Source organism: Trachemys scripta, chromosome 12 (assembly GCF_013100865.1).
Source record: "Trachemys scripta elegans isolate TJP31775 chromosome 12, CAS_Tse_1.0, whole genome shotgun sequence".
Taxonomy (NCBI): Eukaryota; Metazoa; Chordata; order Testudines; family Emydidae; genus Trachemys; species Trachemys scripta.
The window spans coordinates 41,448,068-41,518,846 of record NC_048309.1 but is presented as its reverse complement, the minus strand read 5'-3'; the positions used below and the strand labels follow the sequence as shown (position 1 = coordinate 41,518,846).

The window sequence follows — 70,779 nt, the reverse complement described above, 5'->3', positions numbered from 1 at the left end:
TTAACTTGCTGTCTGGTCACCCTACCTATAAGGAAGAGAATATGCAAATAGGGGTGACAGTTTCCTGTTTAAATCTGTCTCTCTCTGCCCAGGCTGCACCCGGAGAGACAATCCGCAGCCCCTGGATCTGAGCTGTTCCCAGAGACTCTCCCATAGAACTTGCCCCTGTCAGACCAGGGAAAATGAATCTTTGGGTCCACTTAGTTTTCACTGTAGCAGCCTGGGAAGGTATTTTCCTACCCATGAACACATTACAGAGGCAAAAGATTTATTGTTCTACATCTGTTTTCTAAGTGTCTGTTTATTCCCAGGTGTCCGGTCCGAGATCCAGCTGGTGGAGTCCGGAGGGGATGTGAAAAAGCCCGGAGACTCTCTCCGCCTCTCCTGCAAAGCCTCCGGGTTCACCTTCAGCAGCTACTACATGAGCTGGGTCCGTCAGGCTCCCGGAAAGGGGCTGGAGTATGTCTCTGAGATTAGCACGGATGGTAGCACCACACGCTATGCAAACTCCATTAAAGGCCGATTCACCATCTCCAGGGATAATTCCAAGAGTGAGCTGTATCTGCAAATGACCGGCCTGAAGCCCGAGGACACCGCTCGCTATTACTGTGCAAGTGATATTATTTTACACAGTGACACAAAACCTACTTGTGGTAATACAAAAACCCAGGCTGTGGAATCGCCCCTTTCCCGGTCACCAAAGGAGGGCAGCAGATCCACANGTCCACAGGACACAGCAACATACTACTGTGCTAGGAGCACCTACCGGATGTATAAACCACCATGATACACGCTAGCACAAAAACAGGCCTCAGCCTTAGCCCCCAGAGGCAATTTTTTTTTCAGTTACATACCTTTCAAAACCTAGAACTAAATCACAGAGGTGCTTTTGAGAATAAAAAGAAGAACAGGAGTACTTGTGGCACCTTAGAGACTAACAAATTTATTAGAGCATAAGCTTTCGTGGACTACAGCCCACTTCTTCGGATGCATATGCATCCGAAGAAGTGGGCTGTAGTCCACGAAAGCTTATGCTCTAATAAATTTGTTAGTCTCTAAGGTGCCACAAGTACTCCTGTTCTTCTTTTTATTCTCAAAAGCACCTCTGTGATTTAGTTCTAGGTTTTGAAAGGTATGTAACTGAAAAAAAAATTGCCTCTGGGGGCTAAGGCTGAGGCCTGTTTTTGTGCTAGCGTGTATCATGGTGGTTTATACATCCGGTAGGTGCTCCTAGCACAGTAGTATGTTGCTGTGTCCTGTGGACTCAGGCTGTCCACTCTCAGGTAGAACTCGTCCTTGGAAGGGTCCACAGTGATGGTGGTTCGATTTTGAATGTCAGGGAGATAGTGGGTGTTCCCATATCTGTCTATCAATGCCAGCCACACCAGCCCTTTTCCTGGGGGCTGCCTGAGCCAATGCCACCAGTCTCCACCAGTAGAGAGCGCAGAATCTGAGACAGCACAAGTCAGACTGAGGGACCCTGAGACGGTCACCTCTCCTAAACTGGACGGCGTCATCGTAAACCCCCAGACGGGGCCTGGCAAGAGAGGGAAAACACATTAATGAAAGAGGTAATAAACCAGCTATCAAGGCTGGTTTTCTCAAAGACGTACACCCAAGGTCCCACTGAGACTGAACGGGAACTGGACACCTAATTCCCTGAAACCCAGCCCAAGTCATGATTTCCCACAGTCAACCCCAAATACTCACACGTGTGGAAGGCTGAAATGGAAATGCAGAACAATAATAGATTCATATTTTTCTTTACTGGAGAGACTTCTCTGCCACGAACCCCCAGCTCATTTCCTTGGGACAGACTCAGGTTCTGAGATTCTGGAGTTTCTCTTTAAAGACGAAACCCGGGGGAAGTGATTTTTGCATACAGGTTTCACAGACAGAGTGTAACACATCAAACGGGGCTGGGCCGGGGGAACAGGTGAGTAAATCCAGAATCTCAGCTCCTTGTGGGCGTACCTCTCGATGGGTGACACTGACTCCTGTGCAAAGGAACAACACAATGAACATAGGGAAAAAATCACTGGAGTTGTGTCCATTTAATTCAGCAGAGTATTTATTCCTTTACCCCTATTTTGAGAGCTTAAGTGATGCACAGGACTTTTACTAGCCCTCTACACCAAAGTTAATTTCACCCAGTGTCCCACACAGAAAGAAGTAAAAATTGGGCATGAATTCTGTTTTTTGGGGTGAATGAGAATTGGGCCTTTTATCTATAGAAGTTATATGTCCCCATGACTGTAGTATCATCAGAGACTTTAACGTATTTCATCTTACAACATCTCTGGGAGGTAGAGAAATAACGTTATCCTCACACAGATAGGGGGAAACTAGAAATGAAGGACCAGATTTTAAGGCTATTTAGTTACCTGAACATGAAGATGGGCAACTAGCAGGATTTGCAAAAGTACCTATGCTCCTACCTCCATCATTAGGTGCCTAAATACTTTGTAAACATCTGTCCCAAAGAGATCAAGGACCAGATTTTCAAACGTATTTAGGCAATTAAAAAAGGAGACATGCGCCTAGTGGTATTTGAAAAAGCATGGAGCAGCCTAACATGTTTTGAAATCAATGGGAAATCCCTCTGGGTACCTAAATACCTTTGGAAATCTGGCTCTAAGTTGTCTACTGAAATTCTTCTCCACAGTACAGAATCCAAGGAAGGTCTCCTGGTCCTTGTCACATGAAATGTAATCTTGTTCTTCAGTGTCTCAGGCTAGTGTCCCCAGCACCAGAACATCCTTCCCCTGACAAGGATAAACAAAGAAGTTGAGATTCTCAAAACTGCCTAGAGGCTTTCAATGCTCAAATCCTTCTGGAAAACAAGTGAGTGTCCAAATCCTTTAGGCGGCTTAGAAAATGTCAGGCTAAAACTTTAACAATGAACATGAAAACAAAGGAGGAAACTGCACAAAATAAAATGATGAGCAAAATATAAAGGGACTGATTCTTCTCTCGCACACACCAGTTTTACAGCAGTGGAACTGCCTGGACTTTAATGGAGTTGGTCCCGACTCACGCCTGTGTGGGTGAGAGGAGAATCAGGCTCAGTTTTTCAAAGATGTGACACTGGGCCCTTTGGAATGATTGGGAGGAGAATAAGGAGATAAAAAGAATAATTGGAGAGGGGTGAATGGAGCATAAGGGAACTGACTGTCAAGAGCAGTTGGGCACCTAATTCCCATAGGCTTTGACAATCCCTGCCTGTATCTTGTGCTGCATGCATCTCAGTCCCATTTTTGTAGTCAGTTTAGGGTGGGATTTTCGAAAACATCCAAGTCCCTTAGGAAGTTAAAGTAAGATTTTCAGAAGAGCCTAGGGTCTTTCTACATGACAGCGCTCAGAAAAGTTACGATTATTTAACTAAAGTTTTGACGAGAACATGCATTAAAGCCCCTCTTGTGGATGCTCTCATTCAGAAGAAAAGTGGCTCTAATCCCTTAAAGGGGGATTTTCCCGAGTGTCCCTATGTACACAAGCACAGTCAAGCAGCACAACAATATAAGTGTCAGGATTGGAATCCAGGGCTCCTGATCTCTAGTGCCAAGCCTAGACTAGAACACAGATCTTCTGACTCCCAGTTAGCTGCTCTACCCAGTGGGAGTGACTTGGAAGTCTCGGCTCCCATACCCTATTTTCAAAATCTGTCTATAAACGACCAAATCCCGTTCATCCTGTGGCTAGTTTAAAGTCAAAACAAAAAGTACAGCAATATAGGCTAATATTGGTGAAAAAAAGTGGTTAGAATCTCTCTGTGTCTCTTGCCTTCAGTTTTCCCCAACCAACACACTGGAGCGCACACACACACACACACACACACACACACACACACACCCCTTACCTTCAGGCAGCACCCATGCTCACTAAACCCACACAGCTGCATTCCAACAACAGCAACAAGAGCTACCCATGCAGAACCTGCACAACGCACTCTCCACAGCTCTACAATACAGATATACACAGCCAGACCAACATCACACATGCACACACTGACAACACACACAGTCTATACACTCCCAGTGCAGACACATACACAGCAGCACCTCCCCAATAGTCATAATGTTTAAATCATTTCTAGTAACATCCAGATGGATGAATAGTACTTAAAACCAATCACCATTAGCAGCATTTCTTCTCATTGTAATTGTTTTCTCACACTGACAGAAATTGTTCTCATGAAATGTATGAAGAGAGAAGCTTCTAGACTGGGGATTTTCGACCCCCCCCCCAAATTAGCTATCCAGCTCCCATTGGATTTGGATGGCATGTGGGCACCTAACTCTCTTGGGCACCTTTGAAAAATCCCACTCCTACTTTGTAAGAACACTAGTATCTTTTTGGGGGGAGAGAATTTTTCTGGAGTCAGGGAATACAAACTCGGGGTAAGCACAAAAGTCAGTGTAGGGGTTCTCTAGCTCCAGCACAGTAGAAGCCCAGCGGAAACCAGGAGGTAAAGAGGAACGCAGCCCTTTTAGAAAAGCTCATTCCCCAGCCCCAGAGACACCCTCTCCGGGTAACGTGAACCTATTCCCATTTCAGGAAAGTCCCTGCAGGACTCTGACTTATCATCGAGTCACATGGCCACATGGCAGCTGTGAGAAGTGCCCTGGATAAGCAGGTAACATAAGCTTGGTTCTTTTGGATGGTGCTGGAAGGCAAATATTCTTCAGCAGGCAGAGTGTGAAAGACTGATAACGCTGCCTTTGAATCCTCTTGCCTGCTCCGGGTTTTGTTGTGTTTCTATAGCTTGGAGGTTCCTGTCCTTCCCACCCCATGAAAACTAAAGTGTCAGTCAGGGATCCACAAATCCTTTAAACCTCAGACATTCATTTTATTTCTCAGACTTTCCCTTATCGCTACTCCCCTATCGCCACTGCTGGGGAAAAGCTTTACAAAGAAGCTTTTTCCGAAGACAAGTGAATTTGATGCCAGCGAGAACAGGGATCCAGTGGAGGGATGAAAAGAGGAGAGTGACACAGTCAAAAACCATGGACAAGGGAAATGATCTTTGCAAAGCCGTTCTGAAGAGAGGTGGGCACCATTGCCTACATTTTCTCTCTTCCAAAGCCAATTATATAGTCAATACATGAGGTGTTTTTTGGCTGGCTGCGCATGTGACTATCAGCCGCACCGTTGAGAATCTGCTTCCCCTGTTTGCACAGGTCCCTGCTGGGCTCAGTGTCAGGGTGTCACTGCCTGGCGCAGTAATAGGCGGCCCTGTCTGCAGCTGTCAGCGAGCGGAGCCGCAGGTGCAGCTCGTTCTTGGAATTGTCGGTGGTGATGGAGCTTCGGCTCTGGAGGGGGGATGGAGCCGGAGGTGGAGTAATACACATTGACGTAGCCCAGCCATTCCAGCCCTTTGCCAGGAGCCCGTCGGATCCGGTGACAAGTGTAACCGCTACTGGCAATGGAGAAACCAGAGGTGGCACATGTCAGCTGGACAGATTCTGAGGGCTTCACGGTCCCAGGACGAGACTGAACCAGCTTTACTTCAGAGAGGACACCTAGAAAGGGGATACGGATTAAACACTTTATTAACGCTAAGGTTACAATTATATAATATACAGGGTAAGGAAATAGTGTCTGTACATCTGGGTGTCATAAGGCTTAAATTATCCAAAAGTTCAAAGTTTGGTTTGAAAGTCATACATACATATAGCACATAATCAGCAACAACCCACATTTAGATTAATAAATTGAATGATACAGTTTAGGGATTAGCATCCAAATATTTGGGTTCATCACTCATGAAAAGTTATACAGAGAGTTGGTTGTAGAAAGCAAATATAACAATGAGTGGAGATTGTCCATCAGTAGTTGAGCGTTTAGGATGGGTTGTTGTCCCTCAGTAAATACAGACCACCAGAGAAGTATTTCTGTTACTTTCCTGATTTCGCTTCTCAATGGTGCTGCAGCTCCTCCCTCAGAAATAGTTCACTCTGGAAGAAGTGAATCCCCTTCCGACACCCCTCGAGTAATAATCCTCCTCATAATAAATTACCAAATTTCCCATATTCCACCCACCCACACACTGGATACTCACAGTCAGGGTAAGGAGAGGAAGTAAAATGAGAAGCAACTGTTCCATCTTTCCCCCAGACTATATAGCACAAAGGAAACATGAATTGACAGCACAGGTCCAGTAATTTACAATGAGTGGAGGGGGTGTGTGTGTCTCCATTTGAGTCGGGGAAGTCAGAGAGGTGAATTTTCATGAAAATGTTGACACCTCTGCATCAGACATGACAAGGAGCTGAAAGCTACCAGCTCTCGGGGTGACAGTGAGTCATGCACAGGGAGACCAGGAAAAGGTCTATGAACCTCTGACATCCTGCCCCTTCTACTGGGGAGAGAATTCTACAGTCTCCCAGACCACTCACGGTGAGTGAAAGTCACTCGTGTCCCCACACCTATGCGTCACTCAAGTCCCTCTTTTGGGAGCAAAAATGGGATTTAAGTGGGTTCTATGCACAGGGGTGAATTTCCAGCTCTCTCTCTGTTCTCCCCACCCCGCAGTGTAGGACAATGAAATACAGAGGGGATTTGCCATCCTTAAAATATAAGTATAATAATGGATGAGCCCAGCAAATATGATAGCGGGGGCGCAACCTGATAGTTTATCTTTTACACACAAACAGAGCAGTTCTTCTGGTTTTCCCCTCAGATCATCAACAATTTATGTCTCTCTTGGGTTCTACTTACACTGATGCACAATGCAAATGGTTCCTAATCTAATGTCTGTCAGGTGCTCAGATAGTTCAGTGCTGGGATACATCCGAGCACCTGGAGACATTAATCGTTTTAGCGTCACAACGTTCCCCGCGGGAGGTGAGGAAGTTGTATTATCCTGGTATTTATATAATGGACCTGAGGCAAAGAGCGGTTCGGGATGTGATTTTTCAGAAAAGCTCAAACATCTTTGGTGCTCTGTTTAGGTCACAGCAGGACTATTGCAGCAGGCAAGCGTTTCGTACATTCCACCCCGGCAGTCTGTGGAAATGGGGGATCAGAACACAGCTTTGGGGTGTCTGAGGTGAGAGTTGTAACCAGAAGACCCTCCTTCCTGTCTGAGGGCACAACTTGGTGTTGTGTCACCCTGATGAGTTCAGAGCTGGGAAAGAGCAAGGTGAAATTTGTGGGGCTGGTTCGGCTCCCATTCCTCCAGGTGTGAACCAGGAGTAACGCCATTTCAGGGAATAGAGTTACCCCCTTTTGAAAAGCTGTAGGGGAAAGGCAAACTAGCTCCAAAGGGTCATGGAAAAAAGCAGTTATGTATGCAAAATGTCACAAACATTGGTACCAGAAAAAATCCCCTAAAAGCCTTTGGGGAAAAAATCTACTCTGACTTACACTGGTGTAAATCTGGAGAAACCATATTCACTTCAATAGAAGGACACTAAATTCGCCCTGGTGTAAACACCCAGCAGCTACTAACTGATAGGAGTGAGGACGAAATTTCTGCTCTTGCCAGATTAGTCTTCAGTTGCCGACTGGGGGTGACTTGACCTTTCCCCTGAAGAAGCAGCTTCTGGCCGCAGGTGCAGAGACAATACTCGAATGCACGGATCCCTGCTCTGATCCGGTTTGGCAATTCCTGTCTAAATGTGAGCAGCATTTGTCCCGGCAAATCGTGTTGTGTGAATTGGGGGTTAGGCTGGGCCCGCTACTCTTTACTGTTGTGTTCTGTGTACAGTTCAGGGCTGGGATTCTGTTGCCTGCCCAGAGGTTCCTTTATATTCTCTCATTGATGATGCCCCAGCTCCTCAGCCCCCTGCTGGGGCAATCCCCTGGCTCTGCCCTCCTGGGTCCCTGTCCCTCCAGTTCTGGAGGCGGGAGCCCTGGCTGGAGGGACCCTGGGCTGAGGTGCGACCCGGGAACCCCGCTGCTTACCCCGACCCTGCCAGTGCCGGACCGGCTGGAGGCAAGAGGGGAGTGGGCGGAGTCAGCGCTGGTGGGGGGAAGCCCAGGGCTGGGGCAGCAGGGGGTGCAGGTGGGGGAGGGCAGTGGTGGGTGGGGAGAGACCAGGGCTGGGGTGAGGGGCAGCCAAAAATTCTTTTGCTTAGGGCTGCAAAAAACCTAGAGCCGGCCCTGCATGTGCACAGTCACTGCAAGGCTAATTGCACAAGTTTCCAATTGTTTAGGCTCAATGTGTGTCTTGGGGTGCAGTAATAGGTGCCGCTGTCTCCGGCTTCCATGCCTCTCATTTCCAAATACCCCTCGCTTTTAGAGGTGTCCCTGCAGATGGTCAATTGGTTTTTAAGTGACTCCTGGTAGTATTTTTCGTCCTCCCAATACACAAGGCACAACCACTCCAGGCTTTTCCCTGGGGGCTTTCGAATCCAGCTCACAGGATTCCCGCTAGATGGGAGAGAGAATCCGGACACGGAGCAGGTGAGTCTCAGGGTCTGTGAGGGCTTCACTTGGGCTGCTCCGGTCTGCAGCAGTTTAACCTGGGAACAGACACCTGCAAAGAGCACGGAGAAATCTCAGTCAGAGAGATGACAGCAGTGGGCTATGTAGAGAGGGGAGGCTGCTCACTCCTAGGTACTTACATGCTGCAATAGCACAGAGCAGGAGAGCGAGAAGCAAAGTTTTCATCTTCCCTCTTGCAAACAGGCCCAAAGACTCACAGGGAATCACACGGGTTGATTTCTGGAGGAAGTGCTCTAATCCAAAGGGGAAATATTCTATTCTTAAAGGGAAGACGAATAATCATTTGCATACTTTGTCCAACGAGCCATTGCAGCCATGCAAACCATGGAGATGTAATAGTCATGAATTAATGGGTCAGGTGGGTGACGCAGATTATAACTGTGGCATCGCCTACAGACCCTCACGCCAAGTTTACAGTCCCATTGCACTCCTTGCTGCAGAGACATGTAGTCAGACACAATCCCTTAGGAATGAGCTATTACCCCCTTCAACCACATCTGAGCTGCCCATACACATAGGTAACTGAGTCAGGCCGAGTGACACTATAGAATCATACAAATGTAGGGCTGGAAGGGACCTCGATAGGTCATCAAGTCCCATCCATTGCACGGAAGCAGGACTAATTAAACCTAGACCATCCCTAACAGGTGTTTGTCCAACCTGTTCTTAAAACCCTCCAATGATGGGGGTTCCACCCTCTCCCTTGGAAGCCTGTTCCAGAGCTTAACTACCCTTATGAAGGGTATCCCTTATATCTAAGATAAATCTCCTTTGTTGCAGATTAAGCCCAATACTTGTAGTACATTCCGCAATCATGGGGAACAATTTATCATGTTTTCTTTATAACAGCCCTTCACATATTTGAAGACTGTTCTGAGGTCCCCCCTCTGTTTTCTTTTATCAAGACTAAACATGCCCAGTTTTTTTAACCTTTCCTCATAGGGCATGTTTTCTAAGTCTTTGTTGCTCTCCTTTGGACTCTCCAATTTGGCCACATCTTTCCTAAAGTGAAGTACCCGAAACTGGACACAGAACTCCAGCTGATGCCTCACCCGTACCGATTAGAGCTGGACAATTACATCAATACCCCCCATAATATTAGCCTTTTTAAAGAACTGCATCACATTACTGCCTCATATTCAATTTGTGATCTACTATAACCCCTACCTGCTTTTCAGTATTACTACCACCTAGCCAGTTATTCTCCATTTTGTAGCTGTGTCTGATTTCTCCTTTTAAAGAGTAGTACTTTGCATTTGTCTTTGTTGAATTTCATCTTGATGATTTCAGACCAATTTGGTAATTTGTCAAATTCCTTTCAAATCGTAATCCTGTTCTCCAGAGTGCTAGCATCTCCTCCTAGTTTGGAGTCAGTTGCAAATTTTGTAAATATACCCTTCACTTCCTTAGCCAAGTCATTAATGAAAATATTGAATAGTACCAGACCCAGGACTGACCCCTGCGGGATCCCACGAGATGCACCCTCCCAGTTTGAGAGCAAGCCATTGATAACAACTCTTTAAGTATCGGAGGGGTAGCCATGTTAGTTTGGAACTGTAAAAAGCAACAAAGAGTCCTGTGGCACCTTATAGACTAACACACGAAAGCTCATGCTCCAATACATCTGTTAGTCTATAAGGTGCCACCGGACTCTCTGTTGCTTTTTACTCTTTAAGTATGGTCTTTAAACCATTTGTGTACCAACTTTATAGCAATTTTATCTAGATCATGTTTCTCTACTTTGCTTATGAGAATGTCACGTGGGAATGTGTCAAAAGCCTGAGTAAAATCAAGATCTATCACGTCTTCTGCTTCCCCCATCCACTAGGCCAGTAACGTTGTCAAAGAGGGAATTTAGGCTGGTTTGGCATGATTTGCTCTTGACAAATCCATGCTGACTATTTCTTATAATCCCATGGTCCTCTAGGTGCTGAGAATTTGATTGTTTATTTGGTCCAGTATCTTTCAAGGTACTGATGTTAGGCTGACTGGTCTATAATTCCCTGTGTCCTCTTTGTTCCCCTTTTAAAGATAGGTATTATGTTTATTATTAGTAGTCTTTATTTATTTATTTATTATTAGACCAGAACGGTCTGTCTCTAGCATTTGGTCTGCCCTTCAGACATCGATGATGTTGACAGTGATGATCATCCTGCTCATTGGCAGGATTTTAGGCTAGAACTAGACCCCTGGACCGGGATTCCAGAGACCTGGGTTCTGTTCCTGCTTCTGCTCCTGGCCTGCTGGGTGAATTCTGGCAAGTCATTGCTCTGAGCCTCAGTTTCCCCTTCTGTACTACCCTTGGTAAAGTGTTTTGAGATCTACTGGTGCAAAGCACTGAATGTAGATATTATAATCAATAATAGCAACTTTTACAAGGTGGGGTGTCTTTATCTTAAGACATCTGTAGGGAATGCACACCATGGACAATTTTCACAGATAATTTGTTTTCACGTTTTACTTCCTCCAGATAAATGTGCAGGGGGATTAATGGTGAAGACTTTAGAGATGGGAGAAATTACAAAAGAGAGAGATGAGCAGACAAAAAATTCAGAGCTGTACATTTCAGTGCTCTGGTTCCCAAAACCCTGCAAGGAGAGCACTGATATTTTCACTATCAATTTCATACACCCCTAATTCCATCTGCGGCTGCTTCAGTTGTGTAGCAACACTGCCCCCTAGTGACTAACCACAAAGCTTTATATCTACACAGGAGATATTCCAACAGGGGCTAGGGAAGGGCTGCTTCGGAATGTGTCACAGCTGATGTGATCCGATCAGGAGTTGGAGACATGGACACAGTGAAGAAAAAAATCTTTCTTTCTTTCTTTCTTTCTTTCTTTCTTTCTTTCTTTCTCAGTAAGTACTGGATTTAGTCTCTTATTCAATGGTGATACACTGGGAAATTATATACATTTAATCAACACAATTGCTCTTTCCAGGGGATCTGGTGTGTGTCACCTAATCTCGCTATTTCTCTTTCTGCGGTATCTCGTCTATCTTGTATCTTAAGAAGCTGCCCATTTGCGTTTACCCTCCTCTGTGCATTTTCTTTCCATTTACAAGGAGTTTAGTTGGGGAAATCTCGTTGCTCTGAGTTAATCTGGTCTCACTGCACAGCTCAGAATCCGCTTCCCCTTTTTGCACGAGTCGCTGCTTTGCTCTGTGTCACTGTGTAGCTCCTGGCACAGTAATAGGTGCCGCTGTCTCCGGCTTCCATGCCTCTCATTTCCAAATACACCTCGCTCTTAGAGGTGTCCCTCGAGATGGTCAGTCGGTTTTTCAGAGACTCCTGGTAGTATTTGTCATCATCCCAGTACACAATGGATAACCACTCCAGGCCTTTCCCCGGGGGCTGTCGAACCCAGCTCACCCCATACCCGCTAGACGTGAGAGAGAATCCAGACACGGAGCAGGTGAGTCTCAGGGTCTGTGAGGGCTTCACCTGGGCTGCTCCGGTCTGCAGTAGTTTAACCTGGGAACGGACACCTGCAAAGAGCACAGAGAAATCTCAGTCAGAGAGAGGATCAGCAGTAGGCGCTGTAGAGAGGAGAGACTGGTCACTCCTAGGTACTTACATGTCGCAATAGCAAAGAGAAGGAAAGACAGGAGTAGAAATTTCATCTTCCCTCTTGGAAGCCAGATAGAAACAGGCACCAAGACCCAGAGGAAATCACACAGGCTTGACTCTTGCAGGGATCGCGGCTGTAATAAAGATTGGGAAGATTCTATTCTTAAAAGGAAGCAAAATAATCATTTGCATACCCCACCCTGTCATGCAAAGCGTTGGTAAATGAGTTCTCCCTGTAATCCTCATATATAAGATGCCTCATAGTCATGTGTGAATGGGTCGGGTCCAGGCAGTTATTGCGTTATCTCCTAGAAACCCAACGCAAGTGCACAGCCCCGGTGTGCTAGGCACTGCACCGACACATAGTAAGAGACAGTCCCTTGGTAAGGGAGTTCCTCCTTCACTCATATACTCATATAAATAGATAGATAAAGTCATATCTATCTATCTATCTATCTATCCCCGTCCACCCCCTCTATCTATCTATCTATCTATCTATCTATCTATCTATCTATCCCCATCCACCCCCTCTATCTATCTATCTATCTATCTATGAATGAGATGCCTATACACAAGGGTGATTCAAGGTGAGTGATAAAATTATTTTATTATTAACATTAATATAGTTATTATTGCCAGACCTGCCCATTAGTGTCAGTTACCGTGACCTGCAGAATACCATAGACCACCAGTGACGGTGCTGATCGTACATGAGTGATCAGAGGCAGTGTGTGGCCTAGAGGAGAGCGCTCTGCCTGTGTCCTGCAGGGTGACTTTGGGTGAGTCCCGTCACTCCCTTATCATGTACCTCAGTTTCCCCATCTGTAAAAAAAGGAGAATAATACAGACCTCTCCTTGTAAAGAGCTTTGAGGTCTACTGTTGAAATGTTATTACTACTAATAATAGCAAAGTTTGCAATGTGTCCTGTCTGTCACTTAACAGCTGTGTTCACTGTGGACAGGGCTTACAGACTCATAGACTTTAAGGTCAGAAGGGAAGATCATGATTATCTAATCTGACCTCCTGCACATTGCAGGCCACAGAACCTCCCCCACCCACTCCTGTAACAGACCCCTCACCTCTGGCTGAGTTACTGAAGTCCTCAAATCATGGTTTAAAGATTTCAAGTTACAGAGAATCCACCATTTACTCTAGTTTAAAGCTGCAAGTGACCCATGCCCCATGCTGCAGAGGAAGGCTACTCCCACGCCCCCATCTCTGCAAATCTGATGGAGGGGGGATTTCCTCCTAACCCCAGATATGGCAGTCACTTAGACCCTGAGTATGCATGTGGGAAAGAATTGTCTGTAGTAACTCAGAGCCCTCCCCATCTAATGTCCTATCACCAGCCCTCGGAGGTATTTGCTTCTGGCAGTCGCAGTTCGGCTACATGCCATTGTAGGCAAACTCATCATACCATCCCCTCCATAAACTTATCAGGCTCCGTCTTGTAGCCCTAAGGATTAATCTGCTGGTCTGTATAAATATATCTTTTTTAATAAATAGGAGTATTTAATGTAATAAGCTTATAGATTTAGATTAATAATAAGTTTGGCTGTAATGCAAGACCTACCTACTGGTCAAAACCCTGCATGTTAAGGTAATGCAAAGTTAACACATTTTGGGATCCTTACCCAGAAAAAGTAAAATTAGACAAAACACCCACGCAGATGTCTAAAGACCTTTGCCTGAACCAATAACAATAAAACGTGGAAAAAGGAAATTTTTGCCCACAAATCTAACAAGTACATCACAAATGTGTACATACCTATCATACATACGCACATACATACTAGCCTATGGGGTAAGTGTACCCTAACATTTCCGTGGGGAAAAAATAAAATTTGAGCATAAAAGGAAGGATTTCCGACTAATGCCCTCACCATTAGGCAGGCAATCTACCCACCTATCTGCTCCTGCCTACTCTTCATTGCCTCAACTACGTATCGATGCTACCCATCTCTGATGGCTATTAACTATTAATAGGCCGTATTTTATTTATTTTCAAACTGTAAGTTTAAGGTAACTAAACTAAGCTTGCATTTATTTCAGTTCAAGCTTAATAGGTTAAGCAAAAAAATAAACAGCTCTGCATTAGCTTCCTCTGCCAGAGGAGTGAAAACGCCCAAGGTGTTGCCTCTGCATCTTCCAACACCAGGTTATTAAAACAAAGTGTTAGTATTATTCACGTTTGCAGCTTATATTGCATTATTAAATATTGCATTATCATATGTATCTCTTAAATAACAGTAATACAAGTGTAACTCTGTAATTCTAACTGTTTGACTATTTGCTTACTATTTCATTAATTTTAATAAAAGGTCTTTATGACTACATCTGTCTCAGTGTAAGATTCCTGTCATACCCCCAAAGTTCCTTTTATAAACTCTGTAAAGCCTAATTCAGGACAAACCTTATCTTCAAATCAAACAAATTGGTGAGCCGAAACCCATACTAATTAATATCCATAATAATCATTATTAAAATTATTAATTAATAAAAAGTAATTAAATAAAATTAAGTGAATAAATTAAATTAACACTACTAACACATCCCAAATCAAGCTAAGGTCATGAAGCAACTTGGGTTTTTTGCCCCACTGTTCCCCTTGGAAGGCTGTTGCAGAACTTCACTCCTCTGATGGTTAGAAACCTTCACCTAATTTCAAGCCTAAATTTGTTGATGGCCCATGTAAATCCATTTGTGCTTGTTGGTAATATGTAACATGCCTTCTTTTTTTTCTTTTTTTTAGCTTCCTCATCCTGTAGCATCCTAAAAATTCAGTCCCGACCATTTCAATTATCTGCTTCCCAAAGCCATATTGAGAGAACATTGCTCTCTGTACTATCAGGTTCCTACTTTCCACAGACCACCTCTTTGTTTTTTGGTCGATAAAAATACTGCCCCCTAGTGCCTAAACTGAAGGCACTTTCTCTACGAGGGATTTTCTGAATATGCTCTTTCTTTCTTTCTTTCTTTCTTTCTTTCTTTCTTTCTTTCGATATTCACCTACATGCCCCCCCCCCGCCATCATAACACAGGTAAGGAAAATCAGGCGCATATAAAGGGGCTCATATTTTTGAAGAACCTCCTAATTTTTTTCCATATTTATATTTAATGAATTTGTTGACCTATGCTGTTACAGGAAGCACAGCTATTTAGGTCAGCTAGCAAGAATAGGGCTAGTTTTCTTGCCTTTGTGTTTTGATAAAGTTATGGTCCTTAGTTTTTTTTCCCCCAAGAGAACAATTTTCTCCTATTTATGGTCCCCATTTCCACAAAGAAACCAGAGGGAATGGAGTCACCGATTCACTGATTGCAAGAGCCAGTAAAACCTTCCCCTTCCTTTGCAACTTTCAAATGAATGCGAACGAGGCAAAACAATGGAGAACGAGTCTACATCCTTCCAAAGAAACCAGTAGGAACGCAGCCGCAGTTCTCTGCGTTCTTTTGAACGAGTTGCAGCTATCTTCCACCTTGACTCATTGTGAACTTGCTGCTGGTTCTGTTCCACAGGCCGAGCGCCCCTTTACGTAGGTGTCTATAGTCGGATCATGATTCCAGAGGGAACGACACAGGTTTGACTTTTGGAGGCGGAAACGGGCAGTTCAGTGTCTAGGGAGAGCCTGAGGCTTCTAGAATCAGAGGTTGGTGTCCCCCGGGGCAGGGATTTGCAGAGAGGATATAAGCGATTAAAGAGACTGTTAAGGGGGGTCTGGACTAGCAGAAGCGGTGCTGTAGGCTAGAACCATTGTCCCCCTGTAGCGATAACGTGGAATGGCTCGTGCTGCGTGGAAGTGGAAATTCTTGATTGTTTCTCAGGGTGTTCGTGGAGTTACTCAGTGCTGGTGTGTCCCTCAGCGCTTCTGCATCTTGGGTAAACAGTATCCTGTTATTGTTCCCTCTTCCAAATGTGACTCCACACCCTGTGTCTGCCTCCTCTGTGCTGTATCAGAAGGAAACAAAGATAAAATCCCTTTGATCATTAGGAGCGGTTCCCAGGGAATTAGGTGGGAAAATCCCATTGGGCACTCAGAGACCTGGGCTTGCTTTTCCTGCCTCCCTTCCTGAGATAGTTAAGGGTTAATGCCTCTTTTACCTGTAAAGAGTTAAGAAGTTCACCTAGCCTAGCTGACACCTGACCAGAGGAACCAATGGGAGGACAAGATGGTTCAAAAGGAAGGAGGGAAGTTCCCTTTGTCTGGGTCAGTTTTTCACTTTTGACCAGAGGGTCAGCTCCCGAATTCAGCCTATTATCAAGTAGTGAGTATTAGTGAAGGAAATAAATAGGTTTATGTTTATTTCTTTGTAACCTGTCTAGTGCAATTAGAGGTATAATCAAATTGGGTATTTGTGTATTTTTTGTGTACTAAGTTTTTGCCCAGGGGAACATCCTCTGTATTTGGAATCTGTTGTCTATGAGAGTAGCTGGTATGCTAATCTCTCCCAGAGGGTTTTCACTTTCTTTCCTTTAATTAAAAGCCTTTTTTTATACCTGATTGATTTTTCCTTGTTTTTTTTAGATCCAAGGGGGTTGGATCTGGATCCACCAGGGAATTGGTGAAGAGTCTCTCAAGGCTACCCAGGGAAGGGAATTAGTGCTTGGGAGTGGTGGCAGCCAGACCAGATCTAAGCTGTTAATTGAGCTTACAGCTTCTCATGCAGGTCCCCCACATCTGTACCCTAAAGTTCAGAGTGGGGAAGGAACCTTGACACTTCCCAAGAAACCACCATGCTGGTCCTCCTGCTGATTCTTGCTTCCCCTTCCGTGTATACTTTCCTGGGGAACATTGTCTTGCTGTTAAGTATAGGACAACTGAGCCCTTAGGGCCAGATTTTTAAAGGTATTCAGGTGCCCAGAGAGATTTTCAATAGCCTCTAGGCACCAAAAACTAATTAATTTCAATGGTAATTAGGTGCCTAGATGCTTCTGGGAGTCCCACTAAGCACCTAAACCCCTTTAGAAATCTGACTGGACCAGGGGCGCTAGAACAATTTGCATAGTGGGGCTGCAGAGACCCATTGAACCAAACTGTAAATCCTGAATATGACAGAAACCACTTCAAGTCAGGGGGCACGGGAGCACCCCTAGTTCTAGCACTGGACCCGACTGGAATTATGTACTGATATATTGAAAAAGCCCTTGGCAGTTCGGTTGGTTTTTCACAAGTGGGATGGCGGGTGTGTTCCCACCAGTGGGGCTAGGAAGCGTCTCCAAAGCCCAAAGTCTACGGTATTTTGGGCACAAAATCCAAGACGATTCCCATGTCGGAACCAGTGCATCTCATAGGTTGCGAAGGTGAACCCCGAGGTTTTGCAGGAGAGGCGGAGCAAGTATCCGGGCTTTTTCACATCCCCACCGGACTCCACCAGCAGCTGGAGGATCTGCAAGTGGGCCCCTAAGAATGAAGAAGAAGAAAAAAAGGCAGATGAGTGTCAGTTCCAATAGAATAATAGATTGTTGTCTTCTTTAGTACATAGATTGGGAGAAAATACCTTTCAAAGCTGCTACAATGAAAACTAAAGAGACCCAAATCTTCATTGTCTCTGGTCTGACAGGGGCGAATTCTATGGGACAGTATCTGATACAGCCCAGACCCAGGGGGCTGCGGATTGTCTCTCTGGGTATAGCCTGGGCAGAGAGAGGCCAGATTTAAACAGGAACCTGTCACTCCTATTTGCATATCCTCCTCTTTATAGGAGGTTGAAATTCCTCCCTTTAATGGACTTTATTATATGTCCTAGGGCAGAGAGAGGGATTCAGATGATCTCCTTTCTGCTGTATATGCAGCGCCCAGCACAGTGCGCTGGGATCCGGATTATACACTTGGGTAAGAAAAGAATGAACAGCCGCCTCCAGTGAAGAGAATTTCCCTGACACGACCTCAGGGCCCGATTGCTGTCAGTTTGTATGGGGGGTGGGAGACTCAGCCCTGGAGCCCCCGCGCAGGCGTAGTGGGGCTGTGGTACGGCGGGTAAGTGGGGTCAGTGCCAGGGGAGGGGTCGGGTCACAGGGTTCCATTGGGCTGAGACACCCCTGCAGACAGAATAATGCCCTGGGCGCTGGGGAATAGCTGGGACTGAAACCCCGGCCCAGCCCCTTTCCCAGAAGCGGCGGCTCCAGTGACCTGGGCTCTGTCTGGTGGGAAATATTCCCTGGTAGCTTTAACCACACGGGAACAATCGCGGTTCACTTCACCCCCCGGAGCTCCCTTGTGAATTGCAAGGAGAGGAGCAGTTGGAGTGAGGCAGGCAGGGCTCTGCCCTGTATTGGTGCTTTCTGCTCCCCCGCCGTCAGCTGTAAAACACTGACAGTTTTCAGAGTAACAGCCGTGTTAGTCTGTATCCACAAAAAGAAGAACAGGAGTACTTATGGCACCTTAGAGACTAACAAAGGTGCCATAAGTACTCCTGTTCTTCTTTTTGTAAAACACTGGTCACTCCACTGAAGTTAACGGATTTTCAAACAGTGAAAAACTTTTACTTATGCCAGATAAAATGACAAGAACCTTTATAATTTACCCTACAATTCCACATCCTCTATTCCTTAGAGAAGATAAAATTATCCCATTTTACTTTAAATCTGATCAAGAACCAAACCCTGCCTGTGTGCCTAACCCTAAATGTAACCTTTTCTCAAATCCGGACATGAACGGTAATCCATAGACATAATGTTTACCCTTACCCGAAATGCTCATTCTTATTCTAATCCACAAAATCCTGATTTAATCCAAAAGCCTGACTTTGACCCTGGCTCTAATAATAATTATAACTGTAAACCCTGCACTTCCTGTAACACTGACTGCTAAACACTGAAGCTAATCTGGGCCCTGATACTTACATTTACCCAGACTGAGCCATTCCCTTAGTCCCAACTGTAATGGCAACCCTAATCCTACCTTTAACCCTAATCCTAATCCTACATTTAACCCCAATCCTACCTTTAACCCTAATCCTAATCCTACCTTTAACCCTAATCCTACCTTTAACCCTAACCCCAATCCTACCCTTACCTCTAACCTTAGCTTTATCACTAACTCTTGTGACGGGACCCCTGGGGTGCAGCCTATGCAGCCTGGCACTGTGGACCGCTGTGCCCCCTTAACTCTCTCCAGCCTGGGTTGTCTCTCACAATGCCTTGCTAGTGACCAGCAGCAAACTCCTCCAGGAGCTGTTATCACTCAGCACAACAGCATGTGGAGCCCCACACCCAGCATTGCCTGAATGCTCCCAGAGCCACTCATGAATCACACAGAGAAAGACACCAGAGCCAGATCCCCCCAGCTCCCAGCACTGTACTCAGGAATATACCGTCTTGCACGGCTCACAATGAGCAATGCCGATGTATTAATTGGTTCACCACTGCATCAATGGAAAGGGGACAGACACCCGCCTTTGCAAAACCTGAGCAGATTTACCACACACTTCAGGCAAAGTCACTGGCAAAGATAAACAATTAAAGAAGTTTATTGATTACAAAAGATTGATTTCAGTGATATTAAGTGATAGGCAAAAAGTCAGAGTTAATTACCAACATAAATAAAATCTAAGCATGCAGTCTAAACTCTCAACCCTATTAGACTGGGCAGCAACCAGACTAAGCAGTTTATCTCACCCCACTGGATATTGCAGTCCTTACTATACAGATCTCATCCTTGACATTTCCTCTGTTGAAGTCCTGTTGGGCCAATGAAGTCTCCTCTCTTGGGCCAATCTCCTCTGTTGGAGTCTTGTCTTCTTCTCAGTGTCTTAGTTACTTGCAGAGTAGGTGAGGTCAGGAGAAAGGCCCAGCATGTGGCCACTGCGTCTGTTTTATACCCTCAGTCTATGTGCTTGGAAAGCACAAGGCCGGGCATGTCTGGGGGCATTGCTGAGAGTCCAGGCAAGGTTGAGAAATTCCCCTGGTGGGGCCTCATGCAGGTGAGTCATGAATGATAGAGTCAAGTATCAGAGGGGTAGCCGTGTTAGTCTGAATCTGTAAAAAGCAACAGAGGGTCCTGTGGCACCTTTAAGACTAACTCACTTGCGTCTGACAAAGTGGGCATTCACCCACGAAAGCTTATGCTCCAAAACTTCTGTTAGTCTTAAAGGTGCCTCGGGACCCTCTGATGAATTATAGAATTGTAGCTCCCTTGCTGGACAATGGCTGTTGATGGGTTGTTTAACACCAGTTGTTGGTTACTTTCCTTGCTGTTGCCTCTGGGGAGCTAATGTCTGGCGGATTCCCCAAATTACAGCATGTTTTAGTGACCACCATACAACACAATTGTCATAGCTTCATATGCACATATATGGAGAGAGAAAGGACCTTCAGAAGATCATAACCTTTCCCTGATGCCAAGGCATGCTTCATACGTAGAATAAGGATTATATAACAATGAGGAATATAGGGGTTCCAGGATGCTCCCCTAAGGTATAGAATGTCACAACCCCAACCTTAGGCAAAACCCCAACACTCTGATTTATGCCATTTTATGTACATATATTTAATGAGGCTGAATTTTCCGCTCCCTACATTTCGCTCCATGACCTCTCATTGCTGGGAGGAGTGTGTGTGTTTTCTCCAGTAGAAGCCCCAGCATCTCAAGCTGTTCCTGTGCGAATACAGCAGGTCTCAGTGGTTCCCCTGGAGATGGTAAATCCCCTTTCACTGAATCGGCGGAATCTGTGCCACTTCCAGAGCTGTCTGTGGAAACCTGACATGCCCCATCCAATGCCCTTTCGGGGGACCCAACCCAGCCAGGAGCTGCTGCAGGTGAACCCAGAGGCTTTGCAGGAGAGGCGGAGAGTGTCTTGGCGCTTTGGAGTCTCTGATTCCACCAGCTGGACCTTGGACAGGGCACCTGCAAATCAAGAGAACTTAAGAATCGGGAAATTCTGACTGAGAAAAAAATCTCAGGACCCTCCACTGTTTTGGGGAAGAAAATCACCTCTGAGCACGGTGAGAGTGTGGAAGAAATGGAGCCAACATCTCATGTCTCTGATTGTCTCCGGGCTTCTCGGGAGTTAACTCTTTCACTGCCCGGCCTCAAAAGGCTCTGGCTTCTCAGTGTCAGAACTGCAGGGTCGGGGGAAGGGCAAGGTTTAGAAGGGAGCTAAGTAACCCTATTTGTATATCCTGGTCTCAGTAAGGGGCTGATAAACCCAGACTTGAAATCCCCAAACCGGAGCTCAGACATGAGGGTGTCTGACTGTGTCCTTAATACACTGCCTGGTACTTGATCAGAGAGTCAACAGTGTCCTTAATAGAGAACTTTTGGTACCCAGGTCCTATGGAAAATGAACAATATTAGGGCACAGCCTGTGTTAGTACCACTGACAATTTCCCTGTCCTTCACTATAGCAGAGATACAGGCTGAGCAACATTTTGGTCTAGTTCAGCCCCTAGTTCTAAGCCGGGGAACTGCTGGTAACGTGACCCTGACGTTCTATGTACCTGGGCTTGTGGAGATGAACAAAGTTCAGCCTGTGAAATGTTGGTGACTTGTTCCTGTGGAGTTTCATCAGCAGGTTATTTATGTTGTGACTCCGGTCACCGGACAAACTGGGCTTCTGCCCCTGTTCTATATAAGTTTTAGTTTTATTTATTTAAAAGGAAGACAGTGATATTGCATTGGCAAATTCCCCATAGAAACACAGAATGGAACAAAAGAATAATAAAGGCACCTCAACTTTTCCTCATTTATGGAGGACAGTCTTATAATATGCATCCAGATATCCTCCAATCACACAAGCTGAAAATTGTTCCACTTTACTGCAGTTCTGTAACCCTATGGGAACCAATCCTGTCTGTGTTCTGGGCACATCCAAAATTCCTGCTGAATGACCCGCCCTGGGAGCGAGTTACCAGTGACCCAGGGCTGGGGCAGCAGGAGGGTGCAGGTGGTGGGGGGAGAGCCCAGGGCTGGGGTGGGGGGCAGCCAAAAATTTTTTCTGCAAAAAACCTAGAGCCGGCCCTGGTGGCAGCGCCCCGCTGAAGCCCTGGCCTCCCCCCTTCTCTCTCTCCTCCCGCTCCCTCCCCCTCCCCTCGCTAGCCTGGGCACAGCTGCAGTGCCGGGAGTCCCCCTACACCCTTGCTCCGGCCGCGCCGCAGGGTTTTTTTTTTTTGCTTGGGGCGGCCAAAAAGCCAGAGCTGGCCCTGCAGGCAAGAACCGGTATCTGAAAGGTGTTTGTTGGTGTCCGGTTCTCGGAAAAGGAAGTTGAGAGCACTCAGCTCCCTACTCCGTCCTCCCCAGACATCCCTTTCTGTGTTTCTGATATTGTTTTTGCAAAGCATGGAGTTCATATTTCCGTTGCGTGTACAGTGTTGTGTTCTGTTCTTGCGGGCCATGGCTGGGGCGCATCAGTCCAAGAGTAGATGTATCAAAAGGGGAATGAGGACCCCAAACAAGCAGCCACCAGACAAGGCCACCAGCCCTGCGCTCTCTGACCCTAAAGACTCCTGATGCTTCTCTTATGGAGCTGCTGCTTCTCTCTGCAGGATCCCAATAAGCCCTACCAGGCTTCCTCCCTGAACCCTTACTAGCCCACTGCCCTCAGCACCAACACTTGGTAGTTCCCTGGAATTAAGGACTGCAGGATCAGTTCTTTATCTCCGTGGTTACTCTACTAAATTGCTGGAACTGTATTGTGGGCTGGATCTTTAGCTCCGCCCTGGGACAGCAGCAGAAATTCTGGACTGTGATTCTCAAATGTGAGGTGGGTTCCTTTATCCATCAGGCCCCTTTGAAAATCCCACCCCTGCGCCGTATTTCCAGTGCCAGCTGAGCGGGGTTCCTTCAGGAACTGGGCGTTCTCTGCAGCACAGGCCCATCAGGACTTGCCGCAGAAATGGGTGACAAAGCCCATGAATTATAGGGTTACAAACTGACGGCAGGCGTTTATTCACCCCTGGGGTTGGAGGGGAAAGTTCTCAGGGGACTGGCTGGTCACTGCTCAGACCCAGGGGCTGGAGGGGAAAGTTCTCAGGGGACTGGCTGGTCACTGCACAGACCCAGGGGCTGTGGATTGTATCTCCGGGTGCAGCCTGGGCAGAGAGAAGGACAGATAAAAACAGTTAGCTGGTGGTCCTGTTTGCCTAGCCACCTCTTATAGGAGACACAAAATATGTTGTGATTTATTATTTCTCTTAGGAATCTAGACAGAGAGTCAGACTGTCCCTTACTGAGGGTGTGTGCTGGGCCGTTCTCAGTGCGGTGGGATCCGGAGTGTATTTTGGATAAGGGAAATAATAATAATAATAATAAATTAATACAAGAAGATTCCCTGAAAGAACACAATCCCAGAGACTTGACTTCTGGGCCTGTTTGTATTTGCATGACTTGGTGATGGAAGAGTCTCAGGTCCTGCTCGAGTTTTGCCTCATAAAGGGGAAATTGCTTGTTTGTTTTTGGTAAAAGAAATGAACATATGGGTTAACCATATGGAAATATAAATATTCATAAGATAGGGTGAATCTCAGCTCTGCAGCTCCGGCCCACGAGCAGCGGGGCTGTGAGGGGGAGGGGCCGGTTCACGGGGTCCCATGGGGCTGGGACACCCGCTAGCGCTGGGAGAGAGTTGGGACTGAATCCCCTTCCCAGCAGTGACCGGCTCCTCTGAACTGGCAGGTTTAGCCGTATGGAGAAGGGGCCAGTTGCTCATTGCTTCGCTCCCTGGAGATCCCCTGTTAACTCCAATGAGAAGAGCCATTTGTGTGAGGCGAGCAGTGCTCTGGGGTGGGGGACGTAGTCAGGGCATTAAAGAGTTAATCCGCGATGTCAGAGTTTTCAATCCTCACGCACCTTCCCCCTCTTGCGCCCAAGGCAGGAGAGTTTTCCTTGTGTCGTTGCTGTCCGCAGCTCTGGTTTTTGTATGAGAAGCCACAGGTTTCCTCTCACTGTGTCTTTTGCACAGTGATACAGGGCAGTGTCCTTGGGCTTCAGGCCGGTCATTTGCAGATACAGAAGGTTGTTGGGATTATCCCTGGAAATGGTGAATCGCCCTTGAACAGCCGGCGAATACCACTGGCTCGATCCATCCGTATTAATCTGAGCCACCCACTCCAGCCCCTTCCCAGGAGCCTGATGGACCCAATGCATATGCACTATGCACTAAGATCCACAAACCTGGAAATCCTGGACGCCCCATCATCTCGGGCATTGGCACTCTCACTGAAGGACTGTCTGGATATGTGGACTCCCTACTCAGACCCTACGCCACAAGCACTCCCAGCTATCTCCGTGACACCACAGATTTCCTGAGAAAACTACAATGCATTGGTGACCTCCCAGAAAACACCATCCTAGCCACCATGGATGTAGAGGCTCTCTACACAAACATCCCACACACAGATGGAATACAAGCTGTCAGGAACAGTATCCTGATAATGACACAGCACAACTTATTGCTGAGCTCTGTGACTTTATCCTCACGCACAATTATTTCAAATTTGGTGACAATATATACCTCCAGACTAGTGGCACCGCTATGGGCACCCGCATGGCCCCACAATATGCCAACATTTTTATGGCTGACCTGGAACAACACTTCCTCAGCTCTCGTCCACTCATGCCCCTTCTCTACCTACGCTATATTGATGACATCTTCATCATCTGGACCCATGGAAAGGAGACCCTGGAAGAATTCCACCATGATTTCAACAGCTTCCACCCCACCATCAACCTCAGCCTGGACCAATCTACACGGGAGGTCCACTTCCTAGACACCACTGTACAAATAAGCGATGGCCACATTAACACCACCCTATACCGAAAACCCACCGACCGCTACGCCTACCTTAATGCCTCCAGCTTCCACCCCGGTCACAACACACGATCCATCGTCTACAGCCAAGCACTGAGGTACAATCGCATCTGCTCCAACCCCTCAGACAGAGATCAACACCTACAAGATCTTCACCAAGCATTCTCAAAACTACGATACCCACACAAGGAAATAAAGAAACAAATCAACAAAGCCAGACGTGTACCCAGAAGCCTCCTGCTACAAGACAGGCCCCAAAAAGAAACCAACAGAACTCCACTGGCCATCACCTACAGTCCTCAGCTTAAACCTCTCCAACGCATTGTCAGTGATCTACAACCCATCCTAGACAATGATTCCTCACTCTCACAGACCTTGGGAGGCAGGCCAGTCCTCGCCCACAGACAACCTGCCAACCTTAAGCATATTCTCACCAGCAACCACGCACCGCACCATAACAGCTCTAACTCAGGAACCAACCCATGCAACAAACCTCGATGCCAACTCTGCCCACATATCTACACCAGCAACACCATCACAGGACCTAACCAGATCAGCTACAACATCACCGGCTCATTCACCTGCACGTCCACCAATGTTATATATGCCATCATATGCCAGCAATGCCCCTCTGCTATGTACATTGGCCAAACTGGACAGTCACTACGCAAGAGGATAAATGGACACAAGTCAGATATCAGGAATGGCAATATACAAAAACCTGTAGGAGAACACTTCAACCTCCCTGGCCACACAATAGCAGATGTAAAGGTAGCCATCTTACAGCAAAAAAACTTCAGGACCAGACTCCAAAGAGAAACTGCTGAGCTCCAGTTCATTTGCAAATTTGACACCATCAGATCAGGATTAAACAAAGACTGTGAATGGCTATCCAACTACAGAAGCAGTTTCTCCTCCCTTGGTGTTCACACCTCAACTGCTAGCAGAGCACCTCACCCTCCCTGATTGAACTAACCTCGTTATCTCCACACTGATTTATACCTGCCTCTGGAGATTTCCATTACTTGCATCTGAAGAAGTGAGGTTCTTACCCAGGAAAGCTTATGCTCCCAATACTTCTGTTAGTCTCAAAGGTGCCACAGGACCCTCTGTTCCAATGCATATGGTGGCTGCTGAAGGTGAACCCAGAGGCTTTGCAGGAGAGGCAGAGAGAGTCTCCGGGGTTTTTCACATCCCCTCCAGACTTCACCAGCTGCACCTGGGACTGGACACCTGCAAGTAAAGACATGTTACAAGTATCGGTATAAAAACAGCATTAATGTTATAGTCTTTGAGCTCTGCCATTTAAGTGGGGAGAACAAAATACTTTCCAAAGATGCTACAATGAAAACAATTGCGATCCAAAGCCTCATTTCCCGGGTGCTGGAAGGGAAAGTTCTCAGGGGACTGGCTGGTCACTGCACAGACCCAGGGGGCTGCAGATTGTGTCTCCGGGTGCAGCCTGGGCAGAGAGAGGCACAGATTTAAACAGGAAATTCTCCACCTCATTTGCATATCCCGCTCCTTATAAGGAACCCAAACTCAGGGCCAGCTCTAGGTTTTTTGCCGCCCCAAGCAAAAAGAAAATTGGACACTCCCCCACCCCCTTTTTTTTGCCTTTTACACATGTTTGCATATTGGGGCAATAATCGCAGAATATAATCACACATCAGCATGTTTAGCTGACTCTGTTGCTGCAAATTTTAGAGCAGAAAGTCCAAGGAAAATCTTTAGCTGCTGCTCTGCTTCTCCGCAGAGCCTTTCTGAACAGCTCTTTGCCTCACTGATATTCCCATCACCCGGACAAAGGACACAGGACAGGACTGGGCTCTCCATGGCTCTAGCAGAGGCTGGACCTGGCTAATGTCCCCCCCCCCCACACACACACACACACTCCCAGCTCAGCAGCACAGTCAGCCCCCCCTTCGCCTTCCTCTCCCCCCCGCCCCCCCTTGCCTTTTTCCTTTTTTCCTTTGCGGTTTAAGGCTGAACGTTACTGTGGGTTTTCCTTGCTCAACTCTCCTTCTTGGCACATGGTCAATTTCAGCCTTGTTTCCCAGCCTGGCCTCCTCTCCCATGCTGACAGCAGAAAGAGGTGTGGGGCAGCCCTCCCTGCAGCCACTCGCTGCTGAACTTTTCAACTCCACTAATTTCAACACTGGTTAGATCTCTGTAACCATCGTATGTTTGCTGCAGTTTGATTGCTCAGACTTTCCGCGAGTGGCATTGACAGATCAATGTATAGTAATAAAGGATCTCACTTCCTGCTCCTTGGGGGAGCTGGATTTTTTTTTTCCTGGCGCAATTTAATTTTCAATGAGCCATTTTCCTATTTTCTTCTTCGGAGTAAATGATACATGTTCTTTAACAAGTGAAAGATCACTGAGTTTTAACAGCTTTGATTTACCAGATGTTCGTATCAGCCTGCATGCAACTCCCAAGATCAGTTTGACTAATTGCACTGTTTTATTTCAGCTCAAAGAGGAACTAAAGATTTTCCTTGGACTTTCTGCTCTGAAATTTGCAGCAACAGAGTCAACTAAACATGCTGATGTGTGATTATATTCTGCGATTATTTCCCCAATATGCAAACATGTAAAAGCCAAAAAAAAAGGGGCGGGGGAGCGTCCAAAATTTTTTTTCTTTGGAGCGGCAAAAAACCTAGAGCCGTCCCTGACTGAGTGATCCCTGCACCATAGGCTGAGCTGGGCCTGGTGCCGCCATGGGTGACACTGCAAGGGAATGAAAGTGTTAACACCTGCTAGCAGGTTCTCATTACCTCTATGCCCGGCCTCACTGCTGTGCCTCTCGCGGAAATGTTTGTGGATCTGCTGCCCTCCTTTGGTGACCGGGAAAGGGGCGATTCCACAGCCTGGGTTTTTGTATTACCACAAGTAGGTTTTGTGTCACTGTGTAAAATAATATCACTTGCACAGTAATAGCGAGCGGTGTCCTCGGGCTTCAGGCCGGTCATTTGCAGATACAGCTCACTCTTGGAATTATCCCTGGAGATGGTGAATCGGCCTTTAATGGAGTTTGCATAGCGTGTGGTGCTACCATCCGTGCTAATCTCAGAGACATACTCCAGCCCCTTTCCGGGAGCCTGACGGACCCAGCTCATGTAGTAGCTGCTGAAGGTGAACCCGGAGGCTTTGCAGGAGAGGCGGAGAGAGTCTCCGGGCTTTTTCACATCCCCTCCGGACTCCACCAGCTGGATCTCGGACCGGACACCTGGGAATAAACAGACACTTAGAAAACAGATGTAGAACAATAAATCTTTTGCCTCTGTAATGTGTTCATGGGTAGGAAAATACCTTCCCAGGCTGCTACAGTGAAAACTAAGTGGACCCAAAGATTCATTTTCCCTGGTCTGACAGGGGCAAGTTCTATGGGAGAGTCTCTGGGAACAGCTCAGATCCAGGGGCTGCGGATTGTCTCTCCGGGTGCAGCCTGGGCAGAGAGAGACAGATTTAAACAGGAAACTGTCACCCCTATTTGCATATTCTCTTCCTTATAGGTAGGGTGACCAGACAGCAAGTTAAAAAATCGGTTCAGGGAGTGGGGGGTAATAGACGCCTATATAACACAAAGCCCCAAATATCGGGACTGTCCCTATAAAATCGGGACATCTGGTCACCCTACTTATAGGAGGCTGAAATGTCTTCCTTTAGTGGTCTTCCTTATATATGTAAGGGGACTGTTGCCCCCTTACTAACACTCAGTGGGGTGTTTTGGTGGGCTACCTCCCAGCACTAAAAGGGGAGGGGTCAATGGGAAATCGGGACCCTGAGGCTGACAGTCCCCAGGGGCAATGGGGAGAGGCCAATGCTCCAGGTCAGCCTGATTGACAGGGCGGGCAGCTAATCAGAGAGTCAGGAGGCCAGGGTGGGTCCCGTCCTCGGTGTGAACTGGAATGGCCTGAGTCAGACAGAGTGGGGCCGAGCTAAGGGGAGAGCAGGGGCCTGAGCTGAGCTGGGAGCAGAGCTGCAGCCCCAAAGCCAGAGCACAGCCCAGAGAGAGCAGAGCTGTGCTGGGGGCAGAGCTGCAGCCCCAAAGCCAGAGCACAGCCCAGAGAGAGCAGCACTGCCCTGGGGGCAGAGCTGCAGCAACCGGAGCCAGAGGGGCCAGACAAGCAGCCAGGGAGCTGGAGGCAGAGCAGCAGCAGCAGCTGAGCTGAGGCTGAGTGGAGCTGGAGCTGGGGCTGGAGCTGGGGCTGGATCCGTCCGGAGCCGGGTGTGGGGAGCAGCTGTGGAGAGCGGGGATGGGGGACCCTGGGCAGTGGGCCCAGCACAGGGAGACGCCTCAGCCAAGAGGCTCTGCAGGCCAGACTGGGAGGGGGATCGTAACCCCGACCGGGCGGGGGCGACGCTGGGCAGAAGGGTCCTGCCACCTAGAGCCTGAGAGCGTGTGGCCACCGCCAGAGCAAGTGTCCAACCCGCAGTGTCCCTGCAGCAGAGCCAGGGTCTGAGAAGGAGCCTGGGACCTACAAGGAACAGACTGTGACCTGCCCTGACATTGCAGAGACACTGGTTGTGATGTTCCCGGCCACAGAGCGGGGTGATGTGTTTTCCTTTCACCTTTCCCATTAATCCTTATTCTTTTTTTAAAATTAATTGTTAATTAAACAACTTGTTTAAATTGTATGAAATGATCAGTGGGTCAGGGAGGTGCCCAGTGCAGAGAGAGTACCCCGGAGTGGGGACACCCTAGCCCCTGTCCTGGGTGACCACAGCAGGGTTGGGGGTCGAGCCCCCCAGGAATCCTGGGCCCAGCCTTGTCGGGGTTACGAGGACTCTGCCAGACAGGAGAGTGGAAGGGGAGTCCTCAAGGGCAGGGAGGCTTCTGGGTAAAGGAAGTGGGAGCGAGGACTCAGATCCTTTCGCTAGCCCACTTCACCGGGGTAGTGCAGAAGCCAGGAAAGTTCCCCGCAATAGCGGGACCATTCCCCTGCTTACATATATTCTAGGGCAAGGGACAATGGTTCAGATGGTCTCCTTTCATCCCAGAACAGTGCGCTGGGATCCTGTTTATACATTTGGATAAGAAAAGATGAACCAGATGCTCGCACTGAAGACAATTTCCCTGACACGACCTCAGGGCCCGATTGCTGTCAGTTTGTATAGGGTGTGGGAGACTCAGCCCTGGAGCCCCCGCCCAGGTGTAGTGGGGCTGTGGTACGGTGGGTCAGTGGGGTCAGTTCCAGGTGAGGGGTCGGGTCCCAGGGGTCCATTGGGCTGAGACACCCCTGCAGACAGAATAATGCCCGGGGCGCTGGGGAGTAGCTGGGACTGAAACCCCGGCCCAGCCCCTTTCCCAGAAGCGGCGGCTCCACTGACCTGGGGTCTGTCTGGTGGGAAATATTCCCTGGTAGCTTTAACCAATCGCAGTTCACTTCACCCCCCCGGAGTTCCCTCGGGAATTGCAAGGAGAGGAGCGGTTGAAGTGAGCCGGGCAGGGCTCTGCTCTGTATTGATGCTTTCTGCTCCCCCGCCCTCAGCTGTAAAACACTGTAAAACACTGGTCACTCCACGGAAGTTAATGGATTCTCAAAGAATGTAAAACTTTTACATATGCAGGGTAAAATGACAAGAGCCTTTATAATTTACCCTAAGATTCCTCATCCGCTATTCCTCAGAGAAGATGAAATTCACTAGTTTTTACTTTAAATCTGACCAAAAACTTAACCCTGCCTGTGTGCCTAATAAGTGTATCCTCAACCAATCCAGACATAATGTTTATTTAAAGGCTAATTCTCACTCTAACCCACCAAATTATGATTTAATCCAAAAGCCCAATTTTAACCCTGGCTCTAATTATAACAGTAACTGCAAAGCTTACCCCTACTGTAATGTTGACTCAGACATTAAAGTGAATCTGAGCCCTAATACTTATATTTACCCATACTGAACCATTCCCGTACCCCTACCATAATGTCAACTCTAATCCTATCTTTAAGCCTAATGCTAACCCAAACCCTAACCCCAATCATACCTTTATCTCCAACCTTAACCCTATCCCAAACCCTAACCCTAATCTACTCTTATCTCTAACCTTAACCCTACATTTAGGCATAACCCTAACCTCAACACTCTGATTCTGTTTTATGTACATATATTTTAATAAGGCTGAATTTTCTACTGTCGAAATTTGGCTCAGTGAACTCTCATTGCTGGGAGGAGTGTGTGTGTGTTTTTCCCGCTAGAAGCCCTAAGCGTTGGATTAATTGCAACATTCTGCGCACAGGGCCAGCCACATGGCAAGAGAGTAAAGTCTGGAATTGAAAGACCACTCGGAAATCAATTCTGGAGACAGCGAGGGAGCTGAGTGTTCTTGTCACTCTGGTGACAGGAAGGAGGATAGTGCTCTGTTCAAATTATTACCTATTTTATGTAAAACATCCGACTTCCTGGTGAGAGCGATGGATGCGAGAACGGGGCCGTCATTAAAGGAAAGAAAATAGATTGCCTATATTTGTGTAGGTTCTCAGATTTAATCCTTTTACATTTTACAGACCTTTGGCTCCCCAAAAGATGAACACTCATTCAGAGGGAAAGTTTTTATCTGAGCTTCTACTCCAGTGAGTCTCTCGCAGTCATACCTGGGTGCTGTTCATGTGTCAATACAGCAGGTCTCCGTAGTTGTCCCGGGAGATGGTAAATTGGCCTTTTACTGATTTGGTGTTATCTGTGCTGCTTCCAGAGCTGTCTATGGCGCAGACTCATTCCGGGGACCCAGCTTGTCCAGCACCTGCTGAAGGTGAACCGGGGGGTTTGCAGGAGAGGTGGAGAGAGAGTCTCCGGGCTTTTTCACATCCCCTCCGGACTCCACCAGCTGCACCTGTCTCCGGGCACCTGGGAATCAACACATGATAAGAATCAGGAGATACTTGACTGAGAAGATATCTCAGGAGTCTCCGTTATTCTGGGGGAGAAAATCTCCTGTGAGTGCGGCGAGATTGTGGAGGAGATGGAGCAAAAACCTCATTTATCTGCCTGGGTCGGGAGTTCTCGGGGGATTTCTCTTTCACCCCCCAGACCCAGAAGTCTCTGGCTTCTCAGTGCCAGAGCTGCAGGGTCTGGGGAATGTCAGGGTTTAAGCAGGGAGCCAAGTAACCTTATTTGCATATCCTGCTGTTAGTGAGGGGCTGAGAAACCCAGCCCCTAATCGACATGAAATCCCGAGGTCGGAGCTCAGAGAGGACAGTGACAATTCTAGAGAGTCTGGCAAAGGCTGTGTGACTTTATCCTTAATATGCTGCCTGGTACTTGGTCACAGAGTCAACATTGTTCTTAACAGAGAACCTGGAGTCCACTATCATTGTAAGACAAATTTCCCTCCTCTGCACATAGGCCAAGCTTTCAAAAATAACTATTCTAATAGTGTCAAATTGTGTTCGATTTTTTGAGCTGCCTTAGAAGGGGCTTCTGACAGGAAAGTCCCATTTAAGAATTCCAAGATGGGCACCCAAAATGTGAGAGATTTAAAACCACTTAAGAAAACACTGCCTATTTTAAGATGAGGGAAGACAGGCAAAGAGAAAAATGATTAATTTTACAGCATTGAATTGGAACGTTTTCTGAAGCCAATTTTCAAAGGCACGAAGGGCAGTTAGACAGCCAACTCCCATGGATAGTGAATTCTATTTGGGCACCTAACTTGTGGTTGCCCCTTTCACAATCTCCCCTTGTTCCTCTAAAGCCAGGAAGGATGGTGAATGTGTTGCTAGGGATGGTGGGATGAATAATGCACAGGCTGTGCAATGTTTGTTTTGCTGTGGAGCATTCACCAGTAGTGTATTTTGGTGTGACTGGTCACCTGATTACATGGGCTTCCTCCCCTATTCTATACTTAGCTGAAGTCGACTCTAGTAATCAAACTGCCCCTTGTCTTATTGTGTAGGAGATGCACGGGGGAAGGGTGTGCATCAGGACAGGCTGACATCCAGCCCACTGTTAGGAGAGTTCAACTGGACCACAATCTGCAGAGCAGCGGAGAATCAGGATGGTTCCTCGCTAACCACATGTGTGGGATGGAGGTGGAGTTCCTCTACATGAACTGTGCCTTGTGTCTGGAGGGGACATTACAACTGGGGTTGCCCAGCGCACATCTAAAAATGGATCTCGGTAAATCTTTATGTTTTCTATGAAGCAGCTGGAGGACGATGATCACTCTAAGGAGCAGATTCCTGACCCAAATGGGGCTACAAGAGGATTTGGGAGCAGCTGGAGCAGAAGCCTGGCATCCCCAAGACTCCTGTCCCAAACCAGATGGGGGTCTTCAGGATCGGGTTCCCCATCAGGGGATCGGAGATGGATGGGATTGGAGCAGAGTCTGAGAGAGCTGGAAGACAGTAAGAAGGAGTGGGAGGACTGTGGAAGACAGTGGTAGCCCAAGAAAGAGCTGCGGGAGAAGCAGCAGCAGCATGGACTGGCGATGGTGGAGCGGAGAGGCATAGGGGGCTCCCCAGGGGTGAGTGGGGATAGACCCCGGGCTGCCAGTTCCACAGGGAACTTCGATACTAAATTGCTGCCCCTGGTTAAGGAGGGGTGTGGGTGGATGCCCACCTCACTGCCTTTGAGCAGGCTGGCGATCTGAACGAGGGAGACCCTGCGGAAGATCTTCAGTATCTAGCTCTCTTGCTGGGTCCCAAGGCCATAGACACTGTCAGCCAGATGGGTGGGGTGGTGGACAGGCTTCCACTCCTGACCCCGGCCTATATGACTGCGTGGAGTCTCCTGGGCTCAGGCCTCTCGGACCCCCAGTGGGAGCGGAAGGTGGGGGTCAATGGGGAGACATGCCTGGGGTGGCCAGACCCTGGGACAGAGAGACCTGTTGTCAGGCCCCAGGTGGTGCAGCCTCAGATGCTGAGAGGCTGTGTGATCTGGGGGAAGGTCCTAGGTATGAAGCCCCTCGCCCTGCCTATGACCCGGATCCCTGTGCAGACACAGGAGGGGTCGGGTTGGATAGGATCAGGATACCTGTCAACCAGTAACCAGACCCCTGGGGCTGAGTGGGAGTGAGAGATGCTCCCCACCCCCCTGAACACTGGACCGGGGGCTCACGCTGGCTCTGATGCTGTGACCAAACAGCGATCTCCCTGCCTGCCCCCACTGGGACAGCAAGGGCAGCATTGAGCACGGTGGGAGATGAGACCCCAGCTGAGTGATGGGACACACAGGCAGGGCAGGATGGCTGCCAACCAGGTTCGCCTTATCCAGACCTGCTGCTGAGAAGTGATTCCATCAGAGATGGGCCCGAGACAGCTAATGTTGCTCCGGATTGGAGTTCACAGATAAAGCGAGGTATCTCTGTACCACAGGCCCAGCGGCGCTGTGGGCAGGAAGGGGAGACACATTGCCCGGGAAAGGAAGGGTTAAAACTGACAGGAGGTTTGTGTTACATTCACCCGGTTGCCAGGTCTCCTGTCCGAGCCCGGAGCAGTGTGTGTGCCACTGCTGCCCCCTGCGCGGCTGCCGGGAGAAGGGCGATTCTACAGCCTCCGTTTTTGCATGATCACAAATCAGTTTCGTTTCACTGTGTCTCTCGCACAGTAATAGCGAGCGGTGTCCTCGGGCTTCAGGCCGGTCATTTGCAGATACAGCTCACTCTTGGAATTATCCCTGGAGATGGTGAATCGGCCTTTGACGGAATCAAGGTAGAGTATAGTATCCCCACCACGGTTTATATAAGCGACCCATTCTGGTCCCTTGCCAGGAGCCTGACGGACCCAGTGCATGTAGGCACTGCTGAAGGTGAAGCCGGAAGCTTTGCAGAAGAGGCGGAGAGAGTCTCCGGGCTTTTTCACATCCCCTCCGGACTCCACCAGCACCTGGGACCGGACACCTGCAAATAAAGACAGGATATAAATATCGGTATAAAAACAGCGATAATGTCATCTATTTTTATAATTCTGCCCATTATTCACAGAAAGAAAATACCTTCCAAAGCTGCTACAGCGAAAATGAACAGGAGTAAAAACCCCATTTTCCCTGGTGCTGGAGGGGAAAGTTCTCAGGGGACTGGCTGGTCACTGCACAGACCCAGGGGCTGCGGATTGTGTCTCCTGGTGCAGCCTGGGCAGAGAGAGGCACAGATTTAAACAGGAAACTGTCTCCCTCATTTGCATGCCCCCGCGTTATAAGAGACACACACTCCTGCTGCCAGTGATCTGACTGACTCGCCCCAGGGCTCCGGGTGCAGGAGTCAGACTGTCCAGTCCTGTGTGTCTGTGCAGCGCCGGGCACAGGGCGCTGGGATCCTCCTGACACTTTCGGACCCCTGGGAGGAATGACCAGCTCCCTGCAGTGACTGTATTTCCTCACACAGGAACTGAGGGCCTGGCTATTGTGAGGTGACATTGGGGATTGGGGGGACTCAGCTCTGGAGCCCCGTTCCACGCGCACAGGGGCCATGCAATGTCTGGTCAGGGGGGGCAGTGTCTGGGGAGGGGTCATGTCCCAGGGATCCATTGGGCTGGGCCACCCGCTGGAGAGGGGAGATTTCTCATGGCGCTGGGACGGATTTGGGATGGAAGCCCCTTTCCCTTCCCAGCAGTGACCAGCTACATTGAAATGATCCATGACACTAGAAACGTGATCTAAGCAAGCCTGGCTCATGCTCTGGACCAGGTCTGTGGCCCGCCTGTGGGTGCAGGTGGGAGAAGCTGGGGTTTGGGGCAGGAGTCTGAGGACAGAGTTAAGTTTTGCAGTGGAGCCTCCCTGAGATTAGTGGGCCGAGAGCAGCGTGTCCAGGGACCAGGGTTTCTTGCAATTGGTTCTGGCCACTAATAGAGACAGGAAAATGGCCTAGTTCAGTGGCTGTCCTGTCAACCTTTCCAGACTGTCCTGCATCAGGAGTCTGATTTGTTTTGCATACCCCAAGTTTCACCTCACCTAAAAACCGTGTGCTTAAAAATCAGAGATCAAAATACAGAAGTGTCACAGCACATTAGCGAGAAATTGCTGCCTTTCTCATTTGTATCATATCATTAGAAAATAAATCGATTGGAATATAAATATTGTACTAAATTTCAGCCTATAGAGCAGTAGAAACAAGTCATTGTCCGTATGAAGTTTCAGTGAGTACTGACTTGGCTAGTGCTTGTTATGGAGCTGGTTGTAGGCAAATGTCTGCATGAGCTGATGCATCCCCAGGAAGACCTCTGCTTACCCCGGCTGAGAACCACTGGCCTGTCCCGCTCCTTATAAGAGACACAAACTCCTCTCCTCCGAGATGTAAATTACTAATACACTGGCTCACAGAGGGGTCAGACTGCTCCTTATACATTTGTATATGGGAGAAATAAACAGCTCCCTTGAATAATTAGAATTCTTTACCTGGGGATTTGGGGCCCAAACAAAATCTATTCTAGTCAACTAAGAGATGGTGGGAGATTCCGCTCTGAAGCCCGCACTCCCCATGCACCGTGGGGCGGTGGTTCTGTGGGGTCAGTGACTGGGGTCAGGTCACAGGTTGGGGGACACTGGCTGGAGGGTGAAGATTCCCCGGGGCGCTGGGGCAAAGTGGCCCATTCCTTTTCCCAGCAGGGGCCCGCTCCACGGACATGCGCAGTGACCGGTGGCCAGGTCCCCAGCAGGAGCGCCTCGTGCACGGAGCGGGGCCGGTGCTGCAGATTGTCGCTGGAGATGGGAGAAGGGCTCGGAGGAAAGTCTGAGGCCAGAGTTCACAGCTGCATGCGCAGTGCCAGGGCGGTGAATGTGCTGAGGGCAGAATGTCTCGGGGTGGGGGCAGGTCACAGAGTGTCACTGACAGGGGAGAATTTCAGGTGTGGTTAGAAAAGCCTGGGGGGTTCTTCACCGGTAACTCCTCATTACCTGGCTTCTCATTGGAGATAAGCATTCATAGTGCTTTTCTTTCGGGTATTTCTATTTGGATTCGTATTTCCACTGACGCTGTAATTCACATTCCAGTTCACCCTCCCATTCATATTTCCAGTCCCACCCCTAGGAGTTCATAGACATATAACTGTTCCTATTTCCCTTTGTATTCCCATTTATACTCCACTTCATATCTCCATTCATATTCAGATTCAAATTAATACCCCCTGGATTCTTCCATTTTGATTCCCCTTCCCATTCATATTTCTGTTTGGATTCATACCCACTTTGGCCTTCCTCTTCCCACCATGGAGCACAAAACTCAGAGATATGTTTCCTTTTGGTTGTTGTGGGGATATGGATCTTGGCATCAGACCCTCAAATAATGTTAAACAATAAAGTACTTTGGTGCCACTCGGAAGGTGCATAGATGCTTGTGCTGCCCCCTCTACAAAAGGGTGGGTTTTTATCCAGAGAATGATCAATAGGCTGAGGGGGGGGATCACTCAGAGATTACTGACCCCACCCTGCCTGTCAAACAACCCTCACTCCGTGCTCCGCACGCCCCCTGCCCTGCACTAAGGGCTCAGCTTCTCCACAGACCTCACTGGGAGAAGGGGGAAGCCTTAACCTGGAGAGTGTCTGATCAGAGAGTCACTGGGGGCATCCACAGAGCGAGGGCGGAGCCACCTGTTCTTTTATGCTGCTCCGCTGAAATCCACCCTGGGCATCTGCTCCCTGCGCTCCCCAGGGGAGATGGGGTCAGCCTCTCTCCTATTGCAGCTGTGTGCGGTGTCGATAAGGGGAGATACTTTGTGTCCGTTCTCATTGCTGTGGAATCATTTGTAAATATGCCGTGTTGATGGAGTTGTCTCTGGAGATGGTGAATCGCCCTTCGACAGCCTTAGAACACCATTGGCTCAATCCATGTAGGGAACTAATTCCAGCCACCCACTGCAGCCCCTTCCCAGGAGCCTGTCGGACCCAGCTCATAGCGTACCTGCTGTAGGTGAACCCGGAGGCTTTGCAGGAGAGGCGGAGAGAGTCTCTGGGCTTTTTCACATCCCCGCCAGACTCCACCAGCTGCACCTGCAAGTGGGCACCTGGGAAGGAAGCCACAATAGAAATCACATAGAAAGAGCAATAGTATAACAGTCACCTGACTGTGCAAATTTCACAGGGGACAAAAATACCTCCCAAAGCTTCAAAATGAAAACTATATGGAGCCAAAGTTTCATTTCGCCTGGTTTTGGAGGGTAAAGTTCTGAGGGGGGTTGGCTGGCAACTGCAGAGACAGACCCCTTCCATTAACTATGTGAATTACTCTCAGTAGGGCTCTAACGGGAGTCAGACTCGCTCTGTGTTTCTGCAACTAACAAACTGCGGTGGGCTCCTGAATAAACATTTACCTAAGAGAGAAATGAACAACCACCAGAAATTCATATCTATGATTCTAGGGTCTGGTCCAGTGTCTGTTGTATTCACTGTAAAGCCTCCAGTATAGGTTTGGGATCAGGCTTTCAGAGCGAAGACTCTTTGGCTAGAAAGCAGGACAGAGGCAACTGACAATCTCTGTGTACCAGGGCCAGAGGTGTGTGAAAGCCGATGGGCTCTTTCAAGAGGGTTTTGGAACAGTGGCTGTAGGCTGTGTTTTCCTATCTATCTATCTATCTATCTATCTATCTATCTATCTATCTATCTATCTATCTATCTATCACACTCACAGAAAAGGTGCCAGCTCATACCAAGGTCTCCATGTCTAAACTAAACACTGACAAACATGTAACTGGAACCGGTCTGTCTCACCTGTGTGCTAGTATTGCTAAATTAGATATTAGAATCATAAGAATGTTTTTAGTGTTTAGGCTTTATTAATGCTTGTGAGTTGCTGCATGCATTAATGTCACTTATAAGATATGTATGCCATAGAGTAAGGTCATATTTAAGTGGTTATATTGTGAGTCTGTGTGACTGTGTGAATCACCAGACTGGAGAGACATATTAATTAGAGTGATATGCTGAACCTGAACAGAAAGTGTTACCTCCTTCCCAACAGGAAAGGTCCATCAACAGAAGATGGTCTATTGTGGAACATTAAAGAGAACAAAAGACTTTGTTTTTCTGCTCTGCCACCCATGAGGATAAGTCTTGCAAGTTCCTTCCATCCCTTGAGTTTGCATCTCAGAGCACATGGTGGGGGTGGTGAGGATGAGGGGAGGGAATAGAAACCCCTAGGAAGAAGGAACTGGTTATCTGTACACTGCTTGGATTCTGGGGGGCATGTTTTCTAGGCATAAGCAAGAGATCCCCAGCTGCTTAGTCTGGGTTAGCCCTATAGGACATATAGAGGTTGCTTATTATAAATACTTCTATTATCTTTGAAAACTTAAGAATGTAACTCATTTATGTATATGTTTACCTGCTTTAACCTTGTAAATAACTCTCTTGTTTCCTATTCTTATTTAATAAATCTTTACATAGTATAAAATTGGCAAAAGGGGCACGAATTCATAGATCTAGTGTTCTTGAACAGCTTTGGAACAGTCACTGGGAGGACTCCTTCAGTGTGTCAGCCCCCGTAGGGTCACACTCTCACTAGGGTAAGCCACATGAATTCACCACCTCTTGGGACCAAAACTTAGAGTGTTCATCCGCCCTGCTTCATGCCATGGGCTCCCTACAGTGAGTCCCCCTGAGTTGGACACATAACGGAGACTTGTACCCCGAAAGGGAGCAATTCACTGTGAACTTCCTCAAGCTGACACTAGTTGAGTTCTTGAAGTCACTAGTTTATCTTCCCTTTGGAGGTAAAATTTGCACTTGGGGTATGCTTTGTTTGTTCTCTTCTGCTTGTTGATTGGTTTGTTCCAGGTTTTTGTTTGTTTGTTTATCTGGTTGCTTGGAGTGGGTGTTTAAGTAGAAGAGATCCTGCAGTGAGAGTCCTTCTTGCTGTGGTGGAAAGGAGCTGCAAAATAGCACCTCACTCCCTTAAAAATAACGAGGAGTCTGGTGGCACCTTATAGACTAACAGATTTATTTGGGCATAAGCTTTTGTGGGTAAAAACCCCACTTCTGTTGCATGGAGTGAAAATTACAGATGTAGACATTGTTATACATGAAGAGAAGGGAGTTACCTTAAGGTGGAGAACTTAGGCATCTTTGAAATTTCAGGCCTAATTAATTCATTTCACTGTAGAGAGACATAACAAAATAGGTCTCTATAAGAAGCAGTAGGAGACTCTGTAAGATATTTAGGACATCAGTCTTTTAACAAGAAATCCTACATCTTTTTCTCCTCCCTAAGCCCCCTAAATACCAAGGGATATATTCACCAACAGATTTAGGAGCCTAATGACCACATTAGAAACCGCAATCCCACAATCAGGCCTAAAATGGGATTGAAACCCCACCCCAGCTGTCCCTGAATTCTGTAGACACCTGAGCTCACTTTGCACCTCAGTTTTTGCAGTTAAACTTCCCTGGGCACCTATATTTCTGCTTGTGAGTATGCACTTTGCAGGCCAAGGTCTTGTTTCCATGGTATGGCAGTTTGCACCACAGGGCTGTAACCTGTAGAGTGCAGCAGCCCATTGTGGTTTAAATGCCCTATGTAGACCCTGCTAGTGCACAGAGATATTGTTCTGGTTAAAACAGGGAGGAGTTACAGCTTCTAGCTGGTGTGCTGAGCAATTTTGGGAAGAAGATAAACTCCCCTCCTTTCAGAGTGAGATGAATCTCAGAAGGAGGGCAGATTATGAAGAATCTTCCCCTTTTGAGCAGGTGAGTTACTAATTGCCAAATATTGGGCTGCTTCCTTATAAAATAGCGGGTTCTGGCCCCTCTGGGAGACAGAGGGTTGAGCTAGGTGGGCCCTTGGGAGAGTGTTGGGGCTGGCAATTTTTATAGTCCCAAGTTAGGTCCATCAATGGCCATTAGTCAGAATGGGCAGGGATGGTGTCTCTAGCCTCTGTTTGCCAGAAACTTGGAATGGACAATGGAGGATCGATCACTTGTTGATTCCCTGTTCTGTTCATTCCTTCAGAAATACCTGGCATTGGCCACTGTTGGAAGACAGGACATTGGGCTAGATAGACCTTTGGTCTGACCCAGTCTGGCTATTCTTATGTACTTATTCTTGTGGTCTTTCCCTTCACTTCTTGAGTCACCATAGACAAAATACAGCATCCAGGACTCCTGGGTTCCACTCCCAGCCTTGGGAGCTCTGATGCAATGGTTATCTTTCAGTGCTAAGGGATTAGATTCATGGAGTGCTTGTAACGTGAGGCAGAAGGAGAAAGAACGTTGTGTTGGCAGCTACTCCTCCCTGGGGCTCGTAAAGCCAGACTGGTTCTCTGCAAGGTTAGTTTTAGTGCAGGCTTTAACACGATTCGCCTCCCTGTCTGTATCTGAACAGAGCCATCCCTAGGGGCGTGTGGGACCCCAGACAACTCCCTCTGCCCCACCTCTTAGCCTTCCCTCCTGCTCCACCCCCCGTCCCACCCCCATTCCACCTCTTCCCCCAGCGACCCCACACTCACCGGCAGTGGCGGGAAGTGGAGCAGCCCAGACCCAGCCCGCTCTACTCTGCCAGCTCCCAGCCGCGGCACTCCGCTTCCCGCCACCAGTGAGTGTGGGGTGGGACCCCTCCCCCCAAAACCCCTACCCCCGAGTGACACGGCTGGGGCCGGGGGGAGAGAAGCAGAGCCGGCTGCTCCCAACGTCCCGCTAATGCCCCGAGCCACTCTGGGCCTGTGGGGCCCCCCAAAGTGGCCCCCCACAGCTCCTGCCTCCTGGGCCCTGCAGGCCTTGAGTGAAGCCCAGACCCTGGTGGGGGGGGGGGCAGTTTCTTCCCCCCCCCCCCCCCCCCCGCAGAGGCCTGGGGCCCCACACAGCATCCCCATGGGGGAAGGGCTGCATAGGGCACCAATAGGGCACCCTCATCCCAGACCCTGCATCCTCACCCCAGGGCCTGCACCCAAATGCTGTCCCAGAGCCTGCATCCCTCAACCCTTCCTCCTGCATCCCTGTCACAGCCCAGAGCCCGCACCCAAACTCCGTCCCAGAGCCTGCACCCATCACCCCCTCCTGTACCCCACACCCCCTGCCCCAGCCCATAGCCTTCACCCAGCACCCAAACTGCATCCCAGAGCCTGCACCCTGGACCTCCTCCCCGACCCAAACTCCCAGAGCTCAACCTCTCACTCCTTCTGTACCCAAACTCCCTCCCAGACCCTGCACCCCTCTTGCACTCCAATCCCCTGCCCCAGACCAGGGCCTGCACCCCAGACCTCCCCCCCCAAAAAGCTCCCTCCCAGATCCTTAGGCAGGTGGGGGAGTGGAGTTGGGGGGAGGGGGCGAGCTCTGGGCATTCTGGGCACCACCAAAATTTCTACAAACCTGCTACCCCTGGGTGGTCCTTTGGGATCAGAAGAACCTATTATTTGATGAGACCGGTTGTAAAGAACCACACACCTCTGAATCCAGTGTTTTTGGTGGTGATATCAGAACTGGAATAGCTGAGGAAACTGGCTTTGTTTTCTTGTTAGCCAGTGCGGTGAGACAGGAGTTTAATTTTGTGGATAGTTTGGTATATCTAATAAAAGACTAACCACCAGTTTTGGGTTGTGTTTCCCCTATTTCTCAGCAGTTCGTCCGGAATGTGGCATCCTCAGCTGTGACCCACTAATGCAGGGTTACAAGCAGAAATCTCTTTCTGTCTATTCATCCTAGGTTGGATCCCCGTGGGTGTCCATATCTGGCACAGTAATGCAGAGCGGTGCACTCGGATCTGGGGCTGCTCAATGGCAAATGCAGCAAGGAGTTGAGTTGTAATAGCGTGGGGTTGTTATGGTGTGTGTGTGTGGGGGGGAGGGGAGGGGTTGGCCTACTATAGATTATCACCTCTTCTACCTTCATTTCCTGTTTCATGGTAGTTAAAGTAAAGCGTTTGGCCTGGAGCTGCAATGAAATGATAAAAAACCAACTAAATATCCCAGGAATTCTTCTACCACTCCTCGAGGGACAGCGAGGGTGGGATGGGTGGGAAAGGGGAGGACGGGGACACTTCATAGGTGTTTTATCTTTGTATAAACTGCTCCCTGTTATCTGGCGTTCCTGTTAAAAGACCCGAGGGAAATAAAGCAAAGAAGTAGTAATTTGGAGGCTGTGGTAATACAGATGACATCCTAGGGCCTTTAGGGAGGCAAAAGTTTACCTTGGGAAATTGATAAAATGAGAAGTTAGTGGAAACACAATCTCGTCTTGCTGGAGGTGGAGAAATGAACGTGTCCAAGGATGGGGAGTCAATGAGAAGCTGTGGAGAAGCCAGAGTCTCTGTACAGGGGGAGATGCAGGGACAGAGGCATGGCAGGATTTTAGAGGGCCTTGGGTTATTAATTTCCATGCGCACCTGTGAATATAAGAGACTCTCTCTGCAATGTGTGATCCCAGCTCTGTGACCAGAGACTGAGAGAAGGGGGAGGGGTGTAGTACCCATCGATGATGGATCATAGAATCCTAGAACTGTAGGGCTGGAAGGGACCTCCAGAAACCATTCAGTCCAGCCCCTGCGCTCTGGCACAGGTGCAGCCCGAAGCCAGAGGAGATGAGACAGTGGCTCAGGCAGGGAGTCAGATAAGTACGGAAGCTATTTAATAGCCTTCTAAGCAAACATTACACAGCTCTATGGTACCGATCAGGAGTGTTTGGGGAGTATCCTCTGCTCGTTGATAGTTGTCCTTGTCCGTGTTTTTCTTTATCCCGGTTTTTCCCAGCACACAGACAATGGGGGTTCACATGGGGAATGTTTGGCATTTTCAGGGCTCTGTAGAATGTATTGTGAGGTGTATAACAGTTTATGGGACCCAGCGTGTCAGTCCCCCCATCCCAGTCACGAGGGGCCGGCCTCGGGATCGCTGCTGTGTGTGGCACTAGATTTGGCTGCAGAGCCGAGAACATTGTAACCAATTCAAGGGAACACCCTGTTGTCTCTTGTGGGAGCCCAGCGCCGGGACTGTCAGTGTCAAACCAACTGGGACTTCCCCTGCTGACCGCAATGGGAGGTTTTTGTCTGAGCTCAGACTGGCTTCGCCTCACTGTGTCTCACACAGTGATACCGGGCGGTGTCTTCGGGCTTCAGGCCGGTCATTTGCAGGTAGATCAGCTTCTTGGAGCTGTCTGTAGAGGTGGTGAATTGCCCTTTCATGGAATTTCCGTAATGCGTAGTTGCTCCACTAAGGCCTTGGCTACACTTGCAAGTTACAGCGCTGTAAAGCCGCTCCCAGCGCTGTAAGTAACTCCCCGTCCACGCTGGCAAGGCATTTGCAGCGCTGTATCTCCGTGGTTGCAGCGCTGCTGGTACTCCACCTCCCCGAGAGGAATAGTGAGTATTGCGCCACCCCTACTGCGTTGCGGCGCCAGTGTGGCCGCCCAAAGCGCTGTGACTGGCCTCCAGAAGAATTCATCAGTATCCCACAATGCCTGTTCTAGCCACTCTGGTCATCAGTTCAAACTCTACTGCCCTGGCCTCAGGTAACCAACCATGTGACCCTCCCTTAAAATTCCCCAGGAATTTTAAAAATCCCCTTCCTGTTTGCTCAGCCAGGCGTGGCGTGGAGTGCTATCAGCGAATCTTTCCAGGTGACCATGCCTCCACGCGCCAAGCGAGCCCCAGCATGGAGCAATGGCGAGTTGCTGGACCTCATCAGTGTTTGGGGGGAGGAAGCTGTCCAGTCCCAGCTGCACTCCAGCCGTAGGAATTACGATACCTTCAGGAAGGTATCAAAGGACATGATGGAAAAGGGCCCTGACCGGGACACCCTGCAGTGCAGGATTAAAGTGAAGGAGCTGCGGAATGCCTACCACAAAGCCCGTGACGCAAACAGCCGCTCGGGTGTTCCCCCCGTGACCTGCTGATTCTACAAAGAGCTGGATGCGATACTTGGGGTTAACCCCACCTCCACTCCGAGCACCACCATGGCACTTCAGAGCCAGGGTGGGAGGAGGAGGAGGAAAACGGGAGTGATGGTGGTGGGCCGGATGGAGACACCCTGGAATCCCTGGAGCCATGCAGCCAGGAGCTCTTCTCGAGCCAGGAGGAAGGTAGCCAGTTGCAGCGGCCGGTACTTGGTGGAGGACAAATGGAAGAGCAGGTTCCCGGTAAGCAGTTTTTTTTTCGGGAAGGAATTTTTTCGGTGTGGGCTCTTTGGGAGAGGAGGGTTAGGCATGCATGCCTAGATGCGGAATAGTGCATTGATGTGGTTTATCACATCGCGGTAATCGGCCTCGGTAATCTCCTCGAATGTCTCATCCTGAACGTGTGCAATGCGCTTGCGCAGGTTTATCGGGAGAGCCACCGTGGTCCTTGTCCCAGCCAGGCTAACGTGTCCGCACCACTGTGCCGTGAGGGGAGGGGGACCATTGCTGCACACAGGCAAGCTGCATATGGGCCAGGGCGGAAGCCGCATTGCAGTAGAAGACCCTCCCTTGCTTCCCAGTTCACCCTCAGCAGCGAGATATCGTCCAGGACGAACTCCTGTGGAAAATGTTGGGACAGTGTTCAGTGTAGGTGCCCCCTGAAGCTGTTGGCTCTCCCCAAGGCACAGAAACCCAGAGGACAGTACTACCCTGAAACAATCAGTCCCCCTTACTCACCATTGTGAGGCTCCCGTGGGATGTGTGTGCTCTGTTTCGGACGGGAAAATTATGCTATTGTGTAGACCCTGTGTGTTTTTTACTCCTTAAGTGCGGGGGAATCATTACTCTGTCTGGTATAAACAATGCTGCCTCTGTGAAATGTTGCATTTTGCCTATACAGCTGCATCAACCTTGAGACCTCAGCCGTCCCTCTTATCGCCTGCTCAGAGACTGCAAAGACTCAGGAAGAGACCGCGAAAAAGCAAAGAAGACATGCTGCAAGAAGTGATGTGGCAATCTATTAAAGAGAACGAGAAGGCACAGGACTGGAGGGAGAGAGAAAGCAGGATCTGCCAGGAAAACGCAGCGCACCGCCGGCAAAGCACTGATAGGCTCATAAGCATCCTGGAGCACCAAGCAGATGCTATCCAGGAGCTCGTAGCCATGCAGAAGGAGCGGTACCACAAACGCCACCCCCCCACAGCCCTTGTCCCAAAACTCTTTCTCTTGTGCCCCACTGTTACCTCCAACCCACTTTCACCAACTTCCGGGTTCTTCACGCCACCAGCTGCCTCCAACACCTGTAGCTTCACCACCCAGCCCTGAAAACCACGACCCATACCCCCTGCACTCAACCCCCATCACCATGCAGTATAGCTGTCCTGAAGTGCAGCACTCACTGCACAGCACTCCAGACAGGACATACGCGAATCTGTGATTGTACCGCTACCCACTCCACCCCCTTGCCCTTTCTGATTCCCAAGCAGTTGTGTTTCTTTTCAATAAATGGATTTTTTGGCTTTGAAAACATTCTTTATTATTGCTTAAAGTAAAAGATACCTTAGCCCAGGAAATAAACAGGCACTACAAATCTGCTTAGCAAACACTGATTCCTAAAGATTGGAACTACTGTACTTCACTTCTGTGCATGGCACCAGATATCACTGCTGGTTTTCAGCCTCAAATTGCTCCCTCAAGGCATCTCTAATCCTTGCAGCCCCGCACTGGGCCCCTGTAATAGCCCTGCTCTCTGGCTGTGCAAATTCAGCCTCCTGGTGTTCAACCTCAGAGGTCCATGCCTGAGTGAAGCTTTCACCCTTCCCTTCACAAATATTATGGCGGCTACAGTACGTGGATATAACCGCGGGGATGCTGTGTTTGGCCAAATCCAGCTTCTCATACAGAGATCACCAGCGGCCCTTTAAATGACCAAAGGCAAACTCCACAGTCATTCGGCACCGGCTCAGCCTGTAGTTGAACCGTTCCTTGCTGCTGACAAGGCTCCCTGTGTAGGGTTTCATGAGCCACAGCATTAATGGGTAAGCGGGATCTCCAAGGATCACAAAGGGCATTTCAACTTCCCCTACCGTGATCTTCCTCTCTGGGAAAAAAGTCCTGGTCTGCATCTTCCTGAACAGCCAAGTGTTCCAAAAGATGCGTGTGTCATGCACCTTTCTGGGCCAGTCTGTGTTAATGTCAATGAAATGCCCACGGTGATCCACAAGCGCCTGGAGAACCATAGAGAAATACCCCTTCTGATTAACGTACTTGGATGCTAGGTGGGGTGGTGCCAGAACAGGAATGTGCGTCCCATCTATCGCCGCTCCAGAGTTAGGGAACCCCATTTGTGCAAAGCCATCCACTATGTCCTGCATGTTACCCAGAGTCACGGTTCTTCTGAGTGGGATGCAATTAATGGCCTTGCAAACTTGCATCAACACGATTACAACGGTCGACTTTCCCACTCCAAACTGGTTTGTGACCGATCGGTAGCTGTCTGGAGTTGCCAGCTTCCAGATTGCAATAACCACCCACTTCTCCACCGTCAGGGCAGCTCTCAATCTCGTGTCCTTGCGCCACAGGGTGAGGGCGAGCTCCTCACACAGTCCCATGAAAGTGACTTTTCTCATCCGAAAGTTCTGCAGCCACTGCTTGTCACCCCAGACTTCCATGACGATGTGATCCCACCACTCGGTGCTTGTTTCCCAAGCCCAAAGCGGCGTTCCACGGTGCTGAGCGTGTCCGTGAATGCCACAAGCAATTTCGTGTCGTATGCGTTATGCGGCTCGATAGCATCGTCAGACTCCTCACTGTCACTGTCACTTTGGATCTTAAGGAATAGTTCGACAGCCAAACGTGACGTGCTGGCGAGACTCGTCAGCATACGCCTCAGCAGTTCGGGCTCCATTTCCCGCAGGCAGATCACGCTGCACAGAAACCGTTGAAAGATGGCGCCAAAGGTGGATGGAAACAAAGGGATTTCTGGGATGCGAAGCGATGCATCACGGGGCATTGGGACAGGACCCAGAATCCCCCGCGCCCACACCCCCTTCCCACAACCCATGGCGCCAGAATGGGCAGAGGTGCTCTGTGGGATAGCTGCCCATAATGCACCGCTCCCAATGGCGCTGCAATTGCCACAAATGTGGCCACAACAGTGCGCTGGCAGCAGTCAGTGTGGACAGACTGCAGCACTTTCCCTACTCAGCTGCATGAAGTCAGGTTTAACTCACAGCGCTGTACATCTGCAAGTGTAGCCAAGGCCTAAGTGTGAATAACACTTTTGATGCGGATTCTATTTCAGTGTGACGAGGAAATGTATAAGGGGTCTCGGTTCTGTCGGAACCGTGGGTCTTTCATCATCACAGTGAATGTTCAGAGACTGAAGCCCGGATAAAGCACTGGGGACTTTACACTCTGTTCCTCTCAGTCTGACCGCTCTGTTCTGGCAGTGACTGGGGGCACAGAGGGGGCGGGGGATTCACACTGAAGGTTTCTGTGCTAACCACAGGAGGTTCCTGATCACTGTGTCTCTCACACAGTAATACCGGGCGGTGTCTTCGGCTCTCAGGCTGTTCATTTGCAGATACATCGAGCTGCGGGACTCGTCTCTGGAGATGGTGAATCGCCCTTTAACTGCATCACTGTAAAATGCTTCTGAACTATTAGCAGGATTGCGTATCCCTGCGACCCACTCCAGTCCTTTCCTCGCTGCCTGACGGACCCAGTTCATCCAGTGGCTGCTGAAGGTGAATCCAGAGGCTTTGCAGGCGAGGCGGAGAGATCCCCCAGGCGTTTGAATCCCCCCTCCAGACTCCACCAGCCGGACCTGTGACCGGACACCTGGAAAGACAGAAGGAGAATCACATTCACCTCTGGCCTGGCTCAGAGCCCGTTGGAAGCAGCAGAAAGGTTCCCAGTGACGTTGCTGCGCTTTGGGTCAGGGTAGGAATGTGCAGCGTCCCCTGGTGTCTCCAGTCCATGTAGTGGGGAAGGGGATAAAATTACCTCGAAGGGCCGCTAGAAAGAAAGCGAGGGGGAGCCACAGTCTCATGTTGCTGACGCTGGAGGGTTTCTGGTGGGAACTGCACAGACACCCGGACTTGCACCTCCTCCCTTCTCACCCGGCGGGTCCCGGAGATCACAGGGTTTCTATAGCGCCGAGGCACTGAATTTGCATCTCCTCCTCTTTATAAGACACATCTTGGACCTGAGCCCTGAACAAACTCAGCCTCCCGGAGGTGGGTGTGGCGGGAAAGGGTTATCTGGGTAAAGGAGAAGGGTAAGAACTCCACTCACAGAAACAGGTTGTGTTACTAAGTACTAATGTCTGAAAACTTCTTCCTCTTTTTCAAGAAGAACAGGAGAAAACACATTAAACTCTTTGTACCGCCACGGGCTATATAAGGCTGGGGGAAGATTTGTCCCATGTTACTGAATCAGAGAGAAGTTCCCAAACACCGGCTAATATTTGCTCTTCACAGTGTAATGTACCAGTCAACATAAGGCGTCACTGTCTGTTCCCTGCTTCCATGTGGAATAATCACTGCAAGTGCCAATAAGAAACTCAGCTTGATTTCTCTTCCTGCATGCTGCTCTCTCGTTCATTCCCCTTGCTGTGTTTTGTGGGACGTGAGTGTAGTTATTTAACGGGGAATTTTCAGGCAGGGGAGGGGTGGCGGTTTCTAGGAATTGAAATATCAAGGACTAAGCTCACCTGGGGATGTGGCTGTTGCAAGGCCGTTACACTTGCTATACGTAATTGAAGACTCATTAGAGCAGGGATTTGAGTCTCCTGAGTCCCAGAGAGTGTCCTGAGTTGACCACTGGGCTGTAGAGTGAATCGCTTTCCTGCTCTCTCTGCCCCAGCACATATCAACAGCCAGGCACCTAGGGAATTTCGGTGCCCACAGGGTGCAGGCTTTTAGGATCCCGGAGGCATACTCGATTTAGGCACACAGCAGACAATTAGGTGCTGAATTCACTTTGTGAGTCTGACCCTAAACACATATTGAATGAAAGCCTGCATGTGATTGCATGTGGGTGTTTATGGGCTCAGATGTGTTGGTATATGTAAGGGCCTAGAATAGAGGACTGTCTCTTAGCCCGGTCCTGTCTAAAGATCATTGAAATCAACGGGTGTGTTTCCAACACTTCACTGGAACATCTCCAGAGCTAGACAGGGTGGATTCTCCTTACCATGGGAAATCTGATTGTTTTCTGACCTGGGTAACTTGAGTACAGACGCATTGTTGTGGGAAGTGAGCTGTCAATATGGCTCAGGAATGAGGGAAAGCCCAGGAAAGTGAAAGGGGAAAAGCCGCACCACAAGCTGCTGTTAATTCAGTGTTCGCTGGATGGCGCCCTGTGTTCATTCCCCTGAATCGGGGAAATTCCGGGGTATTGCTTGAAATGTCAATGCAGGTGTTTGCAGTTGGAGAAATGGAGTTATCATAAAGCCAGAGATATGAGGATGAATCCTACATAGATTCAGCAATTCGGATTTAATTACACAACACGGTGATATGACGTATCCCGAAATCCCTCCTTTTGCACATGCAAACACAGTTCTGTCCTCTTGTGCCTCTGTTATGAGTCTGACACATATCCCCATCATTGGGGAGTAACTCCCAGTCCCGTTGAGCCAATGGGAGTTTTACCTTTGACTTGAATGGGACCAGAATTCATCACTTCACAGCTGAGTCACTGCAAATATGTAGGGAAGGCAGCTGTGCCGGAATGGACCATTCAGCCTGTATGAGCTCTCTCCACATTTTGTGATACCCCAGGCCTGGCTCCTTCAAAACTCTCACGTGAAATGACTCCCCTGCTACACTTTGCCCCTCTAAGTTAGTGGCCAAACTTTTGCAGGCGTGGGCTGAAGGAAGGAAAACGATGTGAAGATACATGTTGACGCGGCTTGTGGGACAGGTTGTGTTCTGCCCAGTTGTAATCTTGAATGTGATTTCAGTATAAACGGATTCATTGAAACACAGAGGTGCAGAATGACTGTCTAACACGTGAATAAACCAGACAACAGTGGTGTTCAATTTCTGTGGGCTCAGAAAACCAGGATTATTTGAAAACAGGCAATTGTTAAATGGAGACGATCTCTGTATAAGGGGTATTTTATTATGAATGGGCACGTGCAAGAAACTGGGAGTTTGGATACAGCTGAATCCAATAGCTTCTGTACAGGGAACTCCCATGCTCTGCCTGTGAATTTAAGCCCAGTGGTCGCATTTCCTGCTTCTTTCAGAACGTGGCATTGGCTATTCCGGAACCCCAGTGGCTTTGCAATTGAAGCAGCGTGTTCAGGAAGCACAATTGAGCCTTGGGTGGGTGTGTGCAAACAGTGGCAAAACCACGGCATGAAAAATTGTAGTTCCGGTTCCACCTCGGCTCTCTGGCTCCTGCTTCCTGCCTGTCTTCTCCAGCTTAGTTTGCTGGCAAAGCAGGGTGAAGGAGAGACATCTAGAAGAATCACCCCCCTGAGCGCAGCAAATCTGAGCTCTTTAATGCGCTAGTGTAGACAGGCTCCCAGCCCTTGGAGCTATTCCCCTCGTGGAGCTGGATTACCAGGAGCAGAGGGAGAGCTCTCCCAGCGCTCACAGCGACCACACTCGCACTTCAAATTTGAGCTGAAACTGCCCCTGTTCTTAAAGTGCAGGAGATGCTGTACATCAGAACAGGCCCGCATCCCGTCCACTTCTCATAGGTTAACAATGGACCACGTGGGGCAGAGCAGCGGAAAAGCCGGATTGTTCATCGCTAAGCGTCTGCGTGGGACTGAGAAATTCCTGTGAAATTTGAACTCTGCCTTGTGTTTGGATCTCTGAAAACTTGTATTTTGTTACGAGTTGGTTCCATGAGGCTGAATCTGGGGCACAGAGGCACAGAAGGGAACACGTTAGGGGAAGTGCGGTAAAAACAGAGAAGTTGGGTCCTGAAAAGATGACAGGACAGGGCCTCTGATATATTAAAACAGGGGTCGGCCAATGGGGGCTGCGGGAAGCCGCAGCCAGCACATCCCTCGGCCCACGCCACTTCCTGCAGCCCCCATTGGCCTGGAGCAGCGAACCGCGGCCAGTGGAAGCCACAATTGGCCGAACCTGCAGATGTGGCAGATAAACAAACCGGCCCGGCCAGGCCTGGTTCTTACCCTGGTGAGCCGCATGCCAAGGGTATTAAAAGGACATGTCATGCTTACGTGGGGCTCACTAGGGGTCAGGCCTTGGTGCTGGGCTCTCGGCCCGGGGATGAATTTCACCCACAGAGATTTATCAATGGGCTGAGGGGAAGAGATTTACCCGTCTCAGCACGGTGCAGGCACAAAGCCAGAGTGAGGTGTTGGCTGTTTGCTTTCAAACAACGTGCTCCCAAATAGCCACACCGGGCGATTATTTTGTAGCTCTTAATTCCATGAATCTTTCCCTGCCCGTTCCGATAGCCATTAAATGAAAGAAATACCTTTGTTTGAATAGTGAGTTTGAGACCATTTCTGTGGCCGCGGAAGGTAAGGCGTGTCCAGAGAAACTGGGTAAATACAGCATGGATTAAAAACAAAACAAAGCAATTTTATGTGTTTTGTTCATAGTCAGTGCACTGTGTGTGCATCTGTTTCTCTCAATGGGCTCGCCTATCCCTGTGACTGTGGGCTCCCTCCCTGGGCTGTTTGGAAACCGCTTCCCCTTTTTGTGCCAGTCCCCTGTGTCTCCCCTGGCACAGTAATAGGTGGCGGTGTCTGCAGTTGTCAGCGAGCGGAGCTGCAGGGAGAACTGGCTCTTGGCGGTGTCTGCAGAGATGGTGATTCGGGCTTGGAGAAACGGGGCATAGTTTGTGGCACTGCTACTATACGGATATACCTGTCCCATCCACTCCAGCCCTTTCCCGGGGGGCTGCCGGATCCAGTGCCAGTCGTAATGCTGAGTAGTGATAGAGAAGCCGGAGACAGCGCAGGTCAGGGTGAGGGTGTCTCCGGGCTTCACCGCGCCCGGGACGGACTGGACCAGCACCTGAGAGAGAACACCTGGGAAAAGAAAAAGAAATCCAGGGTTGATTTAGCCACTGAATCTCTATGTGTGTGTGTGTCCCTAATTCCCCTACGTCCCCACAGAGACTTACAGCTGGGGATGCAGAACAGTGAAAGGAAAAGCAACAGAGATTTCATTCTTATTTTCATGCAATGAGGGAAACTCCCCAGGGGCAGGACCGGGCAGTTCTGTGTCTGGGGAGGGACTGAGGCTCCTAAAACCAGCGGTTGGTATTTAACAGGAACCACCCGGGGCAGGGATTTGCATGCGGGTTCCCAGGGCGGGTATAAGAGATGACGGGGGTGATCGCTCAGTACATGGCGATATCCCCTCAGGGACAGGTGTCCCCTTTACACCCCAGACAGATGGGGCGCTCAGCTCAGCGCACGTGGCAGGACATGGCTGCTGTGAGGGTAGGAAGGCGGGTCCAGAGGGCAGGGCACTGGTCTGGGACCCAGGAGCAGACGCTGGGTCAGGGGTTTGCAAACAGTTTTACCCATTGGGGATAAACTACCAGAGGGAGGGACACTCTGCAGGGAGTCCTGTCTAGTGGATGGGCAAGGAGAGTCACGCGCCCCATCGTTTCTGAGGGTGAAAGCCCATTGAAATCAATGCGTGTCTCTCCCTTGAAACAGGGGTACTCCAAAATGTGCCGGGCGCATACGCCATCGATACAGACAATGCCCAGGGGATATCAAGAGGCGGGAGTCTCTCCAGGGGGTGTCAGATGAAGAAGGAACCGCAGCTGCTTGGCTACACTTGCGAGTTACAGTGCAATAAAGGAGCCCCAGGCGCACTAGCTCACTCCCCGTCCACACTGGCAAGGCACGTAGAGCGCTCTGACTCCGCAGCTACAGCGCTGCTGGTACTCCACCTCGGTGAGTGGAATAACGTTTGCTGTGCCTTGGCTACGATGCATCAGGGGTCAGTGTGATCGGCCTCCGGAAACATCCCATAATCCCCTTAAGTCAAGTGGCCACTCTTGTCATTGTTTTTGAATCGCTGCAGGAATGCGGATATGCCTTTTGAAAGCTCCGTTTCTGACAACCGGCTGCTTATCTGCTCCGAGACAAAGCAACCATTAGTGTGGAATGCTGTGTGAGAGAGAGAGGTGGGGGGGGGGTCTGCTGCTTTCTGAACTTACAAGCCAGCATGCTGACATGCTCTCAGCCCCCCAAAACCCACTCTCTCTCCCCCTACATACACACAACACACTCCCTGTCCCACTCCACACACCCCCGCCCCCATTTGAAAAGCACGTTGCAGTCACTTGCATGCTGGGATAGCTACCCATAATGCACCGCTCCCAATGCCACTGCAAGTGCCGCAAATGTGGCCACGTCACTGCGCAAGCAGCTGTCAGTGTGGACAGACTGCAGCGCTTCCCCTACTGCGCTCTCTGAAGGCGGGTTTAACTCACAGCGCTCGACATCTGCTAGTGTAGCCGTGTCTCTCGTGCAGTAATACACGGCGGTGTCCTCCGCTCTCAGGCTGGTTATTTGCAGGTAGAAGTTGGTGCTGTCCTTGGAGGCTGTGAATCGGCACTGGACGGAAGAGGCGTAGTGCTTGCTTGAGGGATCATAGTAGCTGACCAGCCACTCCAGCCCATCTCCCTTCCCAGCAATGACTGGCTCCGCTGAAAAGGTCATGGAACAGAGGGAAATATGTCGTGGGAAGTTCAGATATGGGTCAGGGGCCAAGTGCTGTTTTCCTTACTCTCTGGAAGTCTCCCGTTCATCTCAGTGAGGCTTCTGGTTTGAGGAGAGCTGATAGCACTCCGAGAAGGGTCTTTCCTTTCAACTGGAGCTGTGCAGTGAAAACGTGACAAGGTAGGGGGTCATTGGAAAACACTATTGGGGTAGGGGGGGTTTCTTTTTCTTTTTACCCCTTTGTTCTTTCTCATGATTGTGACCCAAGGCTGTGCTATTTGCGTCATTGGAACCCCAACGTGGTGCAGGGGAGAATGTACACTGACCCCCGGTGATCGGCCCTTCCACAGCCCCTCGGCCCACAAGTGGTGGCTGCAGAACTGAATCTCCCACTACACGATTACTTGACTATAACAAGCCCTGAGTACATTTTGGGGGAAGAGGGGTCTTTAAAAGTAGCTATTTCTCTCTTCCTTATCCAAAAGTGACATGAGGATCCCACCGCTCTGTGCTGTGCTAGTCATAGCAGAAAGCCATTATCTGTAGATAGGCGTCTCCCATGGGCCATTGTGAGTTCAGTGTCCTTTTGAGGGACAACCAATTTGAATGGTCCCTCCAAGATATGCTGGCTAGCTACCTTGTGGGGGTTACTCCAGGAGCAAACATTTGAAATCCAGACATAAAGCCAATATTCATAACTTCCAAAACAAAAATAATACTCGCAAACAGAGAGTATAATCCTAACCAGCAAATCATCACCTTTCCATAGACATCTTACAGGCCACATTTTGTACAAGATTTGTTGCAAATATAGAACAGTGGTTGCAACAATATTAAAATATGGTCATATTTTAATCGGATAACGTCACACCTTGTCTAGAGATTTGAGGTCGTAGAAGGCAACTGGTAATTGTTTTCCTTTCGACAAAGGTATATTCAAGACCCCAGCACACTTTCTTAGTCGCTGCACAAACACACGGACTGAGTCCACTCTGAGCCTCAGTTACAGTCATTCTGGGGATCAATTAAAGATGTTTGTATTGCTTATAAAGGGGGAAATATGTAAATTACGGTGATAGCTTCCTGTTTAAATCTGTGTCTCTCTCGGCCCAGGCTGCACCTGGAAACAGTCCCCGGCCCATGTTGGTTTGGTTACCAACTATTCGCCCTGAGAATTTCCCCCTCCAACACCAGCGAAAATGAGATTCTTGCTTCTTTTAATTTTCACTATAGTGGCTCAGGAAGGTATTGTTTCCACTGAAGAAGTGGCAGAGCTAAACAAATAGTATATTGTGGTTGGTTTTATACCAATATTTGTAACATGCCTTTATTCCCAGTGCCCGGTCCCAGGTGCAGCTGGTGGAGTCTGAGGGGGATGTGAAAAAGCCCAGAGACTCTCTCCGCCTCTCCTACAAAGCCTCCGGGTTCGACTTCAGCAGCCACTGGATGGAGTGGGTCCGCCAGGCTCTCGGGAAGGGGCTGGAGTGGGTGGCTGAAATTAACGAGGCTGAATCGAGCCAGTGGGATTCCCCGGCTGTTCAAGGGCCATTCACCATCTCAAGGGACAATCCCAACAACCTGCTGTATCTGCAAATGACCAGCCTGAAGCCCAAGGACACCGCCCGGTATCACTGTGCCAGACACGCAGTGAGAAGAAACCTAGTAGTGCTAATACAAAAACCAGAGCAGTCTGACTAAGCAAGATCTAGGCTCAGTAGTGAACCCTGAGGTGTGAATGGCAGGTGAGTGGGAGGATTGAGCTGGGGATGAGAGAACATGGTGGGAGTTGGGGTTTGCCGGTGATTCCCTTGTTTAACCTTTAGTCCTGCAATGAGAAGTGACATTGTTGTCACTGCTGTTCTGCAATATCAGGGTATCGGTCGCTTGTGTGAACTTTATGAAATCTTGACTTGAACATTCTCTCCTTCTCTATTCCTGCCTGTGTCCCTCTGAGAGGAAAATCACAGCGGTAAATGCCCTGAATGTGTGTACAGAAACCTCTTCCCCTTTTTGTACGGTCCCTGCTCTGCTCTGTGTCACTGTGTGTCTGGCACAGTAATAGGTGGCGGTGTCTGCAGCTGTCAGCGAGCGGAGCTGCAGGGAGAACTGGTTCTTGGCGGTGTCTGCAGAGATGGTGATTCGGCCCTGGAAAGTCGGGGCATAGTTTGTGCTCCCACTAGCTGCATATACATGCCCCATATATTCTAAGCCTTTCCCAGGAGCCTGCTGGATCCAAGCCCAGTTGTAGCCAGAAGAAATGGAGTAACCAGACACGGTGCAGGTCAGTGAGAGGGTCTCTCCGGGCTTCACCACGCCAGGCCCGGACTGGACCAGCTGGATTTGGGACCGGGCACCTGCAAAGACAGGAAACGTTATAGTTAAATCCTGACCTCTGTTTCTCAGGGTTTGATCATTTCCCCCGAATTTCTTCTCCTGACTTACAGGGCGAGAGAGCGAGTAAAACCAGAAGTAACAACACATTTCCCATCATTTTGAAAAGATGGGGAGAAAAAAGGGAAATAATGAAATTCACTTCAGCCCCTGGGCAGGCGGGTCCCGGTGAGAACCCAGGAGCTGCTATTTAAACGGGGAACCTGACTAGGAGATTTGCATAAAGATCAGACACTCCAATATGACCCTTGAAAAGGAGCTGAAACCACCGAAACTCCTTTGTTCAGTTTCTTTCTCAGAGCTGTAAACAGGGCAGGGAAATGAACCAACTATTAGCAAATGCTGTGTGATCTGACTTCTTTATTCCTTCCTTTTACCGTATTTGAGTAAAAGGGTGTCTCTGTATTGGAGCGGTGGCTACTGAAAAATGTGTTGGGCATCAGGGCCGCCCAGAGGATTCAGGGGGCCTGGGGCAAAGCAATTTCAGGGGCCCCTTCCATAAAAAAAGTTGCAGTACCATAGAATACTATATTCTCGTGGGGGCCCCTGTGGGGCCCGGGGCAAATTGCCCCACTTGCCCCACCCCCCGGGCAGCCCTGGGAAAAATAAACATTTAAAAACCTTCCGCATCTCGGCACAAACCCAGTTTTGAGAAAAGTTCTTTTCAAGTCACCTTTACAAAGTATCACTGGTTCTCAGCATCAGCTAGTGCTAAAAGGCACTAAAGCTCATTGAAAGGGTTGGACAAATATTTTCCGTCAAAACTTTTTCGGAATAGAAAACTAGGGGGTTTTAAAAAGCAGAAAAAAATCACGGACGTCTGCTTTCGTTCAAAATTTGTTGTGGTTTTTTTAACTGAAACACTGAAATTAGTCTGCCAAAACCTGAACATGGTTTGGGGTTTCAGAAGTGTGTGGCCAAATATTTGCTGCTTGCTGTGTTTGATTGTTTAAAGAAACAATAAAAAAATTCTGCTTAAAAAAAATCCAAAACTTTTGAAGCACCTCAGCTTATGACCAAACGCCTGAGCCCATCCAGTCAGAGATTTGTCCAGGTTTCTCATACTCTGCTGGCTTCCTGGACTCATATCTGTCTCCATAACTTCGGGTTCATTTAGATTAGAACATAAGAACATAAGAACGGCCAGACTGGGTCAGACCAAAGGTCCATCTGTCCCAGTATCCTGTCTGCTGTGAGTGGCCAATGCCAGGTGCCCCAGAGAGAGTGAACCTAACAGGTAATGATCAAGTGATCTCTCTCCTGCCATCCATCTCCACCGTCTGACAAACAGAGGCTAGGGACACCATTCCTTACCCGTCCTGGCTAATAGCCATTAATGGACATAACCTCCATGAATGTATCTGTTTCCTAGAGACTGGCTCCATGGGGTCCCTCACAAACTGGAGACAGTTACTGTGGGTTTGTCTTTAGTATAGCTTATGTACATACTCCACGAACTGAGCATTTGAGCTTGTTCCAGAATCTGGGATGAGCCTATGTTGTGAAAACTGAAATGCTCAAAATAGCACATGCATGTGAATGGACACAGGGTGTTAAAATTAAATTAACCCAGGGGGTCTCAAACTGGGGGTCAGGACCCCTCAGGGGGTCACAAGGTTATTACTGGGGGTCGTGAGCTGTCAGCGTCCACCTCAAACCCTGCTTTGCCTCCAGCATTTATAACAGTGTTAAATATATAAAAAAGTGTTTTTAATTTATAAGAGGGGGTTGCACTCAGAGGTTTGCTATGTGAAAGGGGTCACTAGTACAAAAGTTTGAGAACCAGTGAATTAACCCCTCTGGAGCCTCGGAGAATGCAGGGGGGGTGTCTCCCTTGGTAGGGTTGGGAAGGAGGTAGGTGGTGTAGGATATTGCTCTTCTCATGGGATCCCTCCCCCGTGGCTCTCTTGGCTCTGTCACTGTTAATCTACAGTGGCTAATTTGAAATGAAGCTCCCCTGCCCTGACATGAATCTCCCTATGGCACTGAAATTAAGTGTAGACTATAATTTGGCATTTGAGAAGTGAAAGGGATGGTAGCCCTAAGGGGAAAGATAACAGCTTGGCTCTGTGTGTTAAATAGCTGTCTGCAAGCCCCAAACTGCTGAATGAGCTTTAGGGTAGGGAAGGCTGTGCCTCCTCAAACAGCCTGGCCCTGCCCCCTATCCACCCCCCCACCCACTTCCTGCCCCCCAACTACCCCCGTCAGAATCCCCGACCCATCTTGCTCCTTGTCCCCTCACTGCCTCTCCCAACCACCACCCCGGGACCCTCCCCCACCAATCCCCCCCATCGCCTGACTGCCCGACCCCTATCCACCCCCCACCGAGTCCTGACAGACCCCTGGAATGCCCATGAGCCAACCCCCCATTCCCCATCCCCTGACCACCCCCCCCCCAGCAGCACTGTCCAGGGCCGCTCCTGGGTTACCGCCGCCTCTCCCGTCTCTCGGAGCCTCAGCGCGCCACGTCCAGGAGCTGCCCTGGCCCCCGGACAGCGCTGCAGCGGCGTGATTCCAGCGGGACCAGAGCTCGCAGCCCCGTCCCCTTACCACGCGGCTCTGACTCAGTGGGAGGAGCTCAGGCCCGCAGCTGAGGCACCGATGGATGGGGGAAGGCAGAGACGGGGCCGGGGGCCCCTGCAGGGCCCGGGGCAAATTGCCCCATTTGCCCCCCTTCTGGGCGGCCCTGTCCCCAGCTACTTGCTTTCTAAAGCCTGGGATGGCCCAGGCTCGATCTACACACCCCAAACTGGCATCCCTTTACTGCACACAACAGTCACGCTTGCCGTCAGGAAGCGCCCCGGAGATACTCCATGGTTTGGTCTGCAAGGAATGTTCCCCCCCCCAAAATATCAAGCTGTTATTATCTGTTTCCCAGAAAAGAAGTCAAAGACTCCCGGTTTTCTGCACCCAGCTGGACATCTCCCCTATTCGTTACGTTGTCTTTGAAAGCCTGGGTTTAAAACTGTTGCTGTGTGTAGAATATCCCCCCGTCCCTGCATGTCCCGGTACTGGTTCATCAGCCCGAGAGGAGACAGACGCAAAGGACAATGAGAGGAGACCAGCAGAAGCTGGGCAGTGCCCCAGCCCTACGCTCTCTGATCGTGTCCCCGATCCGTCACAACGGGGCTCTGCTTCCACCTGAGCCCTGTTGGGCTCCGATCTAGACCCTCAGTCAGTGACTGGCCCTGTCGACCTCAGAGCCAAGGCGTGATAGATTCATGTAACTAAGGGTGGCTGGTGGGCCCCGTTAGCTCCAGGGCGACCATATTTCATTGTGGCTGGATATTATGGGCTGGATCCCTAGCTCTGCACGTTGACACCAGCTGAGAGTCTGGACTGTGATTTGCAGATGGGAGTTGGGTGACTAAAGTCAGGAGGCTCCTTTGAAAATCGCAGCCCTGCTCCATATTTCCAGTTGAGCTGAGTGGGGTTTATTCAGGAGCCGAGTGACGTCTGCACCTCGGGCCTCTCGGGATTTCCTGCTGCAATGGGTGACGTTGCCAGGCAATTATAGGGCTAAAATCGGATAGCAGATTTTATTCCCCGGGAGAGGGGGGCTGTTATCATGCCCGTCCCCAGTGCTGTAGGGAGACCAAATACACACCCCACGCAGAAGAGAGTCCGTGAGTGTCCGTCTGGGCTGGAGACACCATAGCAGCGGGGAGGGGGAGGAGCTGGTTGGGGAGCATTATGGGGCTCAGGTGGATCTGGCAGATGTGTCCCTGTAGCTCCTTGTTCTAAACCAGGGAACTGCTTGTAAAGTGACTTTTATATTCTATGTAGCTAGGCTTGGCCGAGGTGAATAAAGTATAGTCAGTGAAATTAATAGGCAGCAGGTTGAAAACAAACAAAAGGAAGTATTTCTTCACACAACGCATAGTCAACCTGTGGAACTCCTTGCCAGATGATGATGTGAATGCCAAGACTATAACAGGATTAACAAAAGAACTAGGTAAATTCATGGAGGATAGGCCCATCAATGGCTATTAGCCAGGATGGGCAGGGATGGTGTCTCTAGCCTCTGTTTGCCAGAAGCTAGGAATGAGGGATGGGGGATGGATCACCTGTTCTGTTCACTGGCCACTGTCGGAAGACAGGATACTGGGCTAGATGGATCTTTGGTCTGACCCAATATGGTCATTCTTATGTTCTTATGTAAATATTTGTGACCCGTTCCAGTGGAATATTCATCATCGCTTTATTTTTGTTGTGGCTCTGGTCACCTGACAAATTGGGCTTCTGCCCCTGTTCTATATATTAACTGGAATCGACTCTACAAATGGGAGGGGAAACTGCCCCTGTTCTTAAAGTGTAGGAGGTGGTGTACATCAGAAGAAGCCCACATCCCATCTGCTTTGCAGAGGCTAAAAATGGAAAAGAAGGTGCAGGGGAGAATCCAGATTGTTCATCTCTAAGCATCTGCGTGGGTGTCAAGGCTGTTTCCCCGCCCTGAACTTCAAGTGTAGAAGATGGGGGCCCGCAAAAGACCTTTCAAGTACTTGCCGCTAAAGGCTGCCTTAACTCCCCCAAATGTTACAGATTCCCTGGCCTTGGACTAGTATCACTGCCACCACCCAAATACAAAAAACCCTTTGAGAACCCAGGAAGGCACACTTGGGAATTCCTTCCTGTGAGGTACCCCCAAGCTCTTTTAACCCTCCCTCTGGAGAGAGCTTGAAAAAAATGGAGCTGAGAAGTATGGAACCTTATTTCCTCTCAGTAATTCAGCTGAGCGGTTTTAGGCACATGACTCAGAACCTCCACCTTCCAGGACACAGGAATCAGATCACGTTCTCAAACGAGTGATTTTTATTTAAAAAGAAAAGAAAAGAACAATGGAACAATGGGAATATTTGGATTTCTCTGTGGCAGATAATAATTCCTTTTCACCCATATCAATGTCTGTAACAGAATATTTGGGACTGAGTCAATCCCCACCACACCCAGTGCGGGACACCCCGTTCCCGGTATCTCCGCCTCTGGTGGATCTAGATCTGACTGAACAGCCGGGTTCATTTCCCCCATTTCAAAGGGAGGAAATTACTGTCTCCTGTGAGCTCCCAGTGCGCAGCCTGTCAGCATCAAACCAGCTGGGACTTCCACTGGTAACTGCCACGGGAGGTTTTTGTCTGAGCTCAGCCCGGCTTCCAGTCACTGTGAGTCCTGCACAGTGATACCGGGCGGTGTCCTCGGGCTTCAGGCCGGTCATTTGCAGATGAAGCAGGTTGTTGGAGTTAGGGTGACTAGATGAAAATTCCAAAATATTGGGACTGCCACAGTGGCAGTGCCTTTTCAATTGTTACGCTCACCCCTCCGAGTATTCGACGGCACGTCCCTCCGTCGCATTTCGGCACTTTGGTGGCAAGGTTTATTACCCGCCGCCGAAATGCCCCCGAATAGCGTCGCCGACTGAGCGACTTGCCGCCGAAGACTCGGACGGGTGAGCATAACAATTGAAAAGGCGCTGCCTCTACGGCAGTCCCGATCTTTTGGAATCTCATCTGGTCACCCTAATCCCAATTCTCCAGATTTTCATGAACAAAGAATAGCTCCTAATTTATAACATTGACATCAACAGCAAAGAGGGGGTGTGGCAGAGAGATAGAGAGAGAGACAGACAGATAGACAGACAGATAGATAACTCCCTCCAGTCAGTGATTTCATAGTTGCAAATCTCCGGCGGGCAGAAGAGATAGCAGAAGGGAACATTCCGTGTTACAGCTGGAGATTTAACAACGCGATGCTGCGTCACACATCTCCTGGGTCCCCTCGTTACATTGTCCCCACCCCCCGGCCCATGCAAATGAGGTCCCCGGGGCCCTGTTCATAGCCCAGCTGCAGGCCGCTCACCCCGCTCAGAGCCAGCGCCGGGCTTCAGCTTCCCATCCCGCCTGGGGAATGAGCCGCCAGCCGCAGACATGACCCCCAGCCTGGCCATTGCCTTCCTCCTGCTGCTCCCAGCACGTACGGGTGGGATCTGCGCTGCCACTGGGTGCCCAGCACCGCATGTTCCCTAATAACTGCGCCTCCGGGAATCACTGCAATATTTCCCCTTTATTTCCCCCTCTGGCTCTGCAGGTGTCTATTCCCAGGTCAGCCTGGTGGAGTCCAGCCAGGTCAGTGTGAGGATCCCTCCCGACTTCATCGCTCCCGGCCCTGACTGGACTAGGATCACCTGTATTTGGGATCAGGCACCTAGGACATGTTACAGTTTAATCCTGACCTCTGTTTCTCAGGGTTTGATCATTTCCCCTGAATTTCTCCTCCTTAATTACAGGGCTAGAGAGTGAGTAAAACCAGAAGTGACAACACATTTTCCATTTTTGTAAAAGGTGAAAAGAAAAGGGACAAAGAATGAAATTCACTTCAGCCCCTGGGCAGGTGGGTCCTGGGAGAACCCAGGAGCTGCTATTAATATGGGGACCCTGGCTGGGAGATTTGCATAAAGATCAGACACTCGGACATCACCCTTGGAAAGGAGCTGAAAAACACCCGAGCTCTTTAGCTCCTTCGTTCAGTGGCTCTCTCAGAGCTGTGTAACCGGGCAGGGAACTGAACCGGCAATTAGCGAACACTGGGTGATCTGACCAGATCTTTCTTTCTTTCTTTCTTTCTTTCTTTCTTTCTTTCCATCAGATATGAGAAACCCAATGAAATTAATAGGCAGCAGCTTAAAAACAAACCTATGGAAGTGTTTCTTCAGACAGGACTCAGTTAACCTCTGCAACTCGTTGCCATGGGATGCTGTGAAGGCCAAAACTAAAACTGGATATAAAAAGAATTAGATTAATTCATGGATAACATAAGAATTGCCACATTGGTTCATACCAATGGTCCATCTAGCTCAGTATCCTGTCTTCCGACAGTGTCAGGAGCCCCAAAGGGAATGGACAGACAGGTAATCATCAAGTGATCCATCCTGTCGCCACCACCAAGCTTCTGGCAAACAGAAGCTAGGGACACCGTCCCTGCCCATCCTGGCTAATAGCCATTGATGGACCTATCCTTCATGAACTTACCTAGTTCTTTTCTGAACCCTGTTGTAGTCTTGGCCTTCCCAACATCCTCTGGCAAAGAGTTCCAGACCTTGACTGTGTGTTGTGTGAAGAAATATTTCCTTTTGTTTGTTTTAAACATGCTGCCTATGAATTTCATTGGGTGACGCAGAGTTCTTATGTTATGCAGATAACGGCATCAGTGGTTATCAGCCAAGATGGCTGGGGACAAAACCCCATGCTCCTGATGTCCCTAAACCTCTCACTGGTAGAAACTGGGACTGGACAACAGGGGATGGATCACTCAATAAATTGCCCTGTTCTGTTCATTCCTTCTGAAGCACCTGGCATTGGCCACTGTGAGAGGAGAGGCTACTGGGCGAGATGGACCATTGCTCTGACCCTGTATAGCCGGTTCTATGTACTAGACTAGGTTCTTTTACTGATGCCCATCTCCGTAGTCTTGGGCACCTCCTCTTTGTTATTGTGATTATAAAGTTTTTGTTCCTTTGAGATAATCAATATCATGATATTGCCTTTAATTTTCAGAAGTCTCTCTGATTCCTTGTCCTTTCCCTACATTGATAAGACTTGTCACGCCCCCTGAAGCCCTGGAAACAGGGGATGATATGACAGGACCCCGGGAATTATGGGCTGTCCCCACACAGGCTGCTGGATAATTGACTCAGCTCCTTGCCTGGCCCTGGCTGCGGTAGGATTCCATTGTGCTTGGGAGCAGCGCCCCCATCTGGCCACACCCAGAGCTGCAGCTGCTGCTAAGGAAAGGCCTCGTGTATCTCTGCTGGGATGTGGGAGTGACGCCCGAGTGGGGAGGGGGGTGTTTGTAGATGGGGACTGGGCAGGGAGAGAGATGAGCTGAGTTACCCACTTTCTCTCAGGCAGTGTCTGGCAAAGACCAGAACTGAACCCAAATCTTCTTAACCCAGTCCCGTGCCTTTCCCCTAAATCTATCCCTCCTCCCCGGGATCGGCTCCAGCATTTCTGCCACCCCAAGCAAAAAAAAAAAAAAAAAAAAGCCGTGATCGCGATTGGCGGCAGCAGGTCCTTCGCTCCTAGAGGAGTGCGGGACCTGCTGCAGCCGAATTGCCGCAGGTGCCACCCCTCTCCCTTGGCCGCCCCAAGCACCTGCTTGTTAAGTTGGTGCCTGGAGCCGGCCCTGCTCCTCCCATAATGCATTGCAGCTCGAAGGCTGATTTTTGGAGGTGCTGGGCCCCGGCAGCTCTCACTGACTTCAGGCAGAGCAGTGCCCGCTTAGCGCCTCTGACACTGGCTCCCCGGGGGCAACATTTCCTAACGCAGTGTCTGAGTTTGAGAGTCTGAATATTTCGGAGCCCAACGGGAGTCACAGGGAGCCTGACTCCCAGAAGTGGACAGTCGCCCAGAGCTGGAGCTGATGTCACTCAGAGATGCAGACGTGGACCTTTGGTATTGAGGCCCAGAGAATCTCACCATTCATGTCACCGTCACCCCGCTCTCAGTGAGTCCTGGGTGCACATTTCAGGGGGAAGTGCAGGGAAGCGGAGCGTGTAAAATCCCTCGGTGGGACGGTGCGATGCAGGGGGAGAAAGGCGGGTGGCTCCTGAGATACCCCTGTTAGTAATGCCTCGTCTGTCTCATCCCCTGCAGCACCAACTGAAAGTTCATGTCGGCTGACTAGAAATTCGCTTCCCCTTTTTGTGCCAGGCCCTGCTTTGCTCTGTGTCACTGTGTCTCTGGCGCAGTAATAGGTGGCGGTGTCTGCAGCTGTCAGGGAGCGGAGCTGGAGATAGACTTCGTCCTTCGAGGTGTCCCTGGTGATGGTGATCCGGCTACTGAAAGCCGAGCTGTAATCTGTGGTGCCTCCGTCTGCAGTGCTCCGGATGCGCCCCATCCACTCCAGCCCTTTCCCCGGTGGCTGTCGGACCCAGCCCCAATAGTTGCTGCTGACGGAGAGACCTGAGACCTTACAGGTGATACTGAGGGTCGCTCCCGGCTTCACCGCTCCTGGGCCGGTCTGGACCAGCTGCACCTGGGAGAGGACACCTGGGAGAGGGAAACAAAGCAAGGAAAGAATTAGCTACGGAAATAATCTGTGGCTCTGGTGCTAATTGTCTCGCTCTCAATAAACACTCACAGGAGGGGACAGAGAACAGCGACAGGAAAAGCAGCAGAGATTTCATCCTCGTTTTCACGCAGTGAGGGAAACTCCTCAGGGGCAGGACCGGGCAGTTCTGTGTCTGGAGAGAGACTGAGTCTCCTAGAACCAGGGGTTGGTATTTAACACGAACCCCCGGGGAGGGATTTGCATGCGGGTTCCCAGGGCGGGTATAAGAGCTGGCAGGGGGTGAGTGCTCAGTACATGGCGATGTCCCCTTTGGACAGGGGCCCCCTTTACACCCCAGAGAGACCCTGCGCTCAGCTCAGCGCGGCTGTACATTAGCCTTTGGTGTTTCGTCTGTGGCCCTAGGAGACTGGCTCCCTGTTGCCGTTGTGTGACTCCACCCAGGGGCTCTGTGTGCACAATTCCCACTCGTGTCAGTGGGCAGTGGGGGCCCAAATCTCCTAGGCAGGTTGGATAATCTCAGCCTTACTGAATCAGGGCCTCAGTTCCTCCTCTGTAAAATGGAGCTAATAACACTTCCCTCCTTCATGTGTGAGGGGAAAATCCAGGCCTGGTTGTGAGTCGCTCAAACGCTCGGGTGACAAGGGGCAGAGAAGAGCAGAGACCGGTTGGGGGCTGGGCATCCAACTGCCAGTGAAACCCAGTGAGATTCTGCTCCGAAATGCCGCAGGTTTCTTGATAACCCCCCAGCCTGACTCCATGGAGTCCATCTACAGCGTGTTGTACTCCGGCATCGGGGGCAGGTCTTTGTGGAATTTGCACATATGGTTGTGGGTTTGGAATGGGAGTTAAGGGAATTAGGATCCCCAGACCTACTTGGGCGCATGTTGAGTTGTTCACCTCATTTCCGCGGGGTGGGAAAGGGAACTTGGAAATAAATTGGATGGTTTGAAACAGGCAGATGTTCACACTAAACACAGGAGAAGCCAGCGCAGGGGAAGCAAGAGGATTCAGTAAATGGAACAGGGATTTTGGTAAAGGGGGCTGGGTTCTGGGAGGCTTAGGGCCAGCACCCTCTGTCTGGATCTTGGTAGCTAAGAGGACGCCCCATCTAACTGGGAGAGGGAGAAAGGTTGGGTTTTCCCAAGTAGCACCAGGCAACAGCTTTCAGGGCAGGAGCAGGAGGGAGAGAAGTCGGGAGACAGGAAACTTCTGGGCTGTCTCCGCAGAAGGCCTGTGATTGTGGTAGGTCAGGAGTGGGGCTGGGACACACACTGGGTGGGGGGAGGGGGAGAATTTGGCGGGGATGTTAAACCTTGTCCTGGTTCAAACCAATGATACTCAGACCTCAGGGGTTCAGGAGCCAAATTATCCATGAGTATTACCCAAAGAGCCACAGTAGTGTGAATGACAGGGAAAATATTTAGAGTGTATGTATACATATAGACACACTCTCTATGTATATATATTTAGTATATGTACACAAATATTTATATATAATATATTTTATTTAGATATCTAGATCTATAAAATTCCCACAGTAAGTTAATAACTTAGTGCAAGTCGATAACTCAATTGGATAATAACATAATAAACACATCCTGATTGGTTAATAACTTGTATGGGTTCGTAATTAAATCACACCAGGTGCTGCAAAGGGCGGCAGGAGACACATTAGAAAGCCCCTTGCGGCTGGATCCCCACAGTCTGGGTGTCGCTGGTTTAACCCAATCTCTGTTGGAGACCAGGGTGAGACCCGATGTGGAGGGTGGATTCTCTCTCATCCTCAGCTGTGGGGTTCTGTGAAGCAGCCCCGGCTAGTCATGCTCAGAGACAGGATATTGGGCTAAACGAACTTGACTTGAACCTCGCTGGGATTTCCTGAGTTCCTGAGGGGGAAATGCAGCGCTGGGTTCTGTAGCTAGTACCCAGAAGGGCTCTGAGATTGCTGCCCCCAAGATATCAAATTCTCCCACACTGAGGGCAATGAGACCTGGTTGCTTGTCTGATTGATTCCCCCTGGGGAAGCCATGAGATGTGAGCTCTGTGTGTCTGTGTTACAAGGAGCTGAGTTAGCAGATGAAGAATTTTCCCTCCCCCCTTTCCACCTCCTAAACGGCCTTGTGACCAGTGTCTCACCCCGCTTCTAATGGAGACGTGAGTGTGACAAGGCCCCGAGTGACTCTAGACAATCCGCTTCCCCTTTTTGTACCAGCCCCGCTTTGCTCTGTGTCGTTGTGTCTCTCTGGCACAGTAATACGTGGCGGTGTCTGCAGCTGCGAGGGAGGCCAGCTGCAGGGAGAACTGGTTCTTGGATGTATCCGAAGAGATGGTGGTCCGGCTTTGGAAAGATGCAGCAAACCACTTTCCCCCGTCAGGTGGGTATATCTGTGTTACCCACTCCAGTCCTTTCCCGGGGGGCTGCTGGACCCAGTCCCAGGCGTAGCTGCCATCAATGATGGAAACACCCGAGACAGCACAAGTCAGTGCAAGGGTCTCTCTGGGCTTCACCGCCCCCGGGCCGGACGGGATCAGCTGCACTGGGGAGAGGACATCTGGGGAAAGGGAAACAAAGCAGGAAAGATATTGGCCACCGAACAAATCAGTGGATCTGTCTCCAATTCTCCCGCTCTCCGATAGACACTCACAGCTGGGGGCGGAGAACAGGGACAGGAAAAGCAGCAGAGATTTCATTCTCATTTCCATGCAATGAGGGAAACTCCCCAGCGGGCAGGACTGGGCAGTTCTGTGTCTGAGGAGAGCCTGAACCCCCCGGGGCAGGGATTTGTGTGCGGGTTCTGCAGCGAGTATAAAGGAAGGGACACTGCTAAGCAGGGAGCGCTGTCGGTGGGAAGCAGAGTCACGCATCCCCTCGCGTCTTAGCGTGTGACCCAATGTCAATTCACCTTCATTGGAGCCCTTCAAAGGGAAGCAAGGGACTGTGGATCAAATCCCTACACTGTCTAAAGCCCCGGGCAGAGCTGAACAATAGAAACAAGAGAGGGGAGATGTCCAGAGACGTGAGACTCTCCTGAAATCAGGGGTAGGTAGGAGCTTCAACATCTTTATGGATCCTCTGGCCCATTCTAACTGAGAAACCACATTGCCCATGGTCCCATGTCTCCCACCAGCTTCCTCAGCCATACAGGATGTGCCCTGGTACCCACAGCAACACACAAATCATAGAATCATAGAATATCAGGGTTGGAAGGGACCTCAGGAGGTCATCTAGTATAACCCCCTGCTCAAAGCAGGACCAATCCCCAACTAAATCATCCCAGCCAGGGCTTTGTCAAGCCTGACCTTAAAAACCTGTAAGGAAGGAGATTCCACCACCTCCCTAGGGAACCCATTCCAGTGTTTCACCACCCTCCTAGTGAAAAAGATTTTCCTAATATCCAACCTAGACCTCCCCCACTGCAACTTGAGACCATTACTCCTTGTTCTGTCGTCTGCTACCACTGAGAACAGTCTAGATCCATCCTCTTTGGAACCCCGTTTCAAGTAGTTGAAAGCAGCTATCAAATCCCTCCTCACTCTTCTCTTCTGCAGACTAAACAATCCCAGTTCCCTCAGCCTCTCCTCATAAGTCATGTGCTCCAGACCCCTAATCATTTTTGTTGCCCTCCACTGGACTCTTTCCAATTTTTCCACATCTTTCTTGTAGTGTGGAATTCGTCTACCTGTAGAAATTCTCTCTAGGTAGATGAGATTAGGGTGAACTCAAGACATTTTAGGACACTTTCCATGAGTCAGTCGGCACAAAGACTTCCTCAGAATTTAAATGTGGAATTAGGAGCATGGTTATGGTTAAATTAAAGAATAATTTAGGATTTGGATTGGGATTAGGGGATAAATACAGGTTTATGGTTAGGGCGGTGGTTCAGTATTCCCTGTTTTTCTCAGAAATATCCCAAAACTAATTCTACCGGGCATAGCTTGGAGTCACTGGATACTTTACAGGTCATTGTAAGGGACTGTCTGGGCTTCAGCACTGACATATCCCTACACACAGAGCAAGTTTCACTCCCTCCAGCAGGCCCCAGCCGTCTCTCTCTCTCACACACACCAGTGTCTCTGCTACAGGAAAAGCAGCGGACACTAGGGTGATGCATTTCCCCCGAGAGTGTGCTCTGTCCCTGGGTTACTGCAGTCATGGCCTTTATTCTGACAGAGCCCAGAAAATGAATCTTCCCTCCATGCCCAGCTCTCTCCCTTTCCCTGAAGCGGTTTCTCACTCTCTGGTGCCTGGAACCAGCCGCTGGCTCCCCACAGCTGCGGCTCCTTCCCCATCCGACACTCCCAGGCAGGACCGGCTCTAGGCTCCAGCAAAACAAGCAGGTGCTTGGGGCGGCACATTTCCAGGGGCGGCATTCCGGCCATCCTCTTCCAGGAGTTGAGGCTTTCGGGTGTTGCAAGGAAAAGAAAACCAGCCCCTGTGCTTACTCGAGATTCACGGGGTTTACTGTACAGTTGCCCTCTAGAAAAGCTGGGTGCATGGAAAGCTAGAAGGAGCTCAGGTGCTGGGAACAGAGCCCGGGGCTGGACCAGACAAATGTCCGCAGGGTCTAGTTCTCTTTAAGATCTTGCCATGCTTACTAATGGGACTGACCCCACTGGCTCCGGTGGAACAATTTGTGGGGTAAGGATTACTCAGGCTAGGAAGGGTTTGCAGGGCCACTCTCAAAATCCCAATGGAGCTGAAATCAAGAATCTCTCTGAACGCAGACCTCACTGTTTCCAATCAGGTTTGCCTCTCTGGGCTCGAATCCATGGAAGGTTTAAATGGAAATTGGTACCATCTCCAAGTTAACCAGTTTGCATCAAGCTCAGAAGCCCTCAATCCTGAATTTCAGGGGTGTGCAAGGGGCCAGCACATCTGGGAAGAGGAGAGCACATAGGGGCTAGCACAGACGTGTCAGCCAATGCAGGGTCCCTTCGCTGGGCTGTCTTGTAACCGCACTGGTTTATAATGTAAGAATGCAGTCAGGCACCTGAGGGGAGAGATCAAACAGCTGGTTTATGGCTCTCCAGAGTGAAGTTCAGCGTGACAGCTAGATCCCAAGTGCATCGACCCTGTCCTCTAAGCGAACATGGACTGGACCTTGGCAAGGCTAACACAGAGTTC

The 70,779-nt window shown here is 49.4% G+C and overlaps 1 protein-coding gene and 8 gene segments (V, D, J or C); all 9 read right to left on the bottom strand.

The window, feature by feature from the left end:
* The window catches only part of LOC117885520, a 297,171-nt gene extending 295,341 nt beyond the window's left edge, over window positions 1-1,830 (bottom strand). Inside the window, exons 1-2 of the mRNA XM_034786791.1 lie at window positions 1,711-1,830; window positions 1,214-1,537 (exon numbers count right to left, since the gene is read on the bottom strand). Of these exons, the coding sequence (XP_034642682.1) occupies window positions 1,214-1,537; window positions 1,711-1,756 (370 nt within the window). The 5' untranslated portion in view covers window positions 1,757-1,830. The remainder of the gene's footprint in view (window positions 1-1,213; window positions 1,538-1,710) is intronic.
* A 3,080-nt stretch (window positions 1,831-4,910) lies between these two features.
* Window positions 4,911-12,144, bottom strand: LOC117885734. The segment is given in 3 exon segments: window positions 4,911-5,522; window positions 8,183-8,482; window positions 12,030-12,144. Coding segments are annotated over 3 exon segments (661 nt in total).
* An 11,647-nt stretch (window positions 12,145-23,791) lies between these two features.
* LOC117885519 lies at window positions 23,792-26,209 on the bottom strand. The segment is given in 3 exon segments: window positions 23,792-24,108; window positions 25,869-26,000; window positions 26,095-26,209. Coding segments are annotated over 3 exon segments (495 nt in total).
* On the bottom strand, window positions 26,183-29,466 carry LOC117885518 (the record flags this gene model as incomplete). The annotated part of the segment is given in 4 exon segments: window positions 26,183-26,229; window positions 27,429-27,493; window positions 27,689-27,998; window positions 29,457-29,466. Coding segments are annotated over 4 exon segments (432 nt in total), but the record flags the coding sequence as incomplete, so codon positions are not given.
* A 4,821-nt stretch (window positions 29,467-34,287) lies between these two features.
* LOC117885517 lies at window positions 34,288-35,026 on the bottom strand. The segment is given in 2 exon segments: window positions 34,288-34,610; window positions 34,706-35,026. Coding segments are annotated over 2 exon segments (369 nt in total).
* A 12,973-nt stretch (window positions 35,027-47,999) lies between these two features.
* Window positions 48,000-48,630, bottom strand: LOC117885516. The segment is given in 2 exon segments: window positions 48,000-48,361; window positions 48,527-48,630. Coding segments are annotated over 2 exon segments (408 nt in total).
* A 6,435-nt stretch (window positions 48,631-55,065) lies between these two features.
* Window positions 55,066-56,745, bottom strand: LOC117885515. The segment is given in 3 exon segments: window positions 55,066-55,164; window positions 56,217-56,554; window positions 56,643-56,745. Coding segments are annotated over 3 exon segments (486 nt in total).
* An 8,339-nt stretch (window positions 56,746-65,084) lies between these two features.
* LOC117885514 lies at window positions 65,085-65,824 on the bottom strand. The segment is given in 2 exon segments: window positions 65,085-65,632; window positions 65,724-65,824. Coding segments are annotated over 2 exon segments (594 nt in total).
* A 2,011-nt stretch (window positions 65,825-67,835) lies between these two features.
* LOC117885513 lies at window positions 67,836-68,345 on the bottom strand. The segment is given in 2 exon segments: window positions 67,836-68,206; window positions 68,300-68,345. Coding segments are annotated over 2 exon segments (417 nt in total).
* Window positions 68,346-70,779: the final 2,434 nt, after the last annotated feature.